The sequence below is a fragment of the Delphinapterus leucas genome, chromosome 4 (genome assembly GCF_059928025.1).
Source record: "Delphinapterus leucas isolate spDelLeu-1000000601 "Yukka" chromosome 4, BTC_Dleu_Yukka2, whole genome shotgun sequence".
Taxonomy (NCBI): Eukaryota; Metazoa; Chordata; class Mammalia; order Artiodactyla; family Monodontidae; genus Delphinapterus; species Delphinapterus leucas.
This window is the reverse complement of record NC_143132.1, coordinates 123,789,693-123,861,781: the sequence shown is the minus strand read 5'-3', so window position 1 is coordinate 123,861,781 and position 72,089 is coordinate 123,789,693. Positions and strand designations below refer to the sequence as shown.

At 38.3% G+C, this 72,089-nt stretch overlaps 1 protein-coding gene across 1 annotated transcript; it reads right to left on the bottom strand.

Annotated features, from left to right (window-relative positions):
• Positions 1–20,324: 20,324 nt before the first annotated feature.
• On the bottom strand, positions 20,325–38,146 carry PLSCR4 (phospholipid scramblase 4). Its single transcript, XM_022582703.2, has 7 exons — positions 37,992–38,146; positions 31,005–31,240; positions 27,573–27,615; positions 26,418–26,644; positions 24,679–24,840; positions 23,163–23,321; positions 20,325–22,314 (listed from the first exon to the last, which is right to left on the bottom strand). Exons 1-7 carry the CDS (start codon positions 38,062–38,064, stop codon positions 22,261–22,263), a joined length of 954 nt encoding a protein of 317 aa, XP_022438411.2. The 5' UTR covers positions 38,065–38,146; the 3' UTR covers positions 20,325–22,260.
• Between the last annotated feature and the right edge of the window lie 33,943 nt (positions 38,147–72,089).

Below are 72,089 nucleotides of genomic sequence, written 5' to 3'. Positions count from 1 at the left end.
GAAAAATTTTAGTATATTTCCTAACACATAGAAAGCAGCAACTTAATATTTATTATTATTAAGGTTATATAAGAAATATACATATATTTACATACAGTAAATAATGCATAGGAAAATATATTTCCCTCTGCCTCACCCAGCAAATAATTATCTCTTTGTGTTGGTTATAAATAATTATATTTCTGTAATCATTTCCTAAAGGAAAATTATTGATTTTAATAAAATAATTTGTGAGAGGGGGGCAGATGAGACTTGAAAATGGATCTATAAATATTTCTAATATTTCTAATTCTGAAACTTTCATTTATCAAAAACTGAGGGACTACCCTAATCTTGCCCGATAGAAAATATCATCACTAAAGGATACATAAAGTCCAAGTGATCAACATATTATTAAAGGTATATTCTTAGAAAACTGTATCATCAAGATGAATGCAGTCACTAAAGAATGAATTTAGTGGTGCCTGGACATTCCATTGAAAAAGGGAAGCAGTTAATCATCTTATCACTAAAGGGTTTCCCTGATCCCAGCAGCTGCAAGTCCTCCCTCCCTCTCTGCCCTGCCTGGTATTTCATCTGCATCCCTTCATCACCCTTGTTATCTCAAAGTTCACATACTTCCTCACACATGGGTTGTATTCTCCTTTGGGGCAGAGCCGGGCCTGATTCATGTTTGTATTTCTCACAGTCCTGGCATAAAGCCTTGAAAACTGCTGGCGTGCCATAAATATCTGATGAATGAATGACTACATTTGTTATTTTCTCCCTTTCTGTCACATGCAAAAATCTAATTCATTGGCCTCCTTTTCTAACCCAGGTTTCACTAATTGATATATTTTTATTTTACTTACTATACTCGGAATAGTAAAACAGGACATTGACTTTTCTTTTTTTTTTGTTTTAGGACATTGACTTTTCATACATAATTTTAACCACCCCAGATCCAAAGACTATCATAATTGCACTTCCCTGTTTTTAATTGCTCTTTTCTTTTGCATCATTATATATGAATCTCCACTTCTCCACATCTTTTTGGGTCAGATGCTAGGAAGCTGGTATTAAGCCTGTCAACATGTATCATTTTGGGAAGAGCGATACATGTACTTTTTCAGTCCTGTGAGGGGTGTTTGGCTGAACCATACTTTTTTTTTTCTGCCATATTCTAAACTTTTATTATAAATGAAAAACAGTGTTAGTTTGCAGTCTTACATTTTAACTTATTGTGAAACTTATCAGAATTTATCTCAAAACTGGCATTTAAAAAATATTTAAAAACAAGTGTGATAATTTATCAGGTTTGAAATAATATGTCAATAAGAACCAAAAATGTTTTCTATAGGAGTACCTCTCTCATTGGAATCCAAGTCAATGGAAAAACAAGAGGCAGCTTATAGGCAAGTTTACAAAACTATACCTGGTTGATAAAAACTTTTTCTGATTTTAATAATATATAGGCCAGTACTTTATAAAGTCTACTAATCTTGACTGGGCTTTATTAATAACACAATGTCATGATGATTTCCTCAGAAGACATTCATTTTCATATCAACTGTTTACTATAAAATATTTGTTGTTTCTCCAGTGTATAGAATTATGGAATTTTTTAAGGACAAAAGTTGCATGTGTTTTGAGGGGCTAAATATGTAAAGTTTAATTTGGGGCCATGGGAATTTATTTAAACATATGCTTGTTTTCTTATTGTATAGATAAGTAGGTCTTGGTGTGCCCCTAGCAATCATTACACATATAATAATATAATTCATTGCAATCATGGGGCTAGAAATTTCAAAAAATGAGTACAGTGTATTGGATGAAATTTGAAAGCATAGAAGTATTTGAAGAAAGAATTTTTGAATTAGCGATCTTTCTTGTATTTTTAAAATGTTTCCCATGTGCCTGCCTCCAAAGCCTGAGGACCAAGACTTGCCATGTGTCTTAGTGCAGAGCAGATCCTTATCAGTACGTGACGGCAGCCAGAGTTATGTTGAAGAAAGCATTTTAAAATCTGGTTATTCACAGAAATGGAATCATAGTGTGGGTTCTTTGTGTCTGGCTTCTTTCACTCAATGTAATATTTTCGAGATTCATTCATATGGCTGCCTGAATCAATTGCTCCTTCTTTTGTGTTGCTGGGAATAGAAATCAGAACAGTAGTTGTTGCTGGGGTAGGAGGGGGATTGACTGGAAAGCAAGATGAGAGAATATTCTATGGCGATGGAAATGCTCTATATCTTAACTAGTGTACTGTTTACATAGGTTATATATTTGATACCATGTTAAGATTTGTGCATTTGATATATCTATGTAATTATACTTCAATACAACTTAAACTTGATCTAAAGGAATGAGGTGACCTGGAGAGAAATGTTTTAAAGAGGTTTTTATAGTCTGTGCTTGTTTTATCTGTCAATAGAAACGTATTTGTGCTTCCAACTAAACTGCCCTGCTTCATTATTGCTTTCCCTTGAAGAAATAAAATGTGCTAACAGTATTTTAAATCAACAGAGGTAGTTCAAAAGGTCTGGATGAAAACATCTTTTATGAAAACCATTTTGATTCTTTATTAAATGCCAAATATATTAATTCATTTGTGAAGTTTTGAGCATTGTGGACATCCTGAGTGATGGGGCTAGAGTGTGTTGAACTCAACAGAAGTATTTGCAATCCTCCTGGAACCTCCAACCTATCAGAGAGGACAAAGGTGGAAAGAGGAATTACAAGCGTGATAAGTGTCACGAAAGGGGGAAGCACAAAGTGCTTGGAATTGGGTGAGTGTGGGAGGCTAACATAGCCAGGGAAGACTTTGATGAGGAAATGTTTAAACAAGGACCTGAAGGGTGAGCTGAAGGAGGAGCTGGGGAGAGGGTGTTCTAGGAATCTGAGGATCACAGGCAAGAGAGCAAATTGCTGACTAGTAATGAGCAAGGGGTGTGGGAGGAGAAATGGACTAGAGAAGGAGAATGGAGTGGCGGTGGGCGGGGCGGAGGGTTCATACTGGCAGAGGAGACAACATAGAGTATTAAAGGCTACGGTGAAGATTTGGGCTTTGGCCCTTGGTCACCATCAAGAAAATCCAAGTTGATATTGTGCTTTTCTCGTCAATTGTTACTGAGACTTTCATATGTCCATCTATGAAAGATATCTATGTGGCTTTTTGATGCATCATTTGAAGAAGGGTTTTTGGTCCCATGACAGTGTGAAGAGGTTGTCATTGACATGAGACATAGGTTTTACATTTCCCTGAATCATCACAAGGCTCTGCTGATACAATTTGACATCATCGTTGGTGTCACTAAGCTCTTGGGCAGTTCAGCAATAAAACATGTAGCCTCGCCTAGAGGGACGTAGCTGACTGTAAAAAGTAGGATGATTCTATTGATATAATAATGAATAAGGTCACCTTTTGTGCCTCAAGGTCTTCTGCTTCTCCACTGAGTTCTCACTGGAAATTGCCTTCTCTCACCTCCCAGCCCGCTTCGCGTGACAGGCCCAGAGTTATACCAAGGCCTTCCATCTGCCTTGCAGGCTCTAACTCCGAACCAACTTCCCCCCATGAAAACATTTTTCAGCATTCTGAAATATGAATTAAGTTGATATAGCATTTTAAATATACTTTCATAGAATTGCTTGAGAAATAGACATGTCATCTTGGGTTGTAACAAAAACAAGGTAGAGCCCACCACGTATTTTTAAAGTTATGTCAGTGCAATTCTGTTTTAGGGAACTTTGCGTGCTAGTTCCAGGAAAAGATTTTTGATCAAGTGTGAATTTTCAACCTTACAAATAGTGTAACTCTTGCCCTACCCTTTTAAACTACAAACTAAATCTGAAATAATCACATTGCTTTTAATCTACAGTAGGACATGCAAAAAGAAGATGGGTAGTGACTTTTCTAAAAGAAAAAAAACCCATTGATTCGCTGTGCAGTTTAATAAGATTTACCTAAGATGTTTAACTCCAAGATGTTGTCATATCTTTTTTATAACAACCTTTTCCTGATTTTTCATTCTTCACATGAGCTAAGCACATATGAAAGAACAAAATTCAATAACAACAAAAAATTTGTTTTTCCATAGGAAGTTTCAGGAATTCAAAAATTTATTTTTAATCATTTGCTAACATAAGACTACATGCTCCCAGGGAGTTTTCTCTACCATTTCCATAATAGTTTGTAGAGTTCTTTACTTCTTTCCTCAAGATTCAACTCACAGTTGCAATCTCAAAAGAATCCTTTGTCTTCTACTTAATAGAAAAAGTGGAAGCCAACAGTGTGAAGGTTTTTGAACTACCTTCTCTCCCTATTCCCATTGCTCCGATGAAAGATGTAAGTTCATTCATTGCCATCACTGACCCTGCCAGGTGGGTCCCTCCACCTGTGCTCTAGGATGAATCACTTCAACTCACTCACATACTGGACCTTATCAATGGCCTTCTCTCCTATACCTGCAACACCTTTCTTTGCACTTTTCTAAAGCACTTCTATACACTACAGATTCCATTATAATAAAATCAAAAGACCCACTTTTTTGGCTCCACATAACCATCCACCCAATTTCTGGACCGGAGACTCTCAAACTTTTTGATTTTAGGAACACCTTACGCCCTTAAAAATTATTAAAGGTCTTGAAGGACTGAATGTTTGTTTGTCCCCCCAGAATTTATTTGTCCATATGCCCAAAGACTTAATCCCTAATGTGATAGCATTTGGAGGTGGAGCCTTTGGTAGGTAATTAGGTTTAGATGAAGTCATGTGGATGGAACCTCCATGATCGTATTAGTGACTTTTTAAAAAGACCTATCTTATCTTCTGCCATGTGAGGATACAACAAAAAGATATTCATCTGCAAAACCAGGAAGAGGGTGCTTACCAAACATGGATTCTCTTGACACTTTGATCTTGGATTTCTCAGCCTTCAAAATTAAGAGAAATAAATACTTGCTATTTAAGCCACCCAGTCCAAGATATTTTGTTATAGCGGCCCAAATTGCCTAAGACAACTCCCAAAGACCTTTTGGTTATGTAGGTTATAGTCATTGATATTTACCAATTCAAAATTAAAACAAACTTTTTAATAATATTTATTTATTCATTTTAAAGTACAAGTGAAAAAGCTACTATACATAACATATTTTTATGAAAAAAACTATATTTTCCATAACAGAAAGTTTAGTAGGAAGAGCGGTAAATTTCTTTAATATGTGGCTTAATAGAAAACAGCTAGAGTCTCATAGCTCCTTCTACATTCAATCTGTTGTAATGTTTTTGCTTTTTGGTTGAAGTATATGGAGAATATCTAGTCTCACACAAATATGTAGTCTAAAAAGACAGGATTATTGTAACTGACTTTTCACATTCTTCCTTGATGTCACATGAACATTTGAAAAGTAGCAGTTTCTGAAAGATTAGTTGCAAAGTGAAACCTCAAACCATGTCAGTGAACGTTTGGCACCCTGTTAGATTAAAATCCGTTGGTCTATTTTGCACTTTGAAAGGATCTTTGACCCACATGTGATGTTATAACACTGTGTATTGGAAATTTGAGATACATTGGGTCTTTGAGTCATGCAGCTGTTCCCAATACACAAAGGAAAATTCACTGCACACTCATTAGAAAATAAGGGTGAAAAAAGTCAAACTTTAATATTATTATGAAAATAGTTTTGACTATTTCTAGATTGTATGGTCTAGTGGTTAAGAGGGCAGGATCTCACATCAGACTCCTGGATATGACTATCAGCTCTGCCACCCCAGGAAAAATCTGTACATCCATTTATTATGGAGATAATAAAAATACCTTCATCACTAGGACTGATGTTATATTGAAATAATATAATACATGTAACATACTGGCACACTGTAAATAACCAAGAATGATAATTCTTTTCACATTTCTTTTAGTTCCTAATTTTCTCCTGTACTTTCCATTTCTATTCTTGTTCTTTACTTTTACCTCATCTCCTCTTCAGATCTCTGACATTCGTGGTATATGTGACCTTAGGTCAAGCCTGAAGAAAATTCTCAGAAATTAAAATCTTCAGCTAAATCCAAATTGGAGGGCCAGGAGGCAGGATAGTGCCTTAGGAAATGATAAGATTTCTAGAACCTGGGAGGCAAAGAAAATGAGTCCTTAAATTCCAAGGATCCAAAAGTTTCACAGAGGAAGGAAACAACTTATTAAGGATATTTCCTTATTAAGGAAAGGATATAACATATTAAAAGGAGTCTCTAACAATTCCTAGGGCCTCCTTGGGCATCTCTGTAATAGGAAACAGAGTTTCTCTTTCAGGTTCCTTAGACTGATGAAACACTTGGGAAAAGCATTATATCAACCTGAGGAGAATGGTTGCATTTGGCTCCTGGGCCATTAAAAAAGAAAAAAAAGGCTGACCAGCTCTTTGTCAGAAGTCTGACTCAAATTGGGTTCAAGTTTCCTGTTTTGGCTGCTATTGCTGTGTAACAAATTACTCCCAAATTTGGCAGTGCATTTTCAAACAGCCATTTTATTAAGCTCAAAGATTCTCCTGTAGAGAATTCAGACAGGGCACAATATAAACAGCTTGACTCTGCTTCGCCATGTCTGGACCTCAGCTGGAAATATTTGAAGGTGGGGAGAAACCCTACAGAGCTGGGATCAGCTGAGAGCTCATTCGCTCTCATTGTCGGTCTCAGCACCTACACATGGTGTTTCCACGGATCTGAGGTTAACTCACAACATGGCAGCCTCAAGGTAGTCAGCCTTGACACAGGGACTCAATGTGAGTATTCCAGAAAACAAGTTAGAAACTGCAATGCCTTTTATGACACAGTTTCATAAGTCACATAGTATCACTCTCACCATCCTGGATTGGTTGAAACAGTCTACCACAAGACTGCCTGTATTCAAGGGGAGAGGACATAGACCCCACCACTCAATAGGACTAGTGTCAAAGAATTTTGTGACAATGTTTTAAAACTGCTTGAGTTCCAGGCAAGGAAGCTATTCTTTGGAGCTTAAGGTAAAGAATGTCTAACCCTATGAGCTTGGACCCAGGGATGAAGAATGAACAGGAGTGGCTTCAGAGCCCAGTGAGTGAGAGGTAGACTTGGACAGCTTGGAACTTGGCTGGATTGGGCTTGAGAAGAATCAAGGGTTCTTTGGGTGCAGAGCTGGGTATGAGGAATTTGAATGAGAAAGCTCGGTGAGCTAAATGGGAAAATAACGTAGAAATAAAATAACATCACTCATAATCCACTCATCACCTAGAAGTGACCAGAGTTTACATTCTGATGTGTTTCTTTCAGTGTTACGTCTGCATGTATGTGAGTGAGAATGTTTATGAGTTGTGTGAGTTTGTGTGTGCATACACGTGTGTGTACGTATAATGTGTTGTATTCTCAAACAAAAAACTTCTTTTTTTTCTTATGGCCAATGAATATGTCCAAAAAAGTAGTGTCTCATTCAAAGTAGCCATCATGGCTAGAGATGCAATTATTCTAATGATGCTGTTCTCATTCATACCCTTTTAAATTCCTCTTTTAAAACTATCTTCACAGAAACTATCGTATTATTTTACCTATATTCAATGGCATTTATTCAACATTCATTAGTCTCTGCTTCTTGTTTGTCACTCTTGTAGGCAGTGAGGATATAGCGATAAACATGACATACAAAATTCCTGCCTTCTCAGTAATTATTATAAACAAAAAATAATATTTCTGATGGTGTTGGGTGCCAAAAAGGAGAGAGTGAATTTGGGGGACTTAGAAATATTTTAGATAAGGGACTAGGGCATGCCTTTCTGAGGAGGTGAACTGTGAAGACAAGGAAAAAGCAAACTTAAGATCTGGGAAGAATGATCCAGGGCCCGGAGAGGAAACACAGTTTGCTTTTTGACATGTGGATAAATGGAAAGCTACTGCAGCGTTTTCAGAAGGCAGTAACTTAATTTGGATAATCTTTGAGAGTAGATTTGAGATAAGTAGGTGAATGTCGTCAGTGAGTCTTTGGAGTCATAGAGTTTATGGTACAAACTGAGTTTTGTAGTTTGGGAAGTCATTTCTAAAGGATGATTTTCAAAACTCTGTTAGCAACAGAGACCACAGAAGGCTCCCCACACCAGCCTTGCCCTCACTGAGTCCTTACAAAGAGTAAATATATCATTAACAATGGATGTATATATCCGTTGTTATATACATTGTGTATATACAGTGGAAGTATATACCATTGTTAATGAGATATACAAATATATAATATATAATGAGGGCAGATAAGTTTATAAAGAATTTAGTGTAAAGGACTGAACATGTAAATTATATGTAGCTAGATAATATGGTGACTTATATTACTTTTTAAATTTTTTTCTTTTTGGGAGGATTTAAGTATACTGTTTGTTTTTTTTTTTTTTTTAGATTCTTCATGAAAACTGTAATAGTATACTTGACTCCAGAGCTTGTCCAAATGATCACATATTCAAACTTAGAGAAGCCAGATGTAATGCAGTTTCCTTGAACTCTAAAAACAGAAATGATTCTGGTTCATAAGGGAAACTTAACCTAGCTAATCTATTTAAGTATACAGAGACATGGCATCCATACACATTTTTTCCATCTCATTGACTTTACCAGTCAGACTTTGAGGATCTTCCCGTAAGTTTGTCTGTGACTCATCCTTGGTTCAGATGACTTAATGCTTCCATCTAACCCAGGGAAGGGAACATGATCATTTAACAAATCCACGATCCCCAGTTCGGATGCCAGGAGCCTCTGAAGAAACTAACCTTGTGGCTTTGGCACTTTTCATCTTTTCTTTTTCTTTTAAAAAAATCAGTGCTTACAGTTGGCCTACTAGCTGGCATCTCTTTCATCCCTTGTGGGTATTTCTGGACCAGTTTGCTTTGATATCTCATTACAGACTACACAAGAGCCTGGCTAAGTTTCCTCGTATATATACAGCAAAACAAACCTTGTCCTACTCTTCCTTCTTTTCTTGTACTTAGTAAAAATGCTGATGTGTGAAAAAGTCCAATTTTACACACATAAATTGTCTCACTGAAATTCTCACAATAACACTGTTATAAAAACAAGTCAGGCATTATGGTTTTGGGGCTTCCCTGGTGGCGCAGTGGTTGAGAGTCCACCTGCCGATGCAAGGGACGTGGGTTCGTGCCCCGGTCAGGGAAGATCCCACGTGCCGCGGAGCGGCTGGGCCCCTGAGCCATGGCCGCTAAGCCTGCGCGTCCGGAGTCTGTGCTCTGCAACGGGAGAGGCCACAACAGTGAGAGGCCCGCGTACCGCAAAACAAACAAACAAACAAAAAGAACAAGTCAGACATTATGGTTTTAATTTTACAGATACAGAAGTGGTGGAGCACAAGAGCTTCATTTCAAGCCTAGTGCCGCTTAGTTAGCAAGGGCGGCTGCTGAACAGGGAGCAAAGTCTGGGCCCCGCAAAGTCCACTACATTCTTTCTGATACATCACATGTCTCTGCAGAAAACACCCAATACTTACCTGATACAAGCTTCCCCACCGCTACCTGAATATTAGACATTGTATACAAACACACACACACACTGGTCAACCCATAGGAACATTTTCTTGGTTTAGTACCTTTTCTGCGTGGCTCAGATAAAAAATTAGCAACATCTGAAAGTAGGTTGATTTAGTTGGTTGGTTGGAAGGAGGAAAGATGGAGGGTGGTGTGGGAGCGACAGGAGCAGAGTTTTGGGGTAACTCGCTTATGTATTAAGTTGGGTGGAATCCAGCAAAGAAACTGAGCCAGTTGTTATAAAACATAGGACTACTGGGTAAGAGGGATGAATAAAAAAGACTTTTTGGCTGTTTTACTGGGCATTAGCAATGTGATCTCTCTTTGCTTTCTCCTCAAGGACTCAACCTCCTTAAAGATCCTTTACATACAGAGAAAGTCTACATTGCTCTTTTGTGATTTTTGGAGTAGCATTTGTTTTGTTGGTAGGAGTGCCAGATTTCACAAGTAAAAATACAGAAAGCCCAGTTCAATGTGAGTTTCACGTAAGCACTGAATAATTCCTGTGTGTGCAAGTCTCAAATATTGCATGGGATAATGTTTTACTAAAAATTGATATTTGCAATTCAAATTTAACTGAGCATCCTGTATTTTATCTAGCAACCCTATTAGTTTGGCTAAAACATGGATACAAATAAGAAGGTTTACTTTATGGGCTTATATACCAGTTGGAAGCTTCCTGGAGGCTTTCAGGTTCTGGTGCTGTTGCTCTCAGACGCAGCCAGGGGACGGAATTTTTCAAAGCATCCCAGGTGACACTGGAATAGCAAGAAGCTGGTGACTGACGTCCAGTGATTCTCATCCTGTACTATACAAAACAGAAGTCTAAGGGAATTTTTGAAAGCACTTGTGCCTGGATCCTACCCCAGAGCAATTAAATCAGTGTCTGGGGGGGGGGGCAGGCCCCCTACACTGCAATTAAGGAAAAGTCAATTTTCAGTGTTCCTGCAGCATTAGGAAGCCCTAAATTATAGCCTAAAATATGACATCCTAGAGACAGCCAGCTATAGAAAACTTTTTAAAGTTTATTTTTAATTTTCTAAATTATGAAAAAATTATAATAAAAATTTATTATAATAAATCCAAGAAATAAAATAGCATCTAAAATAAAGATGAACTTCCCCAATTCTACTTCCCAGAGGTATCCACTATTAAAAGCTTGATCTGTTTTGCTAGCCTTCAGGAAGGGGGAATCAATGAGAGGCAAGTGATATGTGTCATTTATCTTTTAAAGAAGTTGCCAGACTTCACATTTAATGGACCAGAATTTTGCCGTGTCACCATGTCAAGGAAATATTATGTGTATTCAAGGCTTCACTGTGAATCAATGAAATCAGAAGCTAAAATATAAGGGAAGAAGGTGAGAGGAGACTTGAGGGGACAGAACCACCTCTACTGCAATAATTCACTACTCCTGACGCTGCATGCGATGGCAGTGGCACTGGAGAACACTGCTGGCCACTCTCCTTCCCCTCATTTACTTGCCTCAGGGAGCAAGGATGACTTATCCAGCTAGTGAGTTTAAAAGAAGGAATGGGACATAAGCAGTTCCTTGTTTTTGCCTCTCTTTGGGGAGGCAGCCTGACATTCCCAGCTCTTCTGTGGGGTAAGTTTTATAGGTGCAAGTTTCCACCAGGGACCCCTCCTGTCTTCCAGCTCTGCCTGAGACAGGGAAGGTAACTGATTCTATACCACTCTGTAAACCTACTGTTGCCAGAGAACCCCCAATATCCTTAAAACAGCCTTACGAGGATAAAAATAATTTGTGCTTCCCTCCCTTGTCTACCTCGCAATTAATTTCATTCACAAGATAAATCTTTCAAAACACCAGCAATATAGATACAGTTTCCCTTTAAAAGTTATAGAGCTCGGCTTCCCTGGTGGCGCAGTGGTTGACAATCTGCCTGCCAATGCAGGGGACACGGGTTCGAGCCCTGGTCTGGGAGGATCCCACATGCCGCGGAGCAGCTAGGCCCGTGAGCCACAACTACTGAGCCAGCGCTTCTGGAGCCTGTGCTCCGCGACAAGAGAGGCCGCGACAGTGAGAGGCCCGCGCACCGCGATGAAGAGTGGCCTCCGCTCGCCGCAACTGGAGAAAGCCCTCGCACAGAAACGAAAACCAAACACAGCCAAAAATAAATTAATTAATTAAAAAAAAAAAAGTTACAGAGCTATCAGTGAGGGAAATGGCATAAACTCTTCCTGATTTCCACATCCAGGCAAGTCCTGTGGCCTTATCTCAAACATGTGCCATGAACATGTTGTAAACAGACATACACAAAGCCCTATAGAATGGGGAGAGATATACAAACACAGAAAACAGAGAGAAAAATAGAAATGGCCTATCTAGCAGAAAAAAATGATAGCAAAGCAACTTAAGGGGATAAAATAGACACTGAGCATTATCAGGAATAATCCTCGTTGCTGACTCTCACCCCCTCTACCAGATCCCTGAATAAAATATTCCCACATCCTCAGCCACGTCATCTGTTCCATGTCATCTGATGGGCCAGCAGGCAGACCAGGACACATCTAGGCAAGAGTTGTGTTCAACTGTCCATTTGTCTGTATTTCCATTTCCCTACTCAGGGTAGTGCTATGATTGTCTTTGCACAACTGATACTCCATTTTGAACCAGCAATTATATTTCTTCAAAGCAGGAAAATCTATCAAACAATGAAGAGACTTTTACCAAAAAATCTAAATACATATTTTAATCAGGAAATTGAACTCAGATGTGAGTGGTGACTATAAAAGGTATCAATTGTATCAGTGGATAAATGGATAAATAAATAAAGTAACCCTCTATGTTACCCATGACATAAACATTTTAAATGTTTTTGTTGTTGTTTTTGTAACATTGTAATTTAGTTTCTCCTTTGTAGTTAGAAGACCTCTGTGAAATTAGTATGGTGTATTGAAGTACTGTAGACTCTATAAGCATGTGCTTAAAAATGAGTTAGAAGATTAGAAAATTTTTAAATTGGGTTTTGATTTTTTTATTGGTTAACATTCTGGTGTTATGAAAGATGTTGCATTAAAACGTTTTAAATCGCTGCTAAATTCTTGGTCTGGTGGAAGGAAACTGGAATAAAGAATGGAAATCTGGGAATTCCCTGGCGGTCCAGTGGTTAGGACTCGGTGCTTTCACGGTGGCGGCACGGGTTCAATCCCTGGTTGGGGAACTAAATCCGCCAAGCCTCGTGGCGCAGCAAAAAAAAAAGAATGGACATCCATTTTTACTTCTGGTTCTGCTACTAATTCCTGCTATAACTTTGGACACATGACCAGGGCCTCTCTCAATTTCTTCATTTATATATTAGAATGTAGAGCAGATAGACCTTAATGCCCTTCTAAGTCTAAAGTCCTTTGCTTCTATTCATTAAAAGTTATAGATTAGTACCAATATATTCCTGACTGAAAAAAATGAGCAGAGTGTACTAAAGAAATCCACGAGCTGGTGCTGCCCCCTATAGTAGACTGACAAGGTGTAGGGCGTGCTGTAAAACTAGACAAATATTTTGTCATTCTAATTGTGTCTCTCTGGCACCCTCTATGTACCTATTGCTGCAAAATCAAGAGTTTTTAAAACTGTCTAATTTCTAACTGTTTTTATGTGTTATAATGAGAAGAATTAAAAAATAAATTATATTTAACTGTTAGCTAAGACAATTTGAGCAAACATTTTTTTTTTAAAACTGTTCAAGGAAAAGAATGTTCCTGTAATTTCGCCAAATAAATTTATCTGAGTCTGATTTACAGAATAGCTGGCACCATTTAATTTATTTTTAAGTATAATATTTTTATTATACCTAGTTAAAAAATTTTTTTCATTGAAATATAGTTTATTTACAATGTGTTAGTTTCAGGTGTACAGTAAAGTGATTCAGTTACATATATTTATATAAATGTGTGTGTGGTTTAGATTTTTTTCCATTAGATCTGGCACCATTTTAAATGAATCACTTTTTACTTAACAACAGCATTAGAAACAGTAAACATATTTAGTGCTGCTGGAGGGGCAGGGTGGCAGGTGGGACTCTCTCCAGAGAAAAAGACAATGGTTGACGTCATTTTTGCACTCTCTCTCTACCCTGACAGCACAGGAGGGCATATGTGGATGTAACACCCTCACACTGCCTTGCTGAGGCTGGCAGGGGTCAAAGGTTGCAGCACCCCCAAGCTCCCTGGCTCGGACCAGTGAGCATGAGTTGTGGCATCATCCTCCCACTCCCTTGCTAGAGCCTGCAGTCATGCACACAAAGGCACTCTCCTGCTGCATCACTGAAGCTGTCTGGCAGGCACAGTCAAGGCATTTTCCCACTGCCTCTCTGGCAGTGTGATCTGACTCCAAAAGTAAAGGCAACAAAACAAAAATAAGTAAGTGGTACTACATCGAACTAAAAAGCTTCTGCACAGCAAAGGAAACCATCAACAAAATGAAAAGACAACCTACTGCATGAGAGAAAATATTTGCAAATCATATATCCAATGAGGAGTTAATACCCGAAATATACAAAGAACTCATAAAACTCAATAGCAAAAGACCAACAATATAATTTAAAAATGGGCAGAGAATATGAATAGATAATTTCCCAAAGAAGACATGCAGATGGGCAACAGGCACATGAAAAGATGTTCAACAACACTAATCACCAGGAAAATGTGAATCAAAACCACAATGAGATATCACCTCACACCTGTCAGAATGGCCATCATCAAAAAGACAAGAAATAGGGCTTCCCTGGTGGCACAGTGGTTGAGAGTCCGCCTGCTGATGCAGGGGACACAGGTTCGTGCTCTGGTCCGGGAAGATCCCACATGCCGCGGAGCGGCTGGGCCCGTGAGCCATGGCCGCTGAGCCTGTGTGTCCGGATCCTGTGCTCCGCAACGGGAGAGGCCACAACAGTGAGAGGCCCGCATACCGCAAAAAAAAAAAAAAAAAAAGACAAGAAATAACAAGTGTTGGCAAGGATGTGGAGGAAAGAGATCCTTTGCACACTATTGGCGGCAATGTAAATTGGTGCAGCCACTATGGAAAATGTTATGGAAGTTCCTCAGAAAAGTAAAAATAGAACTGCCATACAATCCAGCAATTCTACTTCTGGGTATTTACCCGATGAAAACAAAAACACGAATTCAAACAGATACATGTACCCTCATGTTCACTACAGCATTATTTACAATAGCCAAGATATGGAAACAACCTAAGTGTCTACTAAAAGATGAATGGATAAAGAAATTGTGGTATATCTGTATATACATGTATCTCTATCTATCTATCTATCCACACACACACAATGGAATACTACTCAGCCATAAATAGAAAGAAATCTTGCCATTTGTGAAAATATGGATGGACCTTTGGAAGTTATGCTACAGGAAACAGATAAATACTGAATGATTTCCTTTATATGTGGAATCTAAAAAACAAGACAAAAATCATAGGTACAGAGAACAGAATGGTGTATGCCAGAGGGGAAGGGGGTTGAGGAGTGAGCCAAATGGGTGAAAGGGAGTCAAGACGTACACACTTCCACTTATAGAATAAATAAGTCATGGGGATGGAATGTGCAGCATCGTGACTATAGTCAGTAACATTGCAGAGCACACTTGAAAGGTGCCAAAAAGTTGATTTTGTATGGTGACAGATGGGAACTAGAGGCATACCTCATTTAATTTCACTTCACTTTATTGTGCTTGCAGGTACTACGTTTTTTACACATTGAAGGTTTATGGCAACCTTGTGTAGAGCAAGTCCATCAGTGCCATTTCTTCCAAAAGCATTTGCTCGCTTCATGTCTCTGTGTCACATTTTGGTGATTCTTGCAATATTTCACACTTTTTCAACATTATTATACTTTGCATGGTGATCTGTGATCAGTGATCTTTGATGTTACTACAACTTGCTAAAGGCTCAAATGACAGCATTTTTTAGCAGTAAACTATTTTTAAATTAAGACCTGTACTTTTTTTTTTTAGACATAATGCTATTTTACACTTAACAGACTTCAGTATAGCATTCACATAACTTTTACATGCACTGGGAAACAGAAAAAAAATTGTGTGAATCACTTTATCGCAATATTTGCTTTACTGTGGTGGTCTGGAACCGAGCCCGCAATATCCCAAGGTATGCCTGTAGATTTACTGTGGTGATCATTTCATAGTATACAATTATCAAATTATTGTGTTGTACAACTGAAACCAGTGTAACGTTATATGCCAATTTTACATCAATAAATTTTTTAAAGATAACAAATGTTCATTGAGCATCTTAAATGTACAACTGTCTTGAGCTCTATGTTTACTGTAATAAACCATCAATCCCCACTTTGTTTGATGAAGATTTACTAAATGGACCATTTCAGTTATGTTCACCATGTATTCAGTTTGCCAACACACTGTAAAATGCATCCTACTCATCTCCAGCCATGCCAGGAAGTTTACCTGAGCTTATGACACAACCAGCCAGCCTGACTGTCTGATTAAATGGGACAGAAATATATCACCCAACACTTTAGATTGTGCTAGTGACATGGCCTCTATTGAATATGCCAACAACCCATTGAGCACATGTCCACCCTGGTCCTCAAAGACGTGTATTTTGTTTAAAAATCTGTCTCATCCACTAGCCTGTGAGCCCCTGAGAGTAGTAATTATGTACTTTTCACATTTGTGCTTCCCTCTGCTTCAGAAATAGCTCAGTGTCTGAATTTAGAAGATGCTCAACAAAGTAATGATTGATAGAGCGAAATAGTGGAGAGGATGTTAAAACTTTTTACAGGCTACTATAACAAATATTGCAAAAATATATCCACTGACTTTATTGTTATTCGTTAGGCAGAGGTGAATGTCTACTGAGTGAACGCCTACCGTGTGCTATTACTAACCATACCACGTCTAATCATGTAGCATACTATGCGCCTCACTCTGACTACACTTGGAATGTGTCATTCTGTTTTTCTCTTTTCTGGGTTTTACAATTTAGGGAGCTAGAGGCAAATGGGAAATGCATTGTGCAATGGTCGATCAACTTACGGGAATAGGTCCATTTTAAATATCAGCTATCACCAGCCAAAAAGCTGAATTTGGTATTCGTTGATTAAATCCGGACCTATGGGTTTCCCAAGCTTGCATCTTTCAGTATAAATTACATTAAACTTTGACTACTGGGGGGAAAAAGGACTGAAAAGTAGGCAGCAGTCCCATCAGAGGCAGGATGACATTCCCCAGAATCACTACTTATTCCAGACTTGAGCTTAATTTAACATCTAGTTGTTTGGAAAATTCAGCTAGTAAATTAGTCTAGTAACCAGATTTTTATAAAATTTCTGGGAAATCTGTCATTAAGAAAAAAAAATGTTTGAAGTGTACCCTTCACCAACAGTTACAAATTCTAGCAGCTTTTCTGCATGATATACTGGCATTGAAATCATACTTAAAATTTAAATGTGTCTTAAATAAGTGAATTACAAATAAGCACTTATAAATAACTTGGTTATATCAGAAAGCTAGTTATTCCTACAAAGTCCAAAGTCTTATTTAAATATTGGCCAACTCAGCTATGGGTGAGACGCAAGGTGTGATTTATCCTGAGGCAAATTATTCTCCAGCTGTGAACCTGTGAAACCAAACAAGTTGTGTGCTTCCAAAATACGATGGTGGGGCAGGCATAGCATAGACATCTCCATTCCAAAAGGGTAAAACAGGAAAGAATAAAGGAGGAAAGTTCTCAGGTATGTCAAGACTGAACAGAACAAACAACGTTAAACCTTAAGGCTCAAGAATAATCTTCTTTGACTCAATGACCTGCCTTCTAGACCCACTGGGATGGCAATATCATCCCAGGGCTCATCAGGAAGGCCTGTAGCGACTCTCTGCCTGGGCTCCATGGCTCTCTGGGTCTGGGGTCCTTGGCCCATGAGTCTCCCAGGTGGCCCCATCCTCTGAAATTTAGGTAAAGGCAGCCATGCCCCACCAGACCTGAGCCAATGGACACAGGGTCGTATGGTCATCACCAAAGTTTGCTGCCTGTGCCCTTTGGAAGGGCAACCACTGAGGCCCATGCTACACTGGGGGTCTACCAGAACTTCATCTGGGGTGTTGGAGGAGTGTGGCACAGACTACAGAGATCAGAGCTCTACATGTGAATGGCACCATACAGCTGGCACAAAGGTCTCACAGGTGCTGGTGGTCCCTTCTTTGAACCACGCTGCTCCCCAGGCCCTTGCACTCAGGGCCTGTGATGGGAGTGGCAGCTCTGTTGATCTCTGAATCCCCTTTGGGGGTCGTTCTTCATTGCCTTGGAGAATAGTGCCTGGCTTCTGATCAGATGGCTGATCCATACTAATCTCCTTATCAGTCACTTCACCACGCCCTTAGTGTTCTCATTTTTTGCAATATGGATAGGCTGAGAATTTTTCTAATCTTAAGTTCTGCTTCCCAGTCTTGAGGGAAAAAAATGGAGCTGGAGGAATCAAAGTCCCTGACTTCAGACTATACTACAAAGCTACAGTAATCAAGACAATATGGTACTGGCACAAAAACAGAAATATAGATCAATGGAAAAGGATAGAAAGCCCAGAGATAAACCCACGCACCTATGGTCAACTAATCTATGACAAAGGAGGCAAGGATATACAATGGAGAAAAGATAGTCTCTTCAATAAGTGGTGCTGGGAGAACTGGACAGCTACATGTAAAAGAATGAAATTAGAATGCTCCCTATCACCATACACAAAAATAAACTCAAAATGGACTAGAGACCTTAATGTAAGACTGGAGACTATAAAACACTTAGAGGAAAACACAGGAAGAACACTCTTTGACATAAATCACAGCAAGATCTTTTTTGATCCACCTCCTAGAGTAATGGAAATAAAAACATAAATAAATAAATGGGACCTAATGAAACTTAAAACCTTTTGCAAAGCAAAGGAAACTACAAACAAGACAAAAACACAACCCTCAGAATGGGACAAAATATTTGCCAACAAATCAACGGACAAAGGATTAATCTCCAAAATATATAAACAGCTCATGCAGTTCAATATTAAAAAAACAAACAACCCAATAAAAAAATGGGCAGAAGTACTAAATAGACATTTTGCCAGAGAAGACATACAGGTGTCCAAGAAGCACATGAAAAGCTGCTCAACATCACTAATTATTAGAGAAATGCAAATCAAAACTACAATCAGGTATCACCTCACACCAGTTAAGAGTGGGCATCATCAGAAAACCTACAAACAACAAATGCTGGAGAGGGTGTGGAGAAAAGGGAACACTCTTGCACTGCTGGTGGGAATGTAAATTGATACAGCCACTATGGAGAACAGTATGGAGGTTCCTTAAAAAACTAAAAATAGAATTACCATATGACTCAGCAATCCCACTACTGGGCATATACCCAGAGAAAACCACAATTCAAAAAGACACATGCACCCCAATGTTCATTGCAGCACTATTTACAATAGCCAGGTCATGGGAGCAACCTAAATGCCCATCGACAGACGAATGGATAAAGAAGATGTGGTACATATATATACAATGGAATATTACTCAGCCATAAAAAGGAATGAAATTGGGTCATTTGTAAAGACGTGGATGCATCTAGAGACTGTGATACAGAGTGAAATAAGTCAGAAAGAGGAAAACAAATATGTGTGGAACCATATTGTGTGGAACCTAGAAAAATGGTACAGATGAACCAGTTTGTAGGGCAGAAATAGAGACAGATGTAGAGAACAAACGTATGGAAACCAAGGGGGAAAGTGGCGGGGTGGTGGTGAAATGAACTGGGAAATTGGGATTGACATGTATACACTAATATGTATAAAATGGATGACTAATAAGAACCTGCTGTATAAAAGAATAAATAAAATAAAATTCTAAATAAGTAAATAAATTCTGCTTCCTTGTTGCTTAACAATCCCATCTTTACGTCCATTCTCTCAGGTTGAATTTTACTGTAAGCAGTAAGGAGGAGCCAAGCTGCACTTCAACACTTTGCTTAGAAATTGTTTCAGCTAGGTATCCCATTTCACCACTTGCAAGTTCTACCTTCCACAAAACACTAGAACATGGACACAATTCTGCCAGAGTTCTTGGCCACTTTACGATAAGGATCACTTCTACAGTTTTCAATAACATGTTCCTCATTTCCATCCTGGTCTTTATTGTCCATATTTCTACCAATATCCTGTTCATGTTTAATTAGGTATTCTCTAAGAAGACTGAGGTTTTCTCTACAGTTTGCCTCTTTTCTTCCTAAGCTCTCATCAGAATTATCTTTAAAATTCTGTTCATGTCAATATAGGTTTTTACCAGTATGCACCTTAAAACTTCCAGCCTCTATTCCTCACCCAGTGCAAAAGCCAGTGTCATATTTTTACATATTTGTTATGCAGCATCCCCATTTCTCGGTACCAATTTCTGTCAGTTTGTTCGGGCTGCTATAACAAAAATACTGCAGACTGAGAGGCTTAAACAACAAACATTTAACTCTGGAGGATGGGAATTCCAAGATCAAGGCTGGCAGATTATAAGGGCACTAATCCCATTCATGAGGGCTCCACCTACATGACCTATCACCTCCCAAAGGCTCCACTCCAAATACCGTCACACAGGTAATTCATAAATTTGGGGGGGGGGCATACAAACATCCAGCCTATTGCAAGGCCTCAATCACAAGTCAAAAATAAAACAGTATTTTACTATAAACTATATTATATTTATTTAGAAGCCAAAAACAATATGATGAAACATGAAAACACACACATTTCAGAGAATGGCTTGTTTTGTTAATCAATCTGATCAGTTTTACACAATGAAATATCGTTAAGAAACATAAAAATTATAATATAAACTGTAGTATAAAAATATAAGAAACATAGTATTATTTTTAAAGAAAGAAATTGTAAGAGACATGTTAATACCACAACAACTTTAAACGGAAATTTAAAATGTCATGCTAGAAATAATTTTTTCTTAGTATTATGCATCAGGTCTTAGAATGTAGGGATGTAGGCAAGTAAAAATGAAAAGTTTATATAGTAAACTTTCTGAATACTATTGTCTGATTTGCTCTATCAAATGTCAGACATCATTATAAGAAATAATATATCTGTCCATTTAAGACTACAATTGCCTTAAATATAAGGTAATTATTATTTTAGAAACAAGCAGTTTTTACATTTTTTTAGAAAGCTAGTAGTAGCATATAAAAATGAACATTACAAGAAACTGGGTAAAACAACATTTACCATGAAAAGATGAATATAATTTTAAAATGAGGCACCTTTCTTTCACTTCAATAGGAACTGTGGGTGAAGGCCTTCATCTCATACCAAAGAACACTCAGTCTTGCTTCTTTTAATAAAGAGCAGTGGAAGAATACATTCCATTCTATGTACTGGCTGTGTTGAAAGAACACAGTTCAGGTCCAGATAGGAAGCTAAAGTGCAGTAGAGGCAAGTTGATTTATCAGAGTGTATTCACTAATACACTGTGATTTTAACTAGTTAATACAAATAAGTGTAATTTATACTTTTACTATGTTGATACAAATAATCTTTACTGATAAGCTATAGATCCCAGAGAAGCAGCATGTTTGCTGTGTTTTATCATTTTCTTTGCATAGATACAGATTTATCTATCATTTAAATAAAAAACAGCAAAACAATATTAAGCAGTGTCTGCATTTGTAATTTTTGCTTTTACAAAGTGCTATGCAGAATGTCACATTTCAAAATTTAAAAACAAAACTCCAACTCTTGCAATTTGAACAGCACAGTTCAAATCAGGGATCTTCTTGTAAGAAAAAAAAACTCATCTCCTCTGTGTCATATCAAATGAGACACAGGTTCAATAGGCAATCCTAGAGATTCGACCAAACCTATTTTACATGTAAGACATCTATAACCAAGAGAGGTTAAATGTATTAAATACAAGCTTCTCATAAGGGCACTGATGTCTCTAAACTGCTCAGAGATCTAGATTGGTTAATGGCCCTGGTAGTCTGACTCTATCTTCATACAGAGGCAGCTCCTGATTGTGTATGCTAGTAAATGAGGCATAGAAAATATAACCTTATGATATGAAAAACATGTTTTATTTTGTAATAAAATAAAAATTTCCATTGAAATTTTTATGAAGTTTGCAAAATAAGGTTCTGATACATTTGCACAAGTAAAATTTTCCTTGGGCAATAAAACATAGTATTCCTCTCTGCCTTCCGTTTTGTTTTTAACAATGAAGAGTATCATTCTTTCCACCTGGAATCAAATTTGTCTTCAGTAACTGCACATGTTGATGGAGAGGAGAGGGTCAGAGTTAGAAGCTATATTACTCTATCTCAACAAAGATTGCTCTAAAAAGCCCATCATTTTACTATCAATTAATGTGAAAGCTTTGGGATTCATTTCCCCTCATCTCATGTTTAAAGCATTTTCAAGTTCACTATATATATGTTTACTTGGTTAATGGGTCATAACTTTTTCAGGTAAACTCCTAGTCTACCAAGTAGACAGGTAGACAGATACTCAATTGAAACACATGTTTAGATGTGTTCTTTCACTTACACGCTCAGCCTACCTGTCAAAGCTAATACCCAATAACAATAATCTGCAAGAGCAGATAAATATATTTGTGAATAATTGAGGGCTGACTGTAAGCCCAACCAACTTTTCTAAATTTTTTTCATTAATCAGAATTGCTGATTTGCGGTATCCATCAATTATGAGTGGATGAACGTTGTGGTGGAGAGCTCTCAAAATACATGAAGTCCTGAAATTGGAAAAAGAATTATATGTATAGATAAATATCAAATTAGATAGATAAATAATTATATAAATAAAGAATGTAAATAGATAATTAGGTGCAATGCACAAAATGTTATTCTTCATAATTTATCAGGTGATCTCATTCCAGTTAAGAATAAATCAAGCTAATGAAATTTTCATGAAGAGAACCTAATATGAAGAACAGCAATTGCAAATCTGAAACTGGGTAGTCAATAAGTTTTCCATTTGGGGTACCAATTAAGTAAATTTTCCTTGTTGAAAGGAGGAAAAACTTGATAATCAATATTAAAAATGTTAAATATACCAATTGCAATATGTTAATTAGGTTTTTAAGGTAAATGCTATCAATTTTATTTCTATGATTTATGAATATTAGCCACTAATCAGACAGGAATACAGCAAGGAAATTGTACCTAATAAATCTTAGGTATATTGACAAAGAGGTAATAGATGAAGGGAGAGAACATCAGCTTTAGAGTTATTTTATTTCACTAAGAAATCAAAGAACAGGCATCTTTAAGTAGTGAGAATGGTAAGTAACATGAAATGATGACAATTACACCCACTGGATGCCTAGTATCTTTCAAGCACTCTCCCGGCCCCTTTACTCATATGATAGCTAATACTCATAACCCTGAAATATATATATGTATTTTCATTTCCATTTTACAAATAAGGAAACTGAGGCTTGCAAGTGTTAAACACTTTGCAAGACATATAACTAGTAAGTGGCAGAGACAGCTTCAAATCGTATTGCCTTTCTACTGCACTACACTGCTTCTCATCAGAAAGAATAATTCTCTCAGGATAACTCAGAAGCAAAAGGCTTACAATGAGGAAGCAAGCTCCAAAAATCATGGCTTTCATTGTCACATCCAGGTCTAACGGGAAGTGAATTTCAAAGTGGTCAGCATCACTCATTGCTGATAACACACCATTCCACTTCCGAGTAATACTGCCGATACTGGATACACCATCAAGGGATATGACCTAGAAAGACAAGAATGTGACTTTATGATTGAAAGGTGTTAAACTACATGCTTTATTCTCCTGTTTATAAGCAGTTTACACTGAGGTAGTATAAATATGGTGCAGGAAATGAATATAGTAATAATATAATTTCAAATAGGGAATTATGGCCAAGAAGGGTTAAGTGCCTTGCAACTGGTTGACAACCAAGCTGGGGAGTATCTTACAATTCTCAGGCCAGTGTTCTTTCTTCACCCTCAAATGAGTTATTAGGGAAGCCTGTCAGAGGAGGTATGATTTAAACTGATTTTGAAATTCTTTTTCATATAGCAAAGGGTGGGAATTGGGGATTGGGAGGGAGTCTTTCCCAGTCGAGGGAAACATGTTAGCAAAAGCAAGGTGGTATGGCTCTTTTCACTTCACAAAATCCATATGATCACTCAGGCTTTTGTGGGCCCTGTCTTCTTAAAGTATGTCAGAATCCCAAAGGGCTTCAGCTTCTAGAAGGCACCTGCCACAAGGATAATAACCAAACACTACATTTTGGTGATTAAAATGACCCACACACCCTGCCCTCGAAATCTGGCTTATCTACATTTTCTATCTATCTATAATGGCCTTTTAATAAATAAGTCATGGTTGATGATATGGTTATGTAAAATGAGAACTAAGGAAAGTTTATCGGGTGTCATAGAAAATATTTGAATGAGCAATTCTGGATTATCAATTTTGTTGAATTGTGAGGCATTTAGAAAGAACTCTTTAAGAAGCCCAGGAATCTCCTTTGTCACAACTGTTAAGAGTAATAAGCTATCATTTTGTGGCCATTGAGATGAAGGCAGAACAGAAGGATTTTCCTTCTTCCAGAAAATGTTATAATCCACTATAAGATTTATCCTGGTTTATGAGTGTTGTCTTGTTTCTTGAGGATGCAGACAGACTTCTATCTTGCAAATAAGCAATTTGCACAACCTCAGGGGTGCTCTATTGGCTCTGTGATATGTGGGGCCTTTTCATTACTCAGGACCTATATTCTGTTCCTGGAAATCTTTGGTAAAAATGGTTAGTGAAATACAGCCAAGAATAAAATAGATGGATTAGGTTAGGCTATTTATTCTCAGGTTTAATGTTTTAAATGGTTTCTTCTTATCTTTATCAAACACTGAAATCATGCAAAAGAAGCTCACATTGTGGAAAACATTAAGCAATCCCCTAATGATAATTTGAAAATTTTTCAATGTCAACTGGTTAGTTAACTCTTTCCTCACATTACTTTATTCATTCACACACAAAAAAATCATCTAAAAGCACATCATTCTGAGGTCTGTTAGTAGATGTAGAAAAAATAGTAGAAACATTTATTTTTATATTTGTTTACCTCAAAAACAGAATCTGAACCACAGCCATAGGTTGAGCATGGCCCAAGCACTCCCATCATATCTTCTTTCTTCTCATTTTGGATGCTGTACACTGCCCTGCACAGGTTCCAGTGTTCGGCAACAAAGCCAATGGTGACACCAGGAGGACACTGCACCTCCAGCTGCAAATGAAGCAGTGACAGAGGTGAAGATGCTACATGTATAGGTATACACATACACAGAGACACACAATCTAGGTATGTTCCTAATTCATTCAAGAACTAGGGAAACTGTCACTGGGAAAGAGTCTTCCATTATCCCCAGTCTATTTCTTAGGGCTGTATTTCAGTGAACAGCCTTGAGAGATGAAGTCATGTTCCCTTTGGGACAAAATTACTCCTTGTTATAAAATGGTCAGTTCTCCAAGCTCCGTGTCCCTTAGCTGCATATGTAGCACCTACCTGGGATCTGCTGAGTCATCCTTGTAGAACTTGGGGATGAGGGGACCTACGCACATGTGCTGGAGCTCATGCTGCTTACTGTGCTGTAATAAAGTCCTTTGCCCCTGACCTAGGGTTCTCATGTCTTCTGGCACAATCCATGAGAAAGTAACATGCTAGCTTCTTAGACTGACATCTCAGACATGACAAGTGTAATAGGAAACAAGAGAAAAGAGGCATTCTGAAAATTGTATGTTGTGAAGACAACAGTATGTGTGTATAAGTACAGGATGAAGTGGAGACTGATCTCAAATATAAGACTGTTATTATACAAAGACAATAATGACAAAGGAGTAAGCTATCTGACAATTGCTAATATTCACTGAGCACTAAACTATTTGCCAGGCACTATGCTAACACAGTTGACATTTACTTACTATATGATCCTCAAAATAACCATCCTATGAGATAGGTACTATTAATATCTCCATTTTATAGGTGAATAAATCAAGGCACAGAGGCTATAAGTAAACTCTATTGAAAATGCTGGTACTTAACATATAATTAAAATCCCAGTAATCCTAGGAGGTATTTTCTTCTGCCCAGTTAACGTATTAAGAACACTGAGGCTAAAACAGGTTAAGTAAATTGCCCACTTTTAAGTAGGTGGCATATTTGAAATTCAGATTCTCTTGGATCTCTCTCTAAAACTTTTCTCTTCCCTGTAGCAGGCAATTTTCCTAGGGCAGCACAGATTATAGAAGAGCAATTAAACTGTAACTTGGCACAACTGCTTCCTAGTTCCAGCATCTACCCAGTGTAACACCATCCTCAGGCACTTATACTTTTTTAGCCACCCTTTCTTTATCTGTAACAAGGTGTAGATTATGATGGGTAGAGTAAAAGTATCTGAAGTTTCTTCCGATCCTATTTAAAAGCATGTCTACATTTAGTGTGACCTCATTTGGGGATATGTAGGCACATTTAGACAAATGTGTGTTCTAGGTAACAGACTAATTTCTAATTCAGTAGACACAGCTGATAGAATTGCGATCACTGACTAAATAACCCTCATTTGTGCTTGACCCCCCCCCACAACTAGCACCTGAAGACATGAACCCACATGAAAAATGTCTTTGTGGTTTTTCCATAGGTAAGACAATTTGGCATTTGGCTTCCTTCCTCCCCTCATCCCAATATCTTCTTCCATTCTGCCTGTGCCATGAAAGTCCCCTCCTGTGTAGCTTTGGAAGGAGCACAACCGTGCAGGGAAGAGTTGGATCAGGAAGAAACAACGGATGAGACTTCTGTCCTCTTACCTCTTGCCTGGTGGAGGGGCAACAGAAGCAACAGCAGGTGCATCTGAAAGGTCTCTGCATTGTCATGATTTCTCGGCCCATACAGTCAGTGACCCGGAGCACAAAGGGCCTCAGTGTCCGATAAGCATTCCTGGTATAATCAACTGTGTCTTCGGTCACAAAGTAAACCATCTGGCCCAGGTTGTTTTTAATATCATATGTATTATTCGTTTCAAAACCTGTTATCACTAAAAATGAGAGAGCCATCTTATTTTAGAAGCAGTTAAAATGGGCCTCAAGAAGTCCTTTTGTAGTATTTCACAGGGGCCTAAAGCAAAAGAGCTTTTTAAAAAATTTCAGGTGAAAAATATGCAATTATTAGAATGCCATTGTAATTCATATGCCCTATAAGTATATAGGTAATTTTGAACTTTTAAAACATTTCTTTTAAGAAGTTCAGTGTAAAATGATTTTTAAAACTTTTCCACATAGAAGCAAAGATTGGAAACAATATTCCTGGAGTACTTGAATTAAGAAAACTTTAATTATAAAAACATTTAAAGGAAATTATACACCAGACCATGAATTAATCAGCTTATGAAATATGCTGAGAGGATTAGGGTCATTACTAATTGCAAATAAGAAAACCAAATAAGAAAAGTCAAAGGCTCTATGTGGAGGTAAAATGAATGAAATGAGGGTGTAGATCTGATACAGTGAGGGGAACTGAGAACAGGCATTGTGTTTACCGTGATTTTTTCTTACTTCCACAGCATTGGACTTAGAACTCAGCAGACTGAGACTCTATTTCCAGCTCTGCCATTGATTAGCTGACTAGGGTGCCCTTGACTAGCTCATCTAGTCTTTTTGCTCCTTCTTTCCCTTGTCCATAAAAAGTGAATATGGAGGAGTTGAGATGGGTAAAGGATAGGGCGTTAGATCAGGTAAAAATGTTTAAGTCCTTTTGAAATCTAAGAGCTCATGTATGATGTGTAAACAGATAAAATTATACAAAGTTAAGTCCCTTTATTACTTTCTTGAAGATAGGGTAATAGAGGATAGTCTTTTCTCTTTGAACCACTAAAAAATGATCAGTATAAATAAGGAACTAGATATTGGATAATGCAAATTTTCACCTGATTCAAATATTGCTGGACACTACAAAATTATACATACTTTCCAGGGATTCAAAATGCTGAAGAACATGTATGTTGTCCAACTGTTGGGATAGAACAAAGCAATTAGGAGAGAGAAATAACAGAATCAAATCAAACCAGTATTAGAAAAAAAACTGATGAGACAGAAATTAAATGTATCAACTGATACAAAAATATCTCTCTGAAACTGAATGGAATCAAAAACATTTTTATCAAGCAAAATCAGCCCATCTGCACCTGATCAGATGGTTATTAGCAGAGCTGTCCAGATAGAACACTTTCCTCCAGGTCCACTGTAAAATATTGAAACAATTCTCTAAAATATCAGAAAATCATCCTCCTGCTTCAGTAACAGCACCTAGAAGAAGCTATGTTGCCTAGTTCAGTTCCTACTCATTGGTCTCTCTGATATGTCACCCACAGACTGGACTTGTCAGGAAGTTCGGGACAGTTTAACATGGACCAGCCACAGAGAAGCCAACTTTCTCAGTGGCTTAGGGAGAGTGAATGAAGCAGGGTGGACCTTGCACAGGAATGTCCGATCTCATATTACGTCACAGTACCTCTGAAAGAGGTTAACACACTGACTTCCATTCACTTGGGCTGCTGATGCCAGGGTCTTCCCTAAGTGCAGACTTTAATAGGGGAAGATCCAAGAGAGCGGGAAGCATGTGAATAGGATGAGGGCAAAGGAGAGGAAACATTCTCCAAGGATGGAATCCCTTGAAAAGGGAGGTTGGTAATATCATTAGACCAACTTCTACCTTAACTTTATTTAGGAATCACTGTCAAGATAAACACTTTGGCCCATCATCTGTTATACTTGAGAACATCCTAGCAGAAAAGAAACCCCCTTAAGGACAGACTACTCATATCTATCTAACTGTAGATAATTTAGATTAGATCATTCCTAATGCCTGAGCCCGGAACATTGCCTGAAATGCCATATTTTACCAAATGTTTGTTGAATACATTAATTAATGAACACTACATTACTGTGGTAATAAATAAAATTTTAAATAATGTAACCTGACATAAACATTTTGTGGCGTGATCCTTTACAGGTGGGTATAGAGAGGATACAATCTTTCTTTCATTAAAAAATTTTTCGGGCTTCCCTGGTGGCGCAGTGGTTGAGAGTCCGCCTGCCGATGCAGGGGGCATGGGTTCATGCCCCGGTCCAGGAAGATCCCACATGCCGCGGAGCAGCTGGGCCCGTGAGCCATGGCCGCTGAGCCTGAGCCTCCGGAGCCTGTGCTCCGCAACGGGAGAAGCCCCAACAGTGAGAGGCCCGCGTACCGCAAAAAAAAAAAAAAAAATTTTCTTTTATGAAAACACAATCAGGTGAGAGGGCCTAAACATGTCTTACAAAATTATCAAAAGTGGCCACTAGGGTGGTTTACAGTCCCTTTGAAAAACTCTAGGGACTCTTAAACATCTATAACTAAAAAGTAAAAATATTCACTACTTGGTAAGAGCTTCTACTGCTGAGCAAAATATTCTAAAGAAATGCCTGTTACTGTGAAAGAAGTTTACCCAATAAGATACTACGGTTGTTAAGAAGCAGTTCTAACAAAGTGTGTTGTCACTGGCCAAGCCAATATTCTAGAAATAATATAAACCTGCTACTCTGGATGTTAAAGTGTCAGGATAGTCCTGATAATGATTCATGTAATTTGCACACGAGATGGCAAAAAGACTATGATAGGGACTTCCCTGGCAGTCCAGTGGTTAAGACTCCACACTTCCACTGCAGGGGGCATGGGCTCAATCCCTGGTCGGGGAACTAAGGTACAGCCAAAAATAAAAAATAAAAGCCTAGGATGAAAAAATGCTTAGATGCCTGGCTCTGTGTCTTCCACCTACACACAACTAAAAACATCCTCACAGCTATTATCCACTGTGTGGGTCCCATGTGCCAAAAATATTAGGCACATTACAAACCTTATCTCATTAAAAATTCTCCTAACAACCAATAGGGTAGGTATGACTAGCACTATTTTATAGATGATGAAATTCAAGCACCAAGAGGTTAGAAAAGTTACTCAAGGTAGTAGAGTGAGGAGAGAGTAGAGCTAGAATTAAAACCCAGGTTTGTCTGGCTCTAAACCTGTATTATTTCTTTTTCAATTTTTTTTTAAACTAAAAACATTGCTGAAAGGGAAAATAGAATTCATAAAATATGCCCATTTAACTTCACTGAAAGTAATAGAAGAAATTAAGAAAATGGTTTTTTAATATTTAAATGAACAATATTAAAGCTATACATTTTTAAAAAGAAATGACTCTAGATATTGGATTTCTAAGGAAATTTTCTATATTTATCATCAAGTAAAAAATAAACTTTCTAAACTTGGCTAACTTATAAGCATTTTATAAGCTTCCAAAATAATGTAGGGGTTACTCTAGCACTGTACCTGAATGACTGGCTTTGTCAATATTTTGCCAAACAACAGGTTAATAAAGTTTTTGGTTTATGTAAAATCCAAATTTTCCTGATACAACTGTATTACTTTCAAAGATCAACACTAGAACTTTGTAACAATGGTTTTCAATGCACAGGATTAACAGTCAGTATATAAAACTGAAAAGAGAAACATGTCAACTCCAAAGAACATTTGGTTGACTACGGTGGGGAGACATGTATTGAATTGGCAAGTCCCTTGCTTATAATGCATCAATATTCCAACACTTGCTTTTTCTAAAAGTGAAACATGATTTAGTAGTTTCTAGGGGATTTGCAATACTAGGTTTATCTTATTTTCATTAAGCAACATTTTTATTTCTGACATGGGTTTTTAAACAATACCATTTGATGGTACACAAACCTGTGGGCATGTTGCCCCAGTTTCTGAAACGGGTGGCCCAGTCCTAGAATGTCCATCTAGATAAAAATTAGAGAGTCTCTGTGTTGTGGAAAGGGGTTCTCCGGACCTTGACCTGAAACAGTATCCTTGGAGGTCCCCTATTTTTATTTACCTTGTATGCTTTGGGAGGTGACAAGACTGGTTGATGAAAACTATGGGTGGTGAGAAATAGCAATGGCCTGAGGCACTGGGTGATTTACTCACTGTCTACTGGTCTGTTCTGTTCTTTGTAATATTGCTTTTCTTGACATTCAGCCTTTACTTCTAAGCAAATGACACTCCAATTAACATCTTTGATAATTTTTCTTCTATTCCAATTCCTAGTTTTTAAACTGCCTTCGATAGGACATCTTGAATGTCTTAAAATTCAATATACAACCTTCACAAAAACCATATCATCCCACCAAAAAAATCCCTATCTTCTTTGTTCCCCGTTCACATTTCTGAAATTAGCACTACCACTCCGATAGTCTCACAAACATCTGTCATCACTGACCCATCCCTTTATCCACTCTATCCAGTCTCTTTTTTTTGGATCCCCAGTCATACTTTGTAAGAAAATAATTTGGATTTGTGTGGAGTACCTGGGCTAAATATTCCAGACCTGGAGGACAGTTTGGCATAACAGTTGGCATTGGCATCCATACTATTGGAGCAGAATGTTGTGGTGCAGGATATTTTCCAGGCTGGTACTGGATAGGATGGCTACCACCAGCTTGCATGTACAAGGGGAAGGTAGTGGGCTGATGTGGACTGTAGTATCCCACAGGCAAGCCTCCTGGGTGGCCTGCAGGAGGAGGGACAGCTGGTCCAGGGGGCCCTGTGTTCAAAAACAAATGAAAGTGTTATACATTATAAACACTACAATATATTGGAAATTAGCATGACTTTTTACATGGAGATGATATGAATCACACAACCTCCACTTAAAAATAACAAGGTGTTCCATTTTACGAGTGTGTAGGATGTACCAAAATGTACTAAGGGGATTTACATATTAACTCATTTAATCCTCTTAAGCCTTATGAGACAATTATTCCCATTTCAGAGGTACAGAAGTAAGGTTGAAATATCAAGTTAACATGTTAGCCTCTAGGCATTAGCTTCCTTCTTTGGAGATAATAATATACCTACTTCATTAGGTTATAGTAGGATTAGCGTAAGGCCTAGCATATAATTAGCATGGTTAATTTTTTGTTACTATGTTTACTGTTATTATTGTTTAAGGTCATAAAGATAGTAAGGTCTACTTAACTTCAAAGGGGTTCTTTTTTTTTTTTTTTTCTTTTTGCATCTCGCGGGCCTTTCACTGTTGTGGCCTCTCCCGTTGCGGAGCACAGGCTTCGGACGCGCAGGCCCAGCGGCCATGGCCCACGGGCCCAGCCGCTCCGCGGCATGCGGGATCCTCCCGGACCGGGGCACGAACCCGTGTCCCCCGCATCGGCAGGCGGACTCCCAACCACTGCGCCACCAGGGAAGCCCCCCAAAGGGGTTCTTTTAATGACTGCTATCTAACTCCAGAACAGTTTCATCACCCGTCCCAAAAATCCCATACCCATTAGCGGTCATTCCCCATCTTTTCCCCCAGTCCCTGGAAACCGCTATCTCTATAGATTTGCCTAATCCGGACATTTCATATAAATAAAATCATGTGACATAGCCTTTGTATCTAGTTTCTTTTACTTGGCAAGTTTTCAAGGTTCATCCTTGAACTTTGCATTAGTACTTCATTAATAAAAACTAGTGAAATAACAATACTCATGTCAGACAAAATATACTTTAAGACAAAAACTGTTACTAGAGGTAAAGGACATTTTATTATAATAACAGAAGTGTCAATCCATCAAGAAGACATAACAATTATATACACCTAAAAACAGAGCTTCAAAATACATGAAGCAAAAACTGACACACTAAAAAGTGAAATAGGCAATCCAACGAACAATAGGTGGAGGCTGCAATACCCCACTCACAATAAGGGATAGAACACCTAAGCAGAAGATCAAAAAGGAAATAGAAGCATGAAAAACACTATAAATGAAACAATACATAACAGGCATGTATAGAACACTCTACCCAACAACAACAGACTAAACATTCTTCTCAAATGCACATAGAACCTTCTCCAGGAGAGACCTACTGGTTGGCCATAAAACAAGTCTCAACAAATTTAAGATACCTGAAATCATACAGAGTATATTCTATTACAATGGAATAAAACCAGAAATCAATAATAATAGAAGAAATTTTGGAAATCACAAATATGAGGAAATAAATCAATACACTCTTAAATAAACAAAGGGGTAAAAAGAAATCATGAGAGAAATGAGAAAATACTTTGAGATGAATGAAACAAAAGCACAATATACCAAAGCTTATGGGATGCAGCTAAAACAATGCTTAGAGGGAAACTGACAGCTGTAAACACCTACACTAAAAAAGAAATAGCTCAAATCAGTAACCCAACTTTCCACCTTAGAAATAAATCAAACCCAAAGCAAGCAGGAGGAAATAATAAACACTGAAGTAGAAGTGAGTGAAATGAAACAGGAAAAACAATAGACAAAAACCAGCAAAACTGGGCTTCCCTGGTGGCGCAGTGGTTGAGAATCTGCCTGCCAATTCAGGGGACACAGGTTCAAGCCCTGGTCTGGGAAGATCCCACATGCCTCGGAACAACTGGGCCCGTGAGCCACAACTACTGAGCCTGTGTGTCTGGAGCCTGTGCTCCGCAACAAGAGAGGCCGCGATAGTGAGAGGCCCGTGCACTGCAATGAAGAGTGGCCCCCGCTTGCCACAACTAGAGAAAGCCCTCGCACAGAAACGAAGACCCAACACAGCCAAAAATAAATTAATTAATTAATTTTTTAAAAATCAGCAAAACCAAAAGTAGGTTCTTTTAAAAGATCAACAAAATTGAGAAACCTTAAGCCAGACTAACCAAGAAAAAAAAATAGACTTCAATTATTAAACACAGGGGTGAAAATGGGGACATTACTAAACTTACAGAAATTAAAATGCATCATATGGAAATATTATGAACGGTTGCATGCAAAAGCAGGGTCCTGTGCATGATCTCTGCACACAGCACCACCAAGGGGGTGGGAAGACCACCCAGGCTATGCCTCCTGCCCAACCCACTGACCCGTCCCTACCCTCACCCCAGTTAAGGAACCAGCTCAGCCCCTGCCTCGGGGAGTGAGCAAGGCCACCTGCTTCTTGCTCCCGCTCCCTCTGCTGTAGCAGGAATGCCAGTAAAGCCCTGCTTCAACTTCTCATCTGGCTTCTTAACAATTTCTGTTGATTAAATTGTCCAAGGACCTGGGTCTGTAACATATTCACTGGTAGACGCATAGTATGTGAAGTGATTAGAGAGGAGGGGCAACTAACCTAGGCAGAAGAGATACCCTGTGATGTAAGTGCTGACACATTAGACCCAGCCAGCACCTTTACGATGAGCAAAAGTTTTAGATACAGCAGGTACAAAATGAGCAGCTGCACAGAGGAAGCTCAGTACCACAGGAATAAAGGCCATGCATATATAGAGATTTAGCAAACAAAACAGAAAGGAAGGTGGGGAGGAAGTGACGATTATGAAAGACCTATGCTCTGTGCAAAGAACCTGAACTTTATGCTAGTAAAATGTAAAATGGAGTGACCAGTTTTACATTTAGAACCTTTATGAATGAGAAGGTTAAATTAGGAAGGAGGTGCCTGCAGGAGTCTAGATGTGAGGTAAGGGAGTTTAATTGTGATGAAAAGAGTAGAAAGTGGAGAAATAATAATCGATGTTTAAGAGACATATTGTCTTGGCAATAGACTGGATGTGAGGAAAGATTCTCAAGTTTCTGACGTGGGTCCCTGCAGGCCTCCAGTGTAGAGAAAGAACAGAGGGCCCGTGTTCCGGAGTGAGATGCCCAAGATGCACTGAGGAATCACTGAGTTTGAGATCCTGGGTCACCCAGGGCAAGTGGTCTACAGGCAGGTGGAAATGCAAGTTTAGAGCAGAGGAGACTGATGTGGGTAGGGGCTAAGGGATTCGTAAGTGGTTAAAGGCAAATGAAACCATATGGGGGTATTCCCAGTAGAACTTAGGAGAGTGTAAAAGGACAGGTGAATGGAAGAGGTGAGAGAGAGGACAGGGCAGGGCTGGACAGGGGAGTGGCCCAAGGGCCTCTGGGGAATACCCATTTTTAAGGGTAGAGAGCACAGACCTCTTGACAGAGACCAGGAGTCAGGAGAGACTAACAGAAAAATAATGGTAACTAGAAACAATGTTAAATTAGAGCTAAGTGAGAAAAAAGTGCTAATGTCTTTAGAAAAAATGGAGGAAATTTCACGTTTCAGTTTGTTGTGAAGAACAGACTTTAATTCCTTTAAGAGCTGTGTTTAAGAGTACCCAAATTGGCTTGGAAATCCCGCTCATCATTTTTTTAGAACTATTATTAAAAAGCATACAATGCACCTAAAAAGTCACACAAACTATCTCAAAAATACTAATTGTTATATCACTTCAATGAGTTGATGATTAATTCTTCTGGTATTAACCATGTGATATTAAGATAAAAGTACGTCATGGAACAAAATTTGAGGATCAATAAATTAGAAAAGAAATTACAATTTAGATTATGGTGCTATTCAGATTAGAGACTATACTTCTAAAAAAAATTGTATACAAATGTATGTAATCAAATGATTTTTGTTATAAGTATGTATTATTCAGAGAGGTTAAGAGAAGTGAAGAAAAAAACAATCTAATTACGTGTGGGAAATGTTTTATGCTCTCTTTTAAGCTTTAAAACTGCCGTTAAGGGTTCTGATTGTTCTGCAGGAAAACACAACAAAACATGTTTAACTTTGTGTAACTATAGTATCCCACACTTATTTAAATAAAGAACTCTGTTATGGAGCATTTTCCTACCAATGCTAGTAGGTAGGAAAATACTGAGAAATACTGCTTTATGGGATTTGTGTTTCCTTAGTTATTTTGCATATTATCATCCTTTTTCATTTCAAAAAAGTATGTCATTTTCCTCTTTAAATAGACTACATATAACAAAGCCTTCTTTATTAACTATGTTTTTAAACATATTTGGCCCAAAATTATTTTCAAATTATTAACAAATATCCAGTAATGTAATGCAAATGGAATTATATAATTGAATTTAAAGGAATTCATTAAAGCTAAAATTTCTAGTATTTCAAGTTCCTTAATGTGAATCAAGGGCACACAATTTGCATCAGTATAAATAAGTATATAGTTCAGCCACTAGATGGTGATCACAGTGAGTTTTTGTTGCTGATTTTCATAACTGAAAATTCATTAGTTGTGCTATTTTTTTGATACAGAAAGGAAGAGACAGACACTTTCCCAGATGAGCAGAACATGATTTATAACCAATGCTTACTTCTTAGAAACGGTGGAGTTTCTGTTCTACTGGAACCTAAGTTCTTGGATATAGAGTGACTGGTGAATCTAAGACAGATTATGTAGATAATGTTGATAGCCACTGAAGTAAAACATAGAGAAATGTATATATAGTGATATTACAATGTAGGGTCGTCAAAAACTTGGATTTAGCAGGGGTTAAGCCATAATGAGGGGTTATACTGGATCAGATTCACACAACATGCATACACATGAGGGAAAGGGGAAAAGGAAGCCCTGTTTTCAGAAAACACTGCCGGGGCAAAGGCTACCTGAGCTCCATGAATCATATGTCTGGAGCCAAGACAACATCCTTGCCATCATCCTGTGGATACTGGGGTTTCTTCTGCTCTTTCACAGCCTAACTCACTGGTTTCTGCCTCTAAACAAACACTTAAATACATATTTAAAGAAATATCACTATACTTTATCATTTTCTAAATCACTAAAATGTATTTGAATATAATCCTGATTAAAACTATTTCCTTAGTCAAAAGTAAGAGTTGGTTTTTTTTTTAGATGTTTTAGGGCTTTAATGTCCTTCACATGGTCAACATAAAACACTGACAATGGATGAACAATAGGGGAAAAGACTGTTCAGCGAAGATCTTCCCGAACTCACGGCATCACTGGTCAAACACCATAAAGAGAACAGTCACATGAACAGTAAGGGAGTTTAACAGAGATTTTTAGTTTAACAGCATAACTGAAAAACAAAGAACCAACCAAGTAAGCAAGCAAGCAAGCAACCAACCAACCGTTCTTCTACCCACTGAAAGGAAAGTAAAAGTGAATCAGGGAGCTTCCAAATCTTGTGAAGCAGCTTAAAAAGGGAGAGGGGAGGGGGAAGGGGAGGCACACTACAGTTGAGAACGTAACAGTCTAATGCACAAGGTCAAGGATCCTAACATTCTCAAAGTCTCAACATATACCAACAAGAACCATATTATTAGAAATATAAAGGCACAGAGATATAAATGCATAGAGATATAAACTATTTGGTATTAAAAACAGACCTTGCTATATAAACGTATAGTATGTCACTTTTATCTCTTTATGAGAATAACAGTATAAAGAAATATCTCCAGTTTGCCTTTTAGTCTGGAACATCACAACACGGTCGGTGGTGACCTGAATTAACAGCTGCAGAATCCAGAAGACCCCACTGCTGTCATCTTGCAAAGGATCAAAATTCAGCACCTAGAGGGCTCCACCCACCCTCCATGCTGTGTGTCTGTGTGTCTCTAAAAATAATAACCTGCAATTTGCATATAATTAAACCCATAGGCATCTTTGAATATGAGATCTAGGGAGAAAAAGTAGCAGCAAAGACAACAGTAGCTAGAATTTGGTAGAAAAGCAAGAGAAGATTTTTTAAAAGCTTCCACTTCAAGTCAGGATTAAGGTTAAGTTTCAACAGCTGGGCTTAGCTGTGGATGTTTTGCTGTTCTCTGGAAAAAAAAGAAAATCTATCATAAGGATGTTCATTCGAGAAAAATACTGTTTGTTTAGTTTTTTTAGCCATGACCAAGTGAAAGAGTAAGAGTATTTTTAATTTTAAAGAATTTACATATTGCCCAAATACTTAGGAGTATCTATTTTCCTGAGTCCCTGAGTACAGTATGAGTTGTGTATTCAGACTTATAAAAATATTTGCTGAACTACAAGCTCCTGAATCAGAACTCAAAGCCATTCACTTCCATTTTTCTGCAATTCTCCTGCCATTTGTCCCAACCAGACCTTCATGACCCTGAGCTTTTGGACATGTTCATTCTGCAAGTATGGCCCTTTCCCCCTTTCCTTCGATTGATAAATTCCTCACATGCCAGTAAAACTTGATTTCCTCAGTTAGTGCTTCCCTCAAATCCCCAGTAGAGGCAGTTACTGCCCTCTGTGCTCTTCACAGGACAACGTTCTCTTCACATTCAAGCAAAGAGAATGCCATCAATGTTTGCACAACTTCCTTCCTAAGACAGGAATATAATTCTAATTAACATCTAGTAAACCACTCGGCACGCTGTAGGCATCCAGTATCTATTTACTGAATCATTCCATTAATTAATTAGTTAATTTTAAAAGCAATCTTAACTATGAGTATGGTTTTCTGGAGAGGGGCAAGATTCTTTCTGAATATTTAACCTACCTGGTACAAAATGGGAATTGTACTCAGGAGGGGCACCAGGCCTTGGATCAGGTGATTTTATTTGATTCTCCATTTCATCTGCAAGTTGTTCAGGGCCTGTGGGGACTATATTTTGGGGGAGAGAAAGGGGGCCTGATTTACAATGGGAATGATAATATGATTACAGAAGATATTCATTTTTTAAATTTTGGTATGCATCAATGAATATAACCAACATGACATACACTCATTTTTTATAAAAAAGCAATTCATTATGTATATTAGACATCAACCTATTAATATATTTGATGAATTTTTAGCCTGAATATGGACTTAAAAATAAAACTAAGCAATTATATTGTTATGATCAAAGCAACAAGCTTTCATGCTAGTGTTCAGCTGACCTGATGCTCATTCCTATCTACATAAACTCCTTGCACAGTAGCAAAACTTCTTTCTCCTATTATATAATAGGGAGAGTACAGTCATTTATAGAGTGCATCTGATTTAGTCCCAAATCCTTTTTGGAAAATGGCTGTGTTTAAATAAATTCAAAGCACAACACAATAAATACTTAATAAATTTAATATATAACATGATGAATACTTAATAAATTTAAAACATAACACAATGAATACTTAATACTTTAAATAGCAGTAATGCTACACACAACTCAGCTGGAGGTGGTTCAGTCTTCATCTCCAGTGAGTCACATTTTTACCATATTCTGCCTAAAAGCAACCTAGATCATTGTAATTGCTGCAAGGGAGGTACTGAAGTCACTTTTGTTATGTTATAGCTTGTCCTCTTGTTGAAATTAGAGAAATTACTCACTAGAAGGTAGTCCTGACTCTGTTAACTGGTTGACTTTTATCTCATAAGAAACACAAATCCCACAGATGTGGTGTTTCTCTCCTTGTATCATCTCCTACATTGCTTGAAAAAGCAGCGCTACTTTTGAGTCTTCTTCTGTAAAGGCAAGCTGCCATCACAGGCTTTTTATTACTATTACCTCTCTTTGCAGATTTACTCTCTTACCTGTAGTTTTCCTTTACCTAACTTTCCCCCACATACTTTAGAGATTTTTGCAGTACCTATATGCCAGTATAAAACCCTTTTAATCCTTTTCTGTCAAAGATAAAGAGGAATGTTCATATATATAAATGAACAAATGAATGTATATATGTGTATATATATATATATATTCTTCAAATATTAAACAAGTGACTTCAAAGTGAAATAAACTCCAATTTTTTAAGGAAAGGAATCACACAGTTCACATTTGAAAATAAAGCATATTAAAATTTATTCACAAAAACTTACCTGACATTTGAAGAATTCTAATTAATCCTGAAAAAAAAACACATTTTATACCTTTAAAAATATATTTATATAGTTAGTATTATTATTTAGTGATACATGTAACAAGTTCTGTGATTCTTTTAGTCCCCAGTTACCTTTCTTTCATTCCTTCATTAATTCAACAAATATTTCCTGAGCATCTATTATGTACCAGGGACTATTATAGGTGTTGAAAATACAGCAGTAAACCAGATGGACACTCTGTTGGAGGTTATATTCTAGTGGAGTGAAACATATCAAGAGATATTTAAGATTAAATTTAGGTAGTACAGTTATGAAGAAAACAAAGTTAAAGATTAAGAAAAACATGGATGAGGTGCTCGAGGAGGGTCAGGGAAAAGCTCTCTCAGGAGGTGAGCTTTCAGCTATCTGAACTATGACAGAAAGCATTATACTAAAAATGTAGGAAGAGAGTTCCCAAAAGACAAGAAAGTAAGTGCAAAGGCCTTGAGATGGCAATGAGCTTGGGCAATGAGCAAGGGAGAGAAAGAGGTCAGGTGTGACTGGAACACAGGGAAAGAAGAGAACCGAGGTCAGAGATGGAGACAGAGGTCTGATCATACCTGAAACTCATGGCAAAATGTTTGGAATCTGTTGTAATTGCAGTTGGGGGTCTTTGGAAGACTTTAATCAGTGGATTGACCAGATCTGATTTAAACTTTATCTTGAGGGGCAGGAGTAGAAGCAGTGGGGGAGGGATGGCAGCAGTAATCCAGGTGGGAGCTGATGCTGGCTTAGACTGGGGAGGTGACATGAGAGAGGGTCAGATGCCGTCAGATGCATAACAAGATTTGGAAGCAGAACCCACAGGAGTTGCTGATGGACTAAGTAAAGAGAGGAGTCGAGGATGAGTCTCACTTTTTAAGCCAGGGTACCCGAGCTGATGGTGATGCCATTAGCTGAACTAGAGAGGAAGATGGTGGGAAGATGGTGGGAAAATGTTGGGACTGGGGTGGGCAGGAATCAAAAGTTTAAATCGGGACATGTTATGTTTAAAGAAGAGTGCAAGAGAAGACATGTTAAACATTTAAATAAAAAAAATGTACATGTGAACATTATGAGAATAACTCAGAGAAGTAATCTAGAAGTTGGGATGATATTTGAAACAAGGGGTGGAGGTTGGGGAGAGAGTTCATTGATTTCATTAATTCAATCAAGGGGAAAAGATTATTACAGAAAGGAATTTCAGTATTTCAGGTTTCTGAGTTCTGGGCGATGACAAATAACAAGGAGAAAACATCAGCAAAAGCTATAATACTCTGAATGCTTATCAAATGTCAGGAAAAGGCAGAGCACTTTTCATATATTATCTCCAGTTTGCACAGCAAAGAAACCATAAACAAAATGAAAAGACGACCCACAGAATGGGAGAAAATATTTGCAAATGATATGACCAATAAGGGATTAACCTCCAAAATTTACAAACAGCTCATGCAGCTCAATATCAAAAAAACAAACCACCCAGTCAAAAAATGGGCAAAAGATCTAAATAGACATTTATCCAAAGAAGACATGCAGATGGCCAAGGGGCACATGAAAAGATGCTTAACATCACTAATTATTAGAGAAATGCAAATCAAAACTACAATGAGATATCACCTCACAGCAGTCAGAATGGTCATCATCAAAATGTCTACAAACAATAAATGCTGAAGAGGGTGTGGAGAAAAGGAACCCTCCTACACTGTTGGTGGGAATGTAAATTGGTGTAGCCACTATGGAGAACAGTATGGAGGTTCCTTAAAAAACTAAAAACAGAGCTGCCATATGACTACCATATGATCCAGCAATCTCACTCCTGGGCATATATCTGGAGAAAAACATGGTTTGAAAGGATACATGCACCTCAATGTTCACTGCAGCACTGTTTACAATAGCCAAGACATGGAAGCAATCTAAATGTCCATTGACAGATGAATGGATAAAGAAGATGTGGTACATATATACAATGGAATATTATTCAACTATTAAAAAAATGAAATAATGTCACTTGCAGCAACATGGATGGACCTGGAGATTATCATACTAAGTGAAGTAGGTCAGACAGAGAAAGACAAATATGATATCGCTTATATGTGGAATCTGAAAAAAAATGATACAAATGAACTTATTTACAAAACAGAAACAGACTCACAGACATAGAGAACGAACTTATGGCTACCAGCGGGGGAAGGGTGGGGGAAGAGAGAGATTGCAAGTTTGGGACTGACATGTACACACTGCTATATTTAAAATAGATAACCAACAAGGACCTACTGTATAGCACAGGGACCTCTGCTTAATACTCTGTAATAACCTAAATGAGAAAAGAATTTGAAAAAGAACAGACACATGTATATGTATAACTGAATCACTCTGCTGTACACCTGAAACTAACACAACATTGTAAATCAACTGTACTCCAATATAAAATAAAAATTAAAAACAAACCAAAAAAAAAAATAAACAGGGACTTCCCTGGTAGTGCAGTGCTTAAGAATCCACCTGCCAATGCAGGGGACACGGGTTTGAGCCCTGGTCTGGGAAGATCCCACATGCCATGGGGCAACTGGGCCTGAGTGCCACAACTACTGAGCCTGTGCTCTGGAGCCCACGAGCCACAACTGCTGAGCCTGTGTGCCTAGAGCCTGTGCTCCACAATAAGAGAAGCCACCGCAATGAGAAGCCCATGCACTGCAACGAAGAGTAGCCCCCACTCGCTACAACTAGAGAAAGCCCGTGCACCGCAACAAAGACCCAACACAGCCATAAATAAATAAATAAATAAATAAATAAATAAATAAATAAACTGGGAAAAAAGTAAATAAACAAAACAATGTAATAGTGAAAAAAACAAATGAAAACATCTAATACGTAAATGGCCAATGCTGCTAAACTTAAGTACTTCTAAGTTCCCAGTCCATGTTCTTTCCAATGAGTTGTTCTGCTTATCAGAGTACAGAATGTGGTCATTTGTGTTGCTCCAGTAGGGTAGAAATCACCGATACAGGGTAGGTATGCCAAAGAAGCATTAGAACACTATATGAGTGAGTAGTCAATACAGACTGAGTTGACCCAGCAAATGTCACCACGGCATAAGCCAGTATGTAGATTCTAGCCTCCTGCCAAGCCTGCGTCAGTGTTGGACCATTTCCTCTCCCTCTCTGGAGCTGGAGTTAGTTGTACAATGTCCTACGTGTCTTAAAAGTAAAAACAGCTCCCTGGAGCACATCACAAATCCAGACCCAACTGCAGGCCAACAAAGAGTTCCAGGAACTGGTCCTATTCCTTTAATGATGGTAATATCTGGTGTTTAGGAAAATGCCCCTATCTTTCTAGAACCTTAATTTCTGGACATTCCTAGGAATGTACCCTCAAGTGACTGCATGTGTACACACAGGTTATATACGAGAATATTCTTGACACACTGTTCATACTAAAAGAAACTAAAAACATTTCCAGTGCCCATCAATGGTACACTGGATAAATATATTCTGGTATATTTATATGACATAATAGTATACTGTAGTGAAAACAAAGTACAGCCATACCCATCAACAGAGATGAATCTCGAAATTACAACACTGTACAAAAAAAAAAGGAGCCATAGGAGAACACATATGAGTCCATTTAAGAATGTTCAAAAGCAGGAAATGAGACAAAACGCTTTTTTTCTGATACATGTATGGGGGAAACTTTAAAGAATAAAATTAGGTAATTAATAACACAAAATTTAGGAAAATGGTTACCTGTGGAAAAGAAGTGATGTGGGTAAAGTGTTTAGCTCTGGCCCTCAAGGGGCTTGAAGTTCCTGCTAATGTTCTAGTTCTAATAGGGTGGTGAAACAGGGGTGATGGGTTGTTACTAGTTTTTAAAGAGTACATATATGTTTATATCTGCATATTTATATGTATGACATTGTTTCACAATAAAAAAGAACCATCTGACAGTTATATGTTTAGTGTAACTTTCTAACTAAACATCTATTGTTCTTTTCTACATCAAGCCTGGGGATTGCAAACTGTCAAATAACTGTGATGGAAAGTAATTAGAACAGATTATTGAGTGCCTTAGTAAAAACAGGCCAAATTATCAATCTATCTATCCATCTATTCATCCATTCATCCATATATCCATCCAACTATCTAGAGTGGCAAATGGTACAGCATAGTGCAAAAGTGGCATATGTTAACAATTGCTGAAGCTAAGTGAAGACAGATTTGAATATTTTTATTACAAAAACAAAAAACTTGAAGGAAAACAAGTACATAATTCTGGACCCCAGAAGTGAAATAATACCTCTGGGGTCCAGGCCTGTAAATCTGTACTTTTAACACAGTCCCAGGTGATCCTTTTGATCAGGCATGTTTGGACTGATATAGTGTAAAGAAAAATAGCAGTTCTCAACCATGCCAGGCAGAAATTAGCATTCAAATGTGATTCCAGCGATTGAAAAACACCTTGAAAAAATAAACCAATTTTGAAAAAATCTATAAGAATGTTTTTTAAAGTAACTAATATCAATGAATTTAAAGTAAAATACACCTACACATTGCCTAACAAGCTGCAGGTGCTCATGGAATTTGTTTAGTCCTCCCTCCTTTGAGCCACTGGTTTCTTTTTTTTTCACCACTCTAAATTCTCTCCCCGTTCTTAAAAATTTTACAGTATAGTTTTGTTTTTTTTTAACATCTTTATTGGGGTATAATTGCTTTACAATGGTGTGTTAGTTTCTGCTTTATAACAAAGTGAATCAGTTATACATATACATATGTTCCCATATCTCTTCCCTCTTGCGCCTCCCTCCCTCCCACCCTCCCTATTCCACCCCTCCAGGCGGTCACAAAGCACCGAGCTGATATCCCTGTGTTATGCGGCTGCTTCCCACTAGCTATCTACCTTACGTTTGGTGGTGTATGTATGTCCATGCCTCTCTCTCGCTTTGTCACAGCTCACCCTTCCCCCTCCCCATATCCTCAAGTCCGTTCTCCAGTAGGTCTGTCTTTATTCCTGTCTTACCCCTAGGTTCTTCATGACATTTTTTCCCTTAAATTCCATATATATGTGTTAGCATATGGTATTTGTCTTTCTCTTTCTGATTTACTTCACTCTGTATGACAGACTCTAGGTCTATCCACCTCATTACAAATAGCTCAATTTCGTTTCTTTTTATGGCTGAGTAATATTCCATTGTATATATGTGCCACATCTTCTTTATCCATTCACCTGATGATGGGCACTGAGGTTGTTTCCATCTCCGAGCTATTGTAAATAGAGCTGCAATGAACATTTTGGTACATGGCTCTTTTTGGATTTTGGTTTTCTCAGGGCATATGCCCAGTAGTGGGATTGCTGGGTCATATGGTAGTTCTATTTGTAGTTTTTTAAGGAACCTCCATACTGTTCTCCACAGTGGCTGTACCAATTCACATTCCCACCAGCAGTGCAAGGGATTCCGTTTTCTCCACACCCTCTCCAGCATTTATTGTTTGTAGATTTTTTGATGATGGCCATTCTGACTGCTGTGAGATGATATCTCATTGTAGTTTTGATTTGCATTTCTCTAATGATTGATGATGTTGAGCATTCTTTCATGTGTTTGTTGGCAGTCTGTATATCTTCTTTGGAGAAATGTCTATTTAGGTCTTCTGCCCATTTTTGGATTGGGTTGTTTGTTTTTCTGTTATTGAGCTGCATGAGCTGTTTGTATATTTTGGAGATTAATCCTTTGTCAGTTGCTTCATTTGCAAATATTTTCTCCCATTCTGAGGGTTGTCTTTTGGTCTTGTTTATGGTTTCCTTTCCTGTGCAAAAGCGTTGAAGTTTCATTAGGTCCCATTTGTTTATTTTTGTTTTTATTTCCATTTCTCTAGGAGGTGGGTCAAAAAGGATCTTGCTGTGATTTATGTCATAGAGTGTTCTGCCTATGTTTTCCTCTAAGAGTTTGATAGTTTCTGGCCTTACATTTAGGTCTTTAATCTATTTTGAGCTTATTTCTGTGTATGGCGTTAGGGAGTGATCGAATCTCATACTTTTACATGTACCTGTCCAATTTTCCAAGCACCATTTATTGAAGAGGCTGTCCTTTCTCCACTGTACATTCCTGCGTCCTTTATCAAAGATAAGGTGACCATATGTGCGTGGGTTTATCTCTGGGCTTTCTATCCTGTTCCATTGAGCTATCTTTCTGTTTTTGAGCCAGTACCATACTGTCTTGATTACTGTAGCTTTGTAGTATAGTCTGAAGTCAGGGAGCCTGATTCCTCCAGCTCTGTTTTTTGTTCTCAAGATTGCTTTGGCTATTCGGGGTCTTTTGTGTTTCCATACAAATTGTGAAATTTTTTGTTCTCATTCTGTGAAAAATGCCAGTGGTAGTTTGATAGGGATTGCATTGAATCTTTACAATATAGTTTTATCAACAAATGTTATATAAGGCAGGATAATGTCCTGTTGGTACAGTCGTGAATGTTCTAACTTAATCTTCCCTTAACATTCAATGGATTGTTTCAGATTTCTCATTCACTCAGCAAGGCCAGAAAGTGCCATACATTGAAGAAAGACTGACTTTTGGCTTTCTATCAAAGGGAAATCAGATAGAAAACTGAGCTGTGTCTCTGTAATAGGTTAGCATCACATGGTCTAGAGAACTCAATTGCAGAGGCCTTCGCATTTTCAAGGCTTGGGCTACATACGGGGGAATCTAAGCCAACTGAAGCATAATTAAGAGGGAAAGGAGACATGGGCGAGATAGCATGAGGTTGGGGAAGCTGTGGTTTGCCGTTGTGCAAGGCAGCCCTGGTATCTTAAATGGCATCCCACAGCAAGAGAGCATTTACCCGGATACCACTTGCTGCAACAAGCATTGCAGCTGTGTTATATGCTCATGCTTCAATTTCACCTTTGTAAATAGTGACACACTAGCAAAGTGCAATAAAACCGCAAGTCCTTGAACCATACCATGGATATTCAATCACAAAACTGAAAATGACAATCAGCTTTTTGCAGTTGAGTATTTACTAGAATCTGTCCTGGTCTATTGGCAAGAGAGACTCTGGGCACACGAGAATCTTGCCGTTCTTAAGGCACAAGGCTTGGAAACCTGCGTGTGAAATCTCAAACCTTGGGCTCTGCCTGTTTCCAGTGCCTTCAGCTGTGAGAGGAGAGAAGAGAAAGCAAGAGGTCCCTGTCCATATAATTCCTTCAGCTCCTTAGCAGGGGCAGGGAATACAGCTAGTTCTTGCAAAGTCCCAGTCCATCTACCACAGTCCCCTATTTGGGTATTCAAATGTAGTATTAGAAAAAATGCTGCCAGTCATTTAACATGTATTACTGAGCATCTATGTGTAAGACTTTATGCTGGGTTCCAAGCTGATACCAAGAGATGGGCTAGGACCTGGGACCCTCGTCTCCTCGAGCAACATAATACAAAGAAACTATAAGGGACTGAAAATAACTACACGCATGCACAGTGGGGCAATTATGAGCAATAAGATACAAAAAGGCCACAAACCAACTGCCATTTCTGAGGTGCCGAGAGTAAAAGCAGGGTCCTGTGCATGATCCCTGCACACAGCACCACCAAGGGGGTGGGAAGACCACCTAAGCTACACCTCCTGCCCAACCCACTGACCCGGCCCTACCCTCACCCCATTTAAGGAACCAGCTTAGCCCCTGCCTCAGAGAGTAAGGCCACCTGCTTCGTATTCTCGCTCCCTCCTGCTGCAGTACGAGCCCCAGTAAAGCCTTGCCTGAATTTCTTGTCTGTCCTCTTATCAATTTCTATTGATTAAAGAGTCCAAGGACTTGGGTCGGTAACAATTCTAGCAGATATGATTTTATGAGCATTGTTTGTAAGGAGTTGCAAATTGGAAAAACTAGGAAAAAGAAAATGGAGACACTGCTGGAGGGCTTTCCATATTTGTAGCCAAATGAAAGACAATGAGTAAAGCATAGCTTATGTGTCTGCTTATATTTTTAAGATGAATGGATTTATTTAGTAATAGACTTTAAAATGAGCAGAAAATTTAAAGATATCATCTCTTTGCCACTTATTTCAAATATACTGTGAAACTAATAAATGTATTTGTTTAAATGTAAGGTACCAATGACTATACCCTAACTTATTCAAACTATTCTTCCATTTTAACTGTTTACACCTTTTTGGTATTATGAACAATGCTATATAATTTCCATTTACATAAATATTTGCACATACCTCTGCCATTCTCTTATGATAAAACAATTTAAGAAGGATTCATGTTCTATAGGTGGATGTTTCTTATAATTTAGGGAACATTTTGCTATTTTCTTTCTAGCAGACTTCTTCAGTTTAAACCTAAATCATATCTGAGTGACCATCTCAATATTAAATATTATCTTCCTTTAAACTTTTCCCATATGCTAAGGGAAAATTTCCTTTTGTATTACCATGCCATTAAATATAATTCTTAATTCCTTAAATATTAATAATAATAATGTGCTTTTTGAAAGAGAAAGTTTAACTGATACAGTGGCTTAATAGATTTTAAAGAATCACTAACGCAAAACTATTACAGAATAGTAGGTACTCAGGAACTTTTACTTATATTCAAAAGGATTGTTGATTCTTCCTTTTATAAGTGACCCTTTAAATACCTATTGCTAATTCAAACATATAAAACTTCTATTCATTTCTTCAGATGAAGCAAGATAAAGACAAATGGAAATTTAATGGTTGCCTAGGGAAACAGCCCCTCAAATTGGAGGTTTAAAAGCAACAGATACATTGTGTTTCTAATTTAGCTTGCCTGTGGATTCTGGATTGAATATTATAATAGCTAGGTAACTACTTTTTTGGAAGAGAGAAATTTTAAATTAACACACGTTTAGGGGTAGGCTCCTTGAAATCACTGCTGAAGAACAAACTAGTTCAAATCAGATTTGACAGGGGTATCCAGAAATATAGCCTCTGATCCCACCCAAATCTTACACATTTAGGGTTTAACTAGATTTTTGCAGTAAATTCACTAGAGGTATTACGTGTTCTTTTGCTCACTTTTCTTTTTACATTTCTTAGCTTTATATTGATGGATGAAAAAGACTGGACGTCCAAAAACTGATTATTATTTTTGTGGCCAATATATCAAATCAGATCTCCCATTATTGATGATCCCTTTCTATCTTTAACTCGTATTCAACAAAAACACTTTAAAATATCTTCATAGGCAGTTTACAAATATTAACTTCATAGAAAGCTTTATAGAAGAGATACTATAATAGAGGTGGAAACTGAGGCACAGAGAAGTTATTAAGAGGCTCTTCTCCAAGGCTGTACAGTTAGCAAGAAGTTCTGGCAGCATTGACTGGTGATCCAGTTTCCCTGTGCCTTCCTTTTATCCAGTGCAGCTGTCTACCTTTTGGCCAAACCAGAACTCTTCAATATTTGAGGTAGGGGAGAGTTGAAAATAGAAAAAACACAGTTGACCCTGAACCACAGGGGTTAAGGGTGCTGACCCTCAGCAGTCTAAAATCCACCTATAACTTTTCAGTTGGTCCTCTCACCCCTGGTTCACATCCGCGGATTCAACTAACTTCAGATCATGTGGTACTACAGTTCCTATTTAGGAAAAAATATCTGCGTATAAGTGGATCCTCGCTGTTCAAACCTGTGTTGTTCAAGGGTCAACTGTATGTACAATTTAATGAGCTACTTTTTGTCTTTGTAAGGCACAGCAATTCTGGTGATAGACTTGGTAAAATCAAAAAGCAAAACCAACTAGTTCAAATATGCTACTCTTTGAATATGAAATTCATTTTATAATTGGGTAGGTCTGGTTTTTGAAATGGTTTTACAGTAATGGTGACAGATTTATATTAATCTCTCTACTGTGGCTCAGCAAAAGGTTTGTGGATTATAGGCTAATTCATATGTGACGTTACCATGGATAATAAAAACGTCAGCTGTAAATTTTAAACTGAATCAGTTTATGTATTTTAGCAAGCGTAATGAGGTAGGTGAAAAATTCATTTCACAAAAAATTCTGCAGCAAGATTTCTTATGATACAAACAGAGCTCAGGAAGATGTTTTTCATGGGTTTCCCCACCCTTGTCCCTGAGAAACTGGCCCAAAAGGAGATCATGTTTATGAAAGGGAGGGCTGGGGTCTCTGCCATCCTATGGCCCAACAAAGCCACTGGGGCAAAAAGAAAACCCCTTTCTGGCTTGGAGAGGGTGCCATACGGTGGAGAGAGGTGGAGAAGAGGAAGGGCAGTGGAGAGTAAGCCTCCCCATAAAGAAACTTCAAGAGTAGGAAGAGAGAATTAGCAGCAGGTACGATAAAAAGTAAACGGTCTTGAAGTAAGAGCCTTAACAAGGATTAAGTTTTATGGAACCCCCAACTAGAAGGTAAGTTCCCTAAAGAAAGATTTTTACTTTTTTACTCCTGTACTCCTAGTACATAGAACAGTGCCTGCACACGGTAGGTATCCAAAAAATATTGTTTAAATGAAACTTTTTGCTGTGTAAAATCCTATGCTACACCCTTTAAGAAAATCTACACTAAAAGCTTGAATTATTCTTCCACATCTCTGGGTATATTTTTGTTTTCTCTGAATACAAATCCCTACAGATTCCGGATCATGATGGACTACAGGATTTATGCACTTTACACATCAGTTTCTCGGTGTAAATTTCCTTTATTTAGAAGTTTTTTGACTGTTAGTTGATTCACATGGAGATAGTTGCCCTGAATTTGTATATTTCTGTCACTTTTGCGTTGTCTATAGTATTACATTATTGTGCTCATAACTGCAGATGTAATTCTCTTGACCACATACTATCTCTACAACCTCATATGTAGAGATTACTATGTTAAAAATTATTTATATTTACTAAATATGTAAATATCACACACACATATATGACATATAATACTGTTTATATATTATATACTTTTATTTATACGTATAATTATATAATACATAATACTAAACCACAGGGCTGGAAAGCATAGGTAAACTGGTCATATTTCTAACTTCTCAAGCAGATAACTGTTGTTACACTTCAATTTAAAACTACCTTGGGGCTTCCCTGGTCGCGCAGTGGTTGAGAGTCCGCCTGCCGATGCAGGGGACACAGGTTCGTGCCCCGGTCCGGGAGGATCCCACGTGCCGCGGAGCGGCTGGGCCCATGAGCCATGGCCGCTGAGCCTGCGCGTCCGGAGCCTGTGCTCCGCAACGGAAGAGGCCACAACAGTGAGAGGCCCACATACCGCAAAAATAATAATAATAATAAAAAAATAAAACTACCTTGGATGAGGCCAAATAGAAGATGTTTTTTTAAAATAAATTTATTTTAAAATTTATTTTTGGCTGTGTTGGGTCTTTGTTGCTGCGCACAGGCTTTCTCTAGTTGCGGTGAGCGGGGGCTGCTCTTCATTGTGGTGCACGGGCTTCTCATTGCGGTGGCTTCTCTTGTTGCGGAGCACGGGCTCTAGGCTCACGGGCTTCAGTAGTTGTGGCACGCGGGCTCAGCAGCTGTGGCTCACAGGCTCTAGAGCGCAGGCTCAGTAGTTGTGGTGCAAGGGATTAGTTGCTCCACAGCATGTGGGATCTTCCCAGACCAGGGCTCGAACCCGTGTCCCCTGCACTGGCAGGTGGTTTCTTAACCACTGAGCCACCAGGGAAGTTCCGAAAATGGGATTTTTTTAAGTGAAAAATTTTAATATTTTTTTATAAAAGATTTAAAGTATTTTTTAAAGGAGCAGTTAGCTATAAAGAGCTGAGGAGTTACCTACTGATTAATTAATGAATTAATTTTTCAAATGAACTGATATACATAAAACACTGTCATTGGATTTCAGTTTTAGATATCAATTATTAATTATCTATGAGGTTCCAGGAACTTTGTATATGTTGATTGAGGTGGATATTACAATTTTCATTACACAGGTAAGGAAACAGAAGCCCACAGAGTTTAAATAATCTGTTCAAGGTCACAGTTCTATAAACTGGGGAAAGAGTAGTTCAAAACACCATCATCAGAGGCCAGGTTAGTATTCTAAATGCCACTGAAAATTACTTTCTGCACCTTGCTGCCCTCTCCAGCTCTCCCCACTACTATTACTGTACTCTACCCTCTAAAACGAAAATAGGCTTTTCTACTGAACTCCCTTTCAACTTCCCTTTTGTAAGATTTTTGAAATATATGTATAATTGGGAGAGAAATTATCCATGAACCAGGAGGAAAAAAATTCATAAGAGGTCACATGTTCCAGTTCTGAGTCCAATTCAGTAAATCTACACAACTGAATGCAATTAATGTAGAAAAATTGATTGGGCATCTGAAGGTCCTGAAAACTAAACAGTAGCAAGAGCATGGGAGAAGTCCAGAATGGGAAACACTATCAAACCGGAATCAGTTTCCTAATTTTTCTCTGGTGTCTCTAGCATGATACTATTTCAAGGCAGCCTGACACACAGTAGCAAGTGCCAGATGCAGAGAGATCAGGAGAAGCCCTCTGGTCCTGGCTTAAGCAGAGGGAAAGGGGAATCCCTGCAGCTCAGGAAGAGTTGAGAATTCCCCAATATTTTCTCATTTTCTCCACTCCCTCATGTTGGGGGAGAAGATACAGTTTTTAAGTAAAGGAATTAAATATTCTTTCTACTGTGCGTATTTAATTATTCAAGTACCAAAACATATATTTATGTACCTATTATAAAGAACTAAGAAAATGATTCCAAAAATCAGGAACATGATCAAATTTTCAGATGTTTTACTTCTTTTCTATTGAGAAAACTTCTTTGAAAGCTTTTATAAGTACATAAATGTCCAACATTAAAACAATTCAAAAACAACTGAGACAATAAATGTAAAATAAAAATTAACACCTTCCGTAGCCAAATCTAAAGGAGTTCTTTCATATAGCTTTTTAAATTGGATCAAGTTGCTAAAGATTTTTTTTAATACATAAACATTTTTTAGATTATGACATTAAATCAGGTGTCTTTTAAAAATTTTCTGTTACAGTACTATTCAAGGGTACTTAGCATAGCAGAAATTTGCAAAAGGATGATTAATAGGATATGCAATGTTCCTACAAGGATTTTCCAAATATTAGCTCATCATTTGATGTTACCACTTCCAAAATGAGTGTAGATATGTCTTTAACACTCCACTCTTACCAAGAATATTTAAGAAAGTCAATTTGCTACAAATATTACTAAATAATATGGTTCAGTTTGTTCTCATGAGTGTAAAAATTATGAAATTTTCATCACGTTGACACTGAAGAAAAACTACGCATATGCTTCATAGAGAGCTTCAGTCACACATAGAATACACCCAGACAAGTATATGTTAACTATACCTGTATAAAAGTTTGAACAAATTGATTTCCAAAGCTCCTTCCTGCACGAAAATCCTACAGCTCAGCAATCAAATATGATGATTCTCAAGGAGGAGGCGGGTAGTTGTATAAAGGAAATCTAGAACCATTCCAAATAGGACTTAGAGCATATCAGACCAGGTGAGGCTGATACTGCTAGTTCACTCTGAGAACCACTAGTCTAGAGAACTTCTTTCACAAAGTTTATGAGGTTTGAAACAATTTTCCAAGCAATTCTGACATACCCCTCACCCCCCCCAACACATGCCCAACTTTGGACAACATCCATTCCTCACTCAAAAAAAAGCCATATTCTAAAAGAATCACATCTTTTTCTTTTTTGCATCTTTATTGGAGTATAATTGCTTTACAATGGTGTGTTAGTTTCTGCTTTATAACAAAGTGAATCAGCTATATGTATACGTATATCCCCATATCCCCACCCTCTTGAGCCTCCCTCCCACCCTCCTTATCCCACCCCTCTAGGTGGTCACAAAGCGCGGAGCTGATCTCCCTGTGCTATGCGGCTGCTTCCCACTAGCTATCTATTTTACATTTGGTAGTGTATATATGTCAGTGCTACTCTCTCACTTCGTCCCAGCTTCCCCTCCCCTGCTGTGTCCTCAGGTCAGTTCTCTACAACTGCGTCTTTATTCCTGCCCTGCCACTAGGTCCATCAGTACCATTTTTATAGATTCCATGTATATGCGTTAGCATACGGTATTTTTCTCCTTCTGACTTATAAAAGAACCTTATCTTAATAAACTTCCTTTAAAGTTCAAATATGTTGTAAGATTTTTGTTTTAAGTGATACATTCTCATTCTCATAGAAGGAGTACAGAATGAAACAGTAGTAACTGTAAACTACATAAATATCTAGCACATAAATATCTAACACATATAAGAAAACACACTATAGTGAAACGTTATAAAATCATATTCCTTTAAAAATATGGTCACAATAATTTTGTAAAAATAATTAAGATGCTTACAATAATCTGCATAATTATAATATGGAAAGTTTTGTTTTTAAAAGTATTTAAAATCTAGAGAATATGCTAAAGAATAAATAATATTTCCTTTTCAAATTTTCTATAAGAAATGTATAATAGGGCTTCCCTGGTGGCGCAGTGGTTGAGAGTCCGCCTGCCGATGCAGGGGACACGGATTTGTGCCCCGGTCCGGGAAGATCCCACATGCCGCGGAGCGGCTGGGCCCGTGAGCCATGGCCGCTGAGCCTGCGCGTCCGGAGCCTGTGCTCCGCAACGGGAGAGGCCACAACAGTGAGAGGCCCGCGTACCGAAAAAAAAAAAAAAAAGAAATGTATAATAGATTTTATAATCTGAAATGAAAAAAATAATAGAAATAGAACTGACAATCTAGACTCTTACAGTGAATTTAACTAAAAAGACCTGAAGTCTATAAAAGATGAAAACTTTACACACCCTTCCAAACACAATTCTCTTTACAGACTTGAAGCCAAAATCTTGGCTCCTGTGGTGTATTGTGTTAGTTTTATGGGTTTCCTAGTCACCAGGGAACTAGATAGTTGAGTGGGCTCAGTATGAATGGATTAAAGTCCCATGATTGTGAAGGATTCTGTCATTCCTGTTCCACACCTTGGCAACTTAATAGGTTGCTGTTACATGGGCTGGAATTAAGAAACTATCCTACTCAAAAAGCAATTACAGAGGCCTGCACTAACAAGATAAATTTAGGTCTGTTACTTTGGAATAAAACATGCAGTAGAAGTAACCCAGAGACACATGGAATCTTTCATTAGAACAATACATGGAATATATATTTAATTATATATTTGCATGAAATTAATCCTACAAGAAACTTGACAGAAATGGTGACTAATTTTCACTATGAACAAATGAAAATGTTGGCAAAATCTAATCAATTTATGTTCTGTTTTTATAATTTATACAAATATTTTTCTTATTTTAGTCACACTATGGTTCCTTCCAAACAAAAGGTCTATGGTAGGACATTTCCTTTTTTTAGCAGGAGGTTGGTTATTCAGCTTTATTTAAAAACAAAAGAATTAGATTAAATGGGAGCAAACTGATAGTCACAGTTGATAGATAACTTTTTTTTTTTTTTTTGCGGTACGCGGGCCTCTCACTGTTGTGGCCTCTCCCGTTGCGGAGCACAGGCTCCGGACGCGCAGGCTCAGCGGCCATGGCTCACGGGCCCAGCCGCTCCGCGGCACGTGGTATCCTCCCGGACCAGGGCACGAACCCGTGTCCCCTGCATCGGCAGGCAGACTCTCAACCACTGTGCCACCAGGGAAGCCCGATAGATAACTTTTATTAAACGTATTAGCTTAATTTTTTAAAAGAGAATATCAGGTCTCTCCATTTTAGCTTTCAGAGGAGGCATGTTTTTGTTACCTGGAGTACAAAAAATTCCAGAAGAATAATATAATCATGATGTTTATATAATACATTTTAGGAAACATTACCATGACAATCATGATATCTAAAAGATTGCCAGATAATGCCTTATTGTGTCATTTTCTGGCTAGTCTTCTAGTATTAAAAACTGTAACAAAACAGGATGTCAGGTGACCTACAATTAAATCATTTTGATTAAGTAACCTTACATTTTAAAATGTGTTATCTGCAAAAGTACATATATTTATATCACAAAAAGGATCCTTCCTACCTAGAGCCCCATTTCCCTTCTCAAAAGGCAGCCACAGATACTAGATTTTTTGTGTCTTTCAAGAGGTTTTCTAAGCAAACACAAACTAATATATATGCCTTTTAATACAAACGGCAGTTTCCTATATACTGTTTTGTATCTTGTTTTTTCATTTATTAAAATTCTTTGATGTTGATTACATTTCAGTTCATATAACCTTATTATGTTTAAAGGCTGCACCACAGTTCAACTGGCTGCTTGATGAAAATTTAAATTGTTCCCAAATGTATGCCATTACAAACAATGCTGAAATAAATTTATATATTTTATGCACCAGTGTATTGAATCCCTGGAAGCAGAACTGATGGATAAAAGTTTTGAACATTTTTATTTTGACATATATTGTCAAACTCTTCGCCAAGAATCTGAATCAACTCACATACCAGACAAAAATGTGTTACATTTCTAACACTATGTTTTATCAAAATTTTGTCATTGTTAATCTGAAAGGTGAAAACATTTCAGTTTTATTTTCCGTATCTTGAGCATTTTTTACTCTTTGCTTAAAAGTCATTTTCAGCTCCATTTCTGTGAACTGCCTGTTTGTCATGTGCCCATTTTTCTGTTTGCTAGGTTTTGTAAAAAGTTTCTTTTCAAGCTGCTCAACATCACTAATTATTAGAGAAATGCAAACCAAAACTACAGTGAGGTATCACCTCACACCAGTTAGAAGGGGCATCATCAGAAAATCTACAAGCAACAAATGCTGGAGAGGGTGTGAAGAAAAGGGAACCCTCTTGCACTGCTGGTGGGAATGTAAATTGATACAGCCACTATGGAGAACAGTATGGAGGTTCCTTAAAAAATTAAAAATAGAATTACCATACAACCCAGCAATCCCACTACTGGGCATATACCCAGAGAAAACCATAATTCAAAAAGACACATGCACCCCAATGTTCATTGTAGCACTATTTACAATAGCCAGGTCATGGAAGCAACCTAAATGCCCATCGACAGATGAATGGATAAAGAAGATGTGGTACAGATATACAATGGAATATTACTTAGCCATAAAAAGGAACAAAACTGGGTCATTTGTAGAGACGTGGCTGGATCTACAGACTGTCATACAGAGTGAAGTCAGTCAGAAAGAGAAAAACAAAATCGTATATTAACCCATATATGTGGAACCTAGAAAAATGGTACAGATGAACCAGTTTGCAGGGCAGAAATTGAGACACAGATGTAGGGAACAAACATATGGACACCAAGGGGGGAAAGCGGCAGGGGGATGGGGATGGTGGTGTGATGAATTGGGCGATTGGGATTGACATATATACACTAATATGTATAAAATGGATAACTAATAAGAACCTGCTGTATAAAAAGAAAATTTCATTTTATGTTAAGAATTTTTTCTCAAATTTGTCATGAATGTTTACAGTTTTGCCACGCATTCTTTTTGATTTTTTTTGTAGTCTAATTTTTGCCTGTTTTACTGATTTTGAAAATGTGGTAATACTCAGTAGTGTTGATAATGTGATGAGAGAAATATACTCTTACAAACTTTTTGAAGTACAGCATCTCTCTCATCCTGAAGAATGAGTACTATAAAAGTGATTTTAGGACAATGTTACTGAAATATATAAAGAGTATAAAAACTACTGTATTTTCTGTTTATAAAAATGTTAACAGGCTGTGAAATCCGTCAAGCAAAACTTCAATTGTGTGCCTATAGGAAACATCATAGCAATCAATACTGAGGAAGTAGATAAAGGAAGGGATTTTCAAAGAAAGAAGCTGAAAGAGAACATTCAAAGAGAAAGTAAATGAAGTGAACAATATGAAAAGCTCTGTGAAAGAAAATATATTTCTTCTACACTGAATGATAACTAATATATCCAGAAAGGAATTATATACCTAAATTACTAATTACAATCTCAAACTCTTTACTATTTATTATTTTATTTTTCCTATTATAAAAATATCACTTTTTATTTACAAATATGCATATATTTACAGAACAAAACATGAATATACATAATATATGCATACCTCAGAGCTATTGCATGTTCAGTTCCAGACCACAATAAAGCAAATACACATATATACATATAAATATATGTATATATACACACCCATATACATAAACATTTATACATACTGTGGTACAACTTGCTTTTTGTTACTGTTTGTTTTCAATTTATAATATACTTCAGACATACTTTCACCTTAGAACATTTAGAACTATCAAATGTTTTAAACTATTATTATTCCACTGTAGATGTACAATTAATTATGTAACCAAATTCCAATCAATGGTTACAAAACTCTTCCCAAGTTTTCTATTACAAACAATCCTACTGTGACCATCTTTTTTTTTTTTTTTGTGACCATCTTTGACACAGATTTTTATTTGCACACTTAGGAGCACGATGAATTCCAATAAGTGAATGGATATTAAAATTTTTAAGTTATCACCATAAAAAAGTTTTACCAATACATTTCCACTAAGAGTTTGTAAAAGTATATTTCTCTCACCACATATCAACAATACTGAGCATTATCACATTTTCAAAATCAGTAGAACAGGCAAAAATGGTCTTACTTTAATTGCATTTTTCTGATAATTAATGTGGCTGAGTCTTCATTCCCCTTATCATTTGTGTTTCTCTTACTTTGAATTCACACTTTTTATTCTCAGATTGGATGGTTGATCTTAAAAGTCCTTAATGAGAGTTCTAGGCATATTAGAAAATTAGCTCTTTTTCTGTTAACAATTTCCATTTGTATCTGTTTTGTTTTGTTTTTCTTGCATGCAAATGTTAAGAATCATGTCCCTACATGGGCTTTAGGTTTTTCTATTAACCTCAAAAATGCTTTCCCACATGCTACACTCACAAACATTCATTCAGCTTTTCTTCTTTTTTAGGTTTCATATATTTCAACTTAAATTAGTAAATCATCTAGATTTCATCTGTATGTTAAGGGTGAGGGAAAGTTCAAGTTTTATTATTAGGTTTCCCAAATAAACACCTGATTGTCCATACATGATGGATTAAATGTTATTTATTCTCCATTCCCTATTTTAAATGTATGCTTATCAAATGTCAGCTTTCCTTTTATTCTTAAATGTCTCTTCAGTTTCTTTGATTTGTCTGGTAGTAGATCTATTCCCCCTAGTGGCCTTTTAATCACTACAGCTTTATAAGACCTTTTATTATATTGCAAAATCCCCAGATGTATGTATACATATGTACATTTTTCTTTGAATTGAGAACTTCCTGGCAAGTAGTTATTTTTCCCCTTGAGCTAAACAGTTGCTTTAAAAACAAACAAAAAAATTCGGTTAGGATTCTGTTTAATTTATATGTTCTTTTAGAGAAATGATACCTTTGTCTAGAAGAACGTTATGTATTTCATTGTATTTTTATCTATACATTCTCATATATAGTATATTTTCATCTATGTCCCTAGAGCTTTACATCTTTTTTAAAATACGTTTTTCAAGTTATTTCATGCCAAACGGAATGGCTTGTTTTGTTCTATTTTCCAGTTTATATATATATATATATATATATAAAACATCTATTGATAACTGTAAATCGCAGTTAGATGCAGTTAGACACTTCACTAAATTTTCTTATTTTTTCTATGAGATTTTCAGTTGTTTTCTGTTGATTCTCAAGGTACACGATTGTATTACGTGCAAAAAGTGATAACGTTGTGTCTTCTTTTCTAATCAGAATGTTAACGTGTCCTCCTGCCTACCTCACTGGCCTATACGACTCAACAACGTCATAGAGTATGATGATGAGCATTCTTGGCTTTTCCAAATTTCCTGGAAGTGATGCTAGTGTTCCAAGATTTACCGTGAGAGCAAGACAGACAGATGGCGGGTATCCTACTCGTAATGCAGTAACACCCAATATAAAATATTAAAGCTTTACCCTTTTACGTAGGTGGGAAATCGACCTTAGTGCATAATATCTTCATCTCTGTACTAGTTTGGGTAGATAACACACTAAATACGCAACAAAGTAAAAACTCAACCAAATCGTAGGTCCTAAGACCAGAAAACAAATGAAAGAAAATTCTAAGTCTTGAAACATAAACGTTTTATTTTATAGAAACAAACCAACTGTACGCCGAAATAATTTACCACCCGCCCCCCAAGTCTGCCTGAATGCTAAAGCGAGAGTTGGGTTCTCTCCTGTAACCCCCGTCGCTCTGCCAGCAAAGCACGTCAAGAAGTGGCTGCAAACCCTTTTACCAGCGAGTCGGCCAGGCCCGGGTCCGCAAAGCTGCGCTGAGCGAGCGCCCGCCAGAGACGCCAGCGGAGCCGCCTCCGGGGCAGGAGACGCGGGAAAGGTGCGCAGCGCGGCCGGGCAGCGCAGCCAGCTCTCCGGGGCGCGCTTCTCCGCGGCCGGAACGCTCTCCCCAACACAGCCTCAGTCCCGGGGCCACGACCGCCGACTTCAGATCCAGGGGGCCCCGACCCCTCACCCAGCGCCGGAGACGGCTCGCTGCCAGCCAGGCCCACGCGTCCACCTGGCAGACATGCGCCGAGCGCCCCGAAACTTCGGAAACCACCTGGGGATGCGGCGCGGGGCGCGGCGGGCCGGGGGGCAGCCAGCCCAGGACACGGCGTGCCCCCGCGTCCGCCGGCCTCGGGCCTCTCCTCGAGGCGCCCACGACCCGGCTCTCCGCCCGCCCGGCCCCACTCACCGCCCGGCCAGCAGTCCACTCGGCACCCGCGACGCCAGGCCTGGGGTCTGAGTTTATCCAGGGAGGAAAGAGAAAGGGGCGGGGCGGGGAAATGGAGAAGGAAGAGGAGGATTTTGCAAAAAAAACACACAGAGCCCCGCAGGCGACTGGGAGGAGGGTCGGGGGCGTGGTCCCGCGGGCGGGGACCCTCCCCGGGGCGCCGTCTCCCCGCCCCGACCCGACCCGACCCGCCCCCGCGCTGGGAGCTCTGCTACCGCGGGTCCGCTGCCCCTGGAGGCACGGGCCGCTGCTGGAGGCACGGGCAGCTGCTGAAGCCGGCTTTCCAGTAAAAATGCACAGGAGACAGGAAAAGAGGGAAAACTAGTTGTCACTGCTCACATGTGAGGTGAAGAAAAAGATAAAAGCAAGTCGACGGTTGCCTCTAATCCTAAAGGCACTTTCTAGAGCCTGTGAGGCAGGGCTTCGTGGCAGAGATCAAAGAGCCCAGAAAGGAAAAGAAGCCAGCCTTTAGTAAGAGCCCTGTTAATTTAAATCTGTCCCACACCCCAGACCCTTGGCTTGGAGAATTGACCTTGGCGATGCAATGCGGGCTGGAAACCCTCAGGCGCGGGGCCCAGGCATTTGTTTTCCTTTCCACTGGATTGGAGGAGGCCAGTTTGATGTTAGAGGGAGGTAGGGAGGAAGGGGTGCCAGAAAAGAGGAGTGGGGGAGCTGGGTCGCCTATGTTTTCTGAGAGAAAAATAGCATTTGTTAATTACTGTTGTTAGGCACAAGTATTGGTTTCAAACTAATGAAGTTTAGATCTGTGGTCCATGGGAAGGAACACAACCCACTGACAGGAACTGAGGGAATCTAGATATCTCTGACCTTATAAAGAATCAGAACTGGACAGAAGTAAATTAGATTAAGTTCTGAAGAGTACTTGGCAGTGCCCCACTATGGGAGAAGTTTGGATAGGGGAAGGCGTATGGGAGTGGAGTTCTGGAATTTTCCATTTTCCCCTTATGAATGCTATCTGCTACTGTGTATGTGAAATAGATTTAAAAAATTCATATTGCATTTCTCAGTAGTAATTGCATGGGACATTACCCAGATACTGAAATAATGTTATATTGAAAGCATAAAACGAAGTAGTGCCGAAACTACAGCTAAATATGATACTATTTATTAGCTTTGTTTTAAATTCATGAGAGTGATTCAGAGATTGAGTTTATGAATGCAAACCTCCAAAATGATCACATGAATGATCCCCAATAATTCAGGAGCAAAACATGGCTTGTGAAACATATTGCTTTGGGGAGGGATAAAGAAACGATTGAAAGTATTTCATATGCCCCAAATCCCAAGTTTTGAGGGGAAGAATAATGATCAAACCTATGTCTATGAAATTCCTGATCTGGTGATGTTCCAACTCAAATCCTTCAGGGGATGAAAACTTTACTGTTTTTTGTACTAATCCTACGTTATTTGCCCTATTGCTCCTTAGCTACATCTCTTAGTATTATTTTCTTTTTATTGTTTTTTCCCACATTACCACAATCTTCTTAGAGTTAATATTGTACCTCTTCACGTGAAATTAGGAAGTTTGCAAAGCACTTTTTGGTACCTCAATTCTATATGTCGTTGCTATCATGTTTTACATGCACACAAATTATAGACTACATAATTAAACGTTATGTTTTGCTAAAGCAATCAGTTGTCTTTACAGCTATTAGGAGATGAAAAATAGTTTTTATATTTACCCACAAATACACAGTTATCTGCTTTTCATTTTTGCTGGTAGTTAAAGAGTTTTATCTATTGTCACATCCCTTCAGGCTGGGGAATTTCCTTTAGCATTTCTTGTAGTGCAGAACAGCTAGAGATAAATTCTCTCAGCACTGTTTAATCTGAAAGTATTTTTTTGTATGCATTTTAAAATATCTTCACTGGATATAGAATTCTGAGTGGACAGATTTTTCTTTTCTTCCCCAACAGTTTTGAGTTACATTTTTATCTGATGGGATTCAGATTTTTGGCTTTAAGGTAAAATTTTTAGCTTTGGTTTTCTGCAATTAGGCTGTGATGTGTGGTTTTCTTTGTATTTATCCTCATTGGAAGTCTTTGAGCATCATAGACAGATGATAGGTTGATATTTTCACCATTTGGGAAACTTCCAACCATTATTTCTTTAACTTACCTCCCTACACCATTCTCTGTTCTTTCCTTCTGTAAATTCGATTAAATGTATCTTAGACCATTTAATGTTGCCTCACAGGTCAGCAAGACTTGTTTACTTTTTTCCAATACAGTAAGTCCCCTACATATGAATGAGTTCCATTCCGAGAGTGTGTTCGTAAGTCCAACAAAGTTAGCTTAGGTACCCATAACACAATCAGCTATATAGTACTGTAATAGGTTTATAATACTTTTCACACAAATAATACATAAAAAACAAACACAAAAAATAAAGAAAACATTTTTAATCCTACAGTACAGTACCTTGAAAAGTACAGTGGTACAGTACAACAGCTGGCATCCAGGGGCTGGCATCGAGTAAACAGGCAAGAAGAGTTACTGACTGGAGGAGGGAGAGGAGATGGGAGATGGCAGAGCTGAAGGATCGTCAGCAATAGGAGATGGAGGGCAAGCTGCAATTTCACTCACACCTGACATAGATGACACGGGTTCTGATTCCTCACTGGATTCAATTCTATCTACCCTCTTGAAAAAACAATCCAGCGATGTCTGGGTAGTAGCTCTTTTTTTCTCATATAGATAACAGAGACTGCTTTCTGAACAGCTGCTGCAACCTTCGTGAACCATTCTACATTCAGGTACTGTGCCTCGAAAACTAACAGCGCCTCCTCAAATAAAGAAAATCCCCTTGCCATTTCCTGGGTCGTGAATCTCTTCAGTTCTTCACTTACTTCTTCTTCCTCTTGTCTCTCTTCATCCTTACTCTGGGCCACCAATTCCATCAGGTCTTCATTAGTAAGCTCCTTGTGTTGCAGAGCAAGGAGTTCAATGAAATTGTCCTCTTGCAGATCTATCTTCTTGCCGAGGGTCACTAAGTTGTTGAAGACCTCTTTGGACTCCTCATCCACCTCAAATCCATGAAAATCATGAACAAACTGAAGGCAAATGTTCTTCCAAATCCCATTCATGGTAATGACCATAACCTCACACCAAGCAAAGTCAATGTTTCTTATGGCCTTGTAGATGTTATAGTCCTTCCAAAATTGTTGCCATGTTGTTCCTGATTCATCACTTACCTTTACTGCCTGACGAAAAGTGTGACATAAATAATATTTCTTGAAAGTCGCTATAACTCCCTGGTCCATAGGTTGGATGAGCGACATAGTATTCAGTGGCGATGCACTACTTTGACATTGGGATGAAAGTCATCCATGAATGGGAGGTGGCCCAGAGCATTATCAAGCAGCAAAAGAATGTTGAATGGGATCTCCTTCTCCAAGCAATGTTTCTCTACCTCTGGGATAAAGTGGTAGAAAAACCCATCCTGGAAAATGGCCTGTGTAACCCAGGCTTTGGGGTTACTCTTCTATACAATAGGGAGAGAGCCCGTGGCTATGTTTTTAACGGCTTTTGGGTTCTCTGAATGATAAACTAAGAGAGGCTTCAGCTTCATATCACCAGAAGCATTGCCACCAAACAACAGAGTTAGCCTGTCCTTTGCTGCTTTATAGCCTGGCAACAACTTCTTCTCCTTACTGATGTAACGTCGGTCTGGCCTCCTCCTCCAGTACAGTCCTGTCTTGTCCACGTTAAAAAGTCCTGTCCTTGTCCCCATGGTGAGCCACAGCCACAGCCCGCCTCTGCAGGAGACCCTCCAACACTAGCAGGAGAGGGGGAAGATGGCGGAAGAGTAAGACGCAGAGATCACCTTCCTCTCCACAGATACACCAGAAATACATCTACACGTGGAACAACTCCTACAGAACACCTACTGAACACTGGCAGAAGACCTCAGACTTCCCAAAAGGCAAGAAACTCCCCACGTACCTGGGTAGGGCAAAAGAAAAAAGAATAAACAGAGACAAAAGAATAGGGACAGGACCTGCACCAGTGGGAGGGAGCCGTGAAGGAGGAAAGGTTTCCACACACTAGGAGCCCCTTTGCGGGTGGAGACTGCGGGTGGCAGAGGGGAAAGCTTCAGAGCCGCAGAGGAGAGCACAGCAACAGGGGTGCGGAGGACAAAGCGGAGAGATTCCCGCACAGACGATAGGTGCCGACCTGCACTCACCAGCCCGAGAGGCTTCTCTGCTCACCGGCTGGGATGGGCGGGGCTTCGGTTGGAGTGCAGGGAGAGAACTGGGGTTGGCGGCGTGAACACAGCCTGCAGGGGGTTAGTGCACCACAGCTAGCTGGGAGGGAGTCCAGGGAAAAGTCTGGATCTGCCGAAGAGTCAAGAGACTTTTCTTCCCTCTTTGTCTCCTGGTGCACCAGGAGAGGGGATTAAGAGCGCTGCTTAAAGGAGCTCCAGAGATGGGCGCGAGCCACGGCTAACAGTGCGGACCCCAGAGATGGGCATGAGACGCTAAGGCTGCTGCTGCCACCACCAAGAAGCCTGTGTGCGAGCACAGGTCACTATCCACACCTCCCTTCGGCGGAGCCTGTGCAGCCCGCCACTGCCAGGGTCCCGGCACCCAGGGACAACTTCCCCGGGAGAACGCACGGCACGCCTCAGGCTGGTGCAAAGTCACCCCGGCCTCTGCCGCTGCAGGCTCGCCCCGCACTCCGTGCCCCTCACTACCCAGGCCTGAGTGAGCCACAGCCCCCGAATCAGCGGCTCCTTTAACCCCGTCCTGTCTGAGCGAAGAACAGACGCCCTCCAGCGACCTACATGCAGAGGCAGGATCAAATCCAAAGCTGAACCCCGGGAGCTGTGCGAACAAGGAGAAACGGAAATCTCTCCCAGCATCCTCAGGAGCAGCAGATTAAATCTCCACAATCAACTTGATTGCATCTGTGGAATATATGAATAGACAACGAATCATCCCAAATTGAGGAGGTGGACTTTGAGAGCAGGATTTATGATTTTTTTTCCCCTTTTCCTCTTTTTGTGAGTGTGTATGTGTATGCTTCTGTGTGAGATTTTGTCTGTATAGCTTGGCTTTCACCATTTGTCCTAGGGTTCTATCCGTCCATTTTTTTGTTTGTTTATTACTTAAAATATTTTTTTCTTAATAATTTTTTTATTGTAATAACTTTATTTTATTTTACCTTACTTGATTTTTTCTTTTATCTTCTTTCTTTCTTTCTTTCTTTCTTTCTTTCTTTCTTTCTTTCTTTCTTTCTTCTTTCTTTCTTTCTTTCTTTCTTCTTTTTCTCCCTTTTATTCTGAGCCATGTGGATGAAAGGCTCTTGGTCCTGCAGCCAGGAGTCAGTGCTGTGCCTCGGAGGCAGGAGAGCCAACTTCAGGACACTGGTCCACGAGAGACCTCACAGCTCCACATAATATCAAACAGCGAAAATCTCCCAGAGATCTCCATCTCAACACCAACACCCAGCTTCACTCAACGACCAGCAAGCTACAGTGCTGGACACCCTATGCCAAACAACTAGCAAGACAGGAACACAACCCCACCCATTAGCAGAGAGGCTGCCTAAAATCATAATAAGTCCACAGACACCCCAAAACACACCACCAGACGTGGACCTGCCCACCAGAAAGACAAGATCCAGCCTCATCCACCAGAACACAGGCACTAGTCCCCTCCACCAGGAAGCCTACACAACCCACTGAACCAACTTTAGCCACTGGGGACAGACACCAAAAACAAAGGGAACTACAAACCTGCAGCCTGCAAAAAGGAGACCCCAAACACAGTAAGATAAGCAAAATGAGAAGACAGAAATACACACAGCAGATGAAGGAGCAAGATAAAAACCCAGCAGCCCTAACAAATGAAGAGGAAATCGGCAGTCTACCTGAAAAAGAATTCAGAATAATGATAGTAAAGATATCCAAAATCTTGGAAATAGAATAGAGAAAATGAAAGAAACATTTAACAAGGACCTAGAAAAACTAAAGATGAAACAACCAACGATGAACAACACAATAAATGAAATAAAAAATACTCTAAAGGGATCAATAGCAGAATAACTGAGGCAGAAGAACGGATAAGTGACCTGGAAGATAAAGTAGTAGAAATAACTACTGCAGAGCAGAATTAAAAAAAAGAATGAAAAGAACTGAGGACAGTCTCAGAGAACTCTGGGACAACATTAAATGCACCAACATTCGAATTATAGGGGTTCCAGAAGAAGAAGAGTAAAAGAAAGGGACTGAGAAAATATTTGAAGAGATTATAGTTGAAAACTTCCCCAGTATGGGAAAGGAAATAGTTAATCAAGTCCAGGAAGCACAGAGAGTCCCATATAGGATAAATCCAAGGAGAAATACGTCAAGACACATATTAATCAAACTGTCAAAAATTAAATACAAAGAAAACATATTAAAAGCAGCAAGGGAAAAACAACAAATAACACACAAGGGAATCCCCATAAGGTTAACAGCTGATCTTTCAGCAGAAACTCTGCAAGCCAGAAGGGACTGGCAGGACATATTAAAGTGATGAAGGAGAAAAACCTGCAACTAAGATTAATCTAACCGGCAAGGATCTCATTCAGATTTGATGGAGAAATTAAAACCTTTACAGACAAGCAAAAGCTGAGAGAGTTCAGCACCACCAAACCAGCTTTACAACAAACGCTAAAGGATCTTGTCTAGGCAGGAAACACAAGAGAAGGAAAAGACCTACAATAACAAACCCAAAACAATTAAGAAAATGGGAATAGGAACATACATATCATTAATTACCTTAAATGTAAATGGATCAAATGCTCCCACCAAAAGACACAGACTGGCTGAATGGATACAAAAACAAGACCCATATATATGCTTCCTAAAAGAGACCCACTTCAGACTAGAGACACATACAGACTGAAAGTGAGGGGATTTCCATGCAAATGGAAACCAAAAGAAAGCTGGAGTAGCAATTCACATATCACACAAAATAGACTTTAAAATAAAGACTATTAGAAGAGACAAAGAAGGACACTACATAATGATCAAGGGATCAATCCAAGAAGAAGATAGAACAATTGTAAATATTTATGCACCCAACATAGGAGCACCTCAATATATGAGGCAAATACTAACAGCAATAAAAGGGGAAATCGACAGTAACACATTCATAGTAGGGGACTTTAACACCCCACTTTCACCAATGGACAGATGATCCAAAATGAAAATAAGTAAGGAAACACAAGCTTTAAATGATACATTAAACAAGATGGACTTAATTGACATTTATAGGACATTCCATCCAAAAACAACAGAGTACACATTTTTCTCAAGTGCTCATGGAACATTCTCCAGGATAGATCATATCTTGGGTCACATATCAAGCCTTGGTAAATTTAAGAAAATTGAAATTGTATCAGATACCTTATCCAACCACAATGCTATGAGACTAGATATCAATTACAGGAAAAGATCTGTAAAAAATACAAACACATGGAGGCTAAACAATACACTACTTAATAATGAAGTGATCACTGAAGAAATCAAAAAATACCTAGAAACAAATGACAATGGAGACACAAGGACCCAAAATCTATGCGATGCAGCAAAAGCAGTTCTAAGAGGGAAGTATATAGCAATACAATCCTACCTTAAGAAACAGGAAACATATGAAATAAACAGCTTAACCCTGCACCTAATGCAATTAGAGAAAGAAGAACAAAAAACCCCAAAGTCAGCAGAAGGAAAGAAATCATAAACATCAGAGCAGAAATAAATGAAAAAAAATGAAGGAAATGATAGGAAAGATCAATAAAACTAAAAGCTGGTTCTTTGAGAAGCTAAACAAAATTGATAAACCATTAGCCAGACTTATCAAGAAAAAAAGGAAGAAGACTCAAATCAATAGAATTAGAAATGAAAAAGGAGAAGTAACAACTGACACTGCAGAAATACAAAAGATCATGAGAGATTACTACAAGCAGCTCTATGCCAATAAAATGGACAACCTGGAAGAAATGGATAGATTCTTAGAAATGCACAACTTGCCAAGACTGAATCAGGAAGAAGTAGGAAATATGAACAGACCAATCACAAGCACTGAAATTGAAACTGTGATTAAAAATCTTCCAACAAACAAAAGCCCAGGACCAGATGGCTTCATAGGCGAATTCTTTCAAACATTTAGAGAAGAGCTAACACCTATCCTTCTCAAACTCTTCCAAAATATAGCAGAGGGAGGAACACTCCGAAACTCATTCTATGAGGCCACCATCACCCTGATATCAAAACCAGAAAAGGATGTCACAAAGAAAGAAAACTACAGAACAATATCACTGATGAACCTAGATGCAAAAATCCTCAACAAAATACTAGCAAACAGAACCCAACAGCACATTAAAAGGATCATACACCATGATCAAGTGGGGTTTATTCCAAGAAGGCAAGGATTCTTCAATATATGCAAATCAATCAATGTGATACACCATATTAACAAATTGAAGGAGAAAAACAATATGGTCATCTCAATAGATGCAGAGAAAGCTTTCAACAAAATTCAACACCCATTTATGATAAAAACCCTGCGGAAAGTAGGCATAGAGGGAACTTTCCTCAACATAATAAAGGCCATATATGACAAACCCACAGCCAACATCGTCCTCAATGGTGAAAAACTGAAAGCATTTCCACTAAGATCAGGAACAAGACAAGGTTGCCCACTCTCACCACTCTTATTCAACATACTTTTGGAAGTTTTAGCCACAGCAATCAGAGAAGAAAAGGAAATACAAGGAATCCAAATTGGAAAAGAAGAAGTAAAGCTGTCACTGTTTGCAGATGACATGATACTATACATACAGAATCCTAAAGATGCTACCAGAAAACTACTAGAGCTAATCAATGAATTTGGTAAAGTAGCAGGATACAAAATTAATGCACAGAAATCTCTGGCATTTCTATACACTAATGATGAAAAATCTGAAAGTGAAATCAAGAAAACACTCTCATTTACCACTCCAACAAAAAGAATAAAATATCTAGGAATAAACCTACCTAAGGAGACAAAAGACCTGTATGCAGAAAATTATAAGACACTGGTGAAAGAAATTAAAGATGATAGAAATAGATGGAGAGATATACCATGTTTTTGGATTGGAAGAATCAACATTGCGAAAATGACTCTACTACCCAAAGCAATCTACAGATTCAATGCAATCCCTATCAAACTACCACTGGCATTTTTCACAGAAGTAGAGCAAAAAATTTCACAATTTGTATGGAAACACAAAAGATCCGAATACCCAAAGCAATCTTGAGAACGAAAAGCAGAGCTGGAGGAATCAGGCTCCCTGACTTCAGACTATACTACAAAGCTACAGTAATCAAGAGAGTATGGTACTGGCACAAAAAGAGAAATATGGATCAATGGAATAGGATAGAAAGCCCAGAGGTAAACCCACGCACATATGGTCACCTTATCTTTGATAAAGGACGCAGGAATGTACAGTGGAGAAAGGACAGCCTCTTCAATAAGTGGTGCTGGGAAAACTGGACAGGTGCATGTAAAAGTATGAGATTAGATCACTCCCTAACACGAAAAATAAGCTCAAAATGGATTAAAGACCTAAATGTAAGGCCAGAAACTATCAAACTCTTAGAGGAAAACATAGGCAGAACACTCTATGACATAAGTCACAGCAAGATCCTTTTTGACCCACCTCCTAGAGAAATGGAAATAAAAACAAAAATAAACAAATGGGACCTAATGAAACTTCAACGCTTTTGCACAGGAAAGGAGACCATAAACAAAACCGAAAGACAACCCTCAGAATGGGAGAAAATATTTTCAAATGAAGCAACTGACAAAGGATTACTCTCCAAAATTTACAAGCAGCTCATGCAGCTCAATAACAAAAAAACAAACAACCCATTCCAAAAATGGGCAGAAGACCTAAATAGACATTTCTCCAAAGAAGATATACAGACTGCCAACAAACACATGAAAGAATGCTCAACATCATTAATCATTAGAGAAATGCAAATCAAAACTACAATGAGATATCATCTCACACCGGTCAGAATGGCCATCATCAAAAAATCTAGAAACAATAAATGCTGAAGAGGGTGTGGAGAAAAGGGAACCCTCTTGCACTGCTGGTGGGAATGTGAATTGGTACAGCCACTATGGAGAACAGTATGGAGGTTCCTTAAAATACTACAAATAGAACTGCCATATGACTTGCTTGCTTTTATTCTATCAGTCTTCTCAGAGTAGAAGCCAATGACCTCCGTGATCTGGCATCTCTGACATCATCTCCCATTGCTCTCTCACTCTCTTGCTTTTACTTCAGTCACTGGCATCATTCTGATTCCTGAATATCAGTCACACTCCTACCTCAGGATCTTTGTAACTGTTGTACCCTCTATCTTTTTCAAGTACTATGGAATATACTTATTTTAACTTCTTATATCTAGAATGCATTTATTACATTTATTTTCTGCCTCTCTCAAGCAATATCATCTCCATCAGTCCTTAAAAAGGAAAGAGTTAAAAAAAAAATACTATGCACAGTGGAGACAACTTTGAAATTTAAGAATAAATTTAACAAAAAAATCGATAGGGCCTTCATGAAAAAGACTGAAATTTTAATGAAATCTGTAAAATATAGGGTATATAAGCAATGCTTTTGGATGAGAAGAATCAATATTTTAAAAAATCAATACATTAAAAATTAATATATTAACAATACCTGACAATTTCTAACTTTCAAATAATTGGCTAAAATGATCTTTCAATATAGAGGGGAAAAATAAATGTCCATGAACGTACAAGGAAAATATTGGAAATGCATTATAATTTAGTATATAATTCACAGTAACAGGGCCATTGAATATTTTTTCCAGTGATTCAGTATGAAAAATGATTTTGCCAACCATGTCCATTAGCTTTCAAATCTGATTTATTTGTCAGCAACTCAATTATATATACTCACAAACATAATTATTAAAAGTTTTGCTAATCTATTTCTAGGCTTGTTTAAACCTCATAGTATATTTCTTCCTATTATAATTATACTGTGATGACTTAAATCTTAGGGACATAAGACTACCAGAAATGGGTTTGTTTACAGGTTCTAAAAATGAATAATAAAGCATTTAAAAAATAAGTCTGGTAATTTCTAGACAATATGTAGAATTAGTTTGCTTTCAGTGTTTGTATTTATTTTTTCTAAGTATGATACCTGTGGGTCTAGTGCCTTCTGAGTTAATGTAACAAGAAAGGAACACTGTCCATTCCCCTCCCATTGAATTTAGTCAGATGTTTTCCTTCAATTTCTCTAGCCCATTGATTCTTGTTATGTTCATGATAGCAACATTCTTAACATTTTTCTGATTGTGAAAATGATCCATATATATATTATGAAGACTCAAACAATACAGAGGAGAAGAAACACATACTCAAACACACACAAGTGCAGGATAGAAGAGAAAATTAAATTCATTCTTAATTTGAATATTGCACTTACTGAATACAAAACAATTCCAGTCTGGGAATACGTGAAATTTAGGTGTGGTAGCCTGGTCTAGCCAAATCCATCTTAACTAACCAACCTGTGTCGATGCACTGCCAACCTCTGGACACTGAGCATATAGATATTTCCTTTCTGGATTGATAACATGAAACAGAAACCATCTGTCTTCTTCTTATCTCCTTTTCTTCTTCCTGGCAATTCCTCTGAATTTTCCACTCCTATCCCTTTGAAATGTCTACCTCCTATATCTTCAACTACTTTCTTTCTTTCTTGTTTTCTTTCCCTTAGACAAAATTTAGGCTTATCCCTCCCATCCGAAAAAGTCATCTGTTGTCTCTACTTTTCCCTATATCCACTATAGAGTCTAAAAGCATTTCTACTATCTTATTTTCCATTTATTTCTCAATTACTTGCAATCTGGCTTGCTTTATCAACTCTCTATGGAAGTGATTCTGGCATAGGTCAC

Coding starts and splice junctions, on each gene's coding strand:
- PLSCR4 (XM_022582703.2), bottom strand. CDS start 38,064: ATGGAGAATCAAATAAAATCACCTGATCCAAGGCCTGGTGCCCCTCCT. Junction 31,241..37,991: donor CAATTCCCATTTTGTACCAG/GTAGGTTAAATA, acceptor TTTTGAACACAG/GGCCCCCTGGACCAGCTGTC. Junction 22,315..23,162: donor TTGGAGCTTGCTTCCTCATT/GTAAGCCTTTTG, acceptor TTCCAATTTCAG/GACTTCATGTATTTTGAGAG.